This window comes from Alosa sapidissima, chromosome 22, assembly GCF_018492685.1.
Source record: "Alosa sapidissima isolate fAloSap1 chromosome 22, fAloSap1.pri, whole genome shotgun sequence".
NCBI classification, from domain to species: domain Eukaryota; kingdom Metazoa; phylum Chordata; class Actinopteri; order Clupeiformes; family Clupeidae; genus Alosa; species Alosa sapidissima.
The window spans coordinates 8332744-8404832 of record NC_055978.1 but is presented as its reverse complement, the minus strand read 5'-3'; the positions used below and the strand labels follow the sequence as shown (position 1 = coordinate 8404832).

Here is a 72089-nt window from a genome sequence, read left to right as displayed (position 1 = left end):
ACGTCATTTTCCGCCATGATGGATTTTCCGCCATATTGGATTTTAGTGAAAGTGAAACTAATTTTTCACAGGTCACAAATTTTGTCCGATCGTCACCAAACTTGACACACATGATCGTCAGACCATGCCTCATTAATGCATTGTTTTTTGTCTTCGGAACTAAAACCGTTCGCGCGTAACATCCAATCGAAGTTTGCGGCGAAGCCGCCAAACAGGAAGTGAGCTCATATCTCAGCAACCCTTTCATCTGTCATAACCAAACTTAGTACATGGACTTATAACCCCATCAGTAGGGCACTCAACAAATCTGGTGACCTTTGACCTCTAGGGGGCGCTGTAATTAGCAAAAAGGCATTTTTGCCTGTAGCTGTTGATGTGTTTGGAATTAAAACATACTAGTGGTGTCTGGTAGTACTTTTAGATGTCCTTAGGCTGACCCAGGCCAACTTGTGATGTCAACATAATTGATTCGGCCGCCATATTGAATTTAATCAAAAACACTAAAAAGTTTTCACTGGTCACAAATTTCATCTGACTTTAACCAAAATTGGCTCAGACCATCTTCAGACCATGCCTTATCAGTGTTTAATTTTCTGGAACGATTGACAAAAGCGTTCGCCCGTAACAGCCAATCGAAATTGGTGGTGAAGCCGCCAAACAGGAAGTGATTTCATATCTCAGCAACGCTTTCATGTATCAAAACCAAATTTAGTACATGTACCTCAGACCACATCGGGAGGACGCTCAAGAAATTTGGTGACATTTGACCTCTAGGGGGCACCGTAATTAACAAAAATGCATTTTGGCCAGTAGTTGCTGATGCGCATTATTTTGCAATGGAAGTCAATGGCAGCCCATAGAACCGTCTGGTAAAAGGTTATAAAATGTTGCACACTAATTGGGGACAGTCCAATAATTCATTTCACCAAGTTTCATACCGGCACCTCAAGCGCTCTAGCGCCACCAACAGGCCAAAGTTGGACTTGTGTTCACGGACGTAACTTTTGACCTGTTGACCCGAATGGCAAAATGAGGTATCATTGGAATCCTTGGGCCAAGCCGAGTTCAACACACCCTATGACGTCAATTCTTGACCTCTATGTTTAAATCACAGCAAGTGTGATCATATCTCAGTCAATCTTTTATTTTTGATGTGAAACTGATGACAGCAAGTTCCATCTAGTTCATTCTAATGTGTGCGTGCAAGGGTGGGACGGGGTGGGATGGGCAGGGGCGGTTGCGGCGGTGGGCTGGCTGGGGAAGGGGGCGGCGACACTGGTTCAGCCCCACAAAATCAGTTATGTTTTGATGTGAAACTTGACCTTGTAACTCAGCCAATCTTGGGTTGTATGGCATGGAACTTGCTGTGACTGCTTAAGGCTATATGTCTGATGCAACAGCATTGACTTACATGGCAAATCTGGCCTGCTGAACTAACTGCTTGGCCCCCTCATTGCTGCTTGCAGCTATATTTGGGGGCCAAGCAGCGAAGCTGCGAAGGCACCCATTGTGTTTCTATTTGTTCTTATTATTATTGGGGGCCAAGCAGCGAAGCTGCGAGGCAACCTTTAGTGATTCTATGATTTCTTATTGGGGGCCAAGCAGCGAAGCTGCGAAGGCACCCATTGTGTTTCTATTGTTTCTTATTATTATTATTCCTCTGCCATTGAAGTCTATGGCAGCCCATAGAACCGTCTGGTAAAAAGTTGTGAAATTTGGCACACTGATTGGGGACAGTCTCATGATTAATTTCACCAAGTTTCATGTTGGCACCTTGACCGCTCTAGCGCCACCAACAGGCCAAAGTTGGACTTGCGTTCACGCACGTAACTTTTGACCCGTATGGCCGATTGTCAAAAATGAGGTACCGTTGGAATCCTTGGACCAAGCCGAGTTCAACGCACCCTATGACGTCATTTTCCGCCATGATGGATTTTCCGCCATTTTGGATTTCATCAAAATCACTTAAAACGTATCAGAGGTCACACATTTTGTCCGATCGACACCAAACTTCATAGATATCATCTACAGACCATGCCTCATTAATGCATTGCTTTTTGTCTTCGGAACTAAAACCGTTCGCGTGTAACAGCCAATCGAAATTTGCGGCGAAGCCGCCAAACAGGAAGTGAGCTCATATCTCAGCAACCCATTGATCTATCATAACCAAACTTAGTCCATAGACTCAGGACCCAATCAGGGGGACGCTCAAGAAATCTGGTGACCTTTGACCTCTAGGGGGCGCTGTAATTAAGAAACATGCCTTTTGGCCTGTAGCAGCAGTTGTGCTTAGAATTAAAACCCACTAGTGGTGTCTGGTAATACTGTTGGAGGTCCTTAGGCCGACCCAAGTCGACTTGTGATGTCATCGTAATTGATTCGGCCGCCATATTGGATTTAATCAAAAACACATATAAGTTTTCGCAGGTCACAAATTTCAGCGGATCCTCACCAAAATTGGCAGAGACCATCTTCAGACCATGCCTGATGATTGCATTGCTTTCTAGAACAATTGACAGAAGCTTTGGCCTGTACCAGCCAATCAAAATTTGCGGCGAAGCCGCCAAACAGGAAGTGATTTCATATCTCAGCAACGCTTTCATGTATCAAAACCAAACTTAGTACATGTACCTCAGACCACATCGGGAGGACGCTCATGAAATTTGGTGACATTTGACCTCTAGGGGGCTCCGTAATTGACAAAAATGCATTTTGGCCAGTAGTTGCTGATGTGTATCATTTTGCAAAGGAAGTCAATGGCAGCCCATAGAACCGTCTTGTAAAAAGTTATACAATTTTGCACACTAATTGGGGACAGTCCAATAATTCATTTCACCAAGTTTCATGCCGGCACCTCAAGCGCTCTAGCGCCACCAACAGGCCAAAGTTGGACTTGCGTTCATGCACGTAACTTCTGACCCGTTGATCCGATTGTCAAAAATGAGGTATCGCTGGAATCCTTGGACCAAGCCGAGTTCAATGCACCCTATGACATCAATTTCCGCCATGATGGATTTTCCGCCATATTGGATTTCATCAAAAACACTAATAAGTCTTCACAGGTCACAAATTTGGTCCAATCGACACCAAACTGCATAGATATCATCTACAGTCCATGCCCCATTAATATATTGCTTTTTGTCTTCGGAACTAAAACCGCTCGCGCGTTACAGCCAATCGAAGTTTGCGGCGATGCCGCCAAACAGGAAGTGAGCTCATATCTTAGCTACCCATTAATCTATCATAACCAATCTTAGTACATGGACTCAGGACCCAATCAGGGGGATGCTCAAGAAATCTGGTGACCTTTGACCTCTAGGGGGCGCTGTAATTGAGAAACAGGCCTTTTGGCCTGTAGCTACTGTTGTGCTTAGAATTAAAATGCACTACTGGTGTCTGATAATACTGTTGGAGGTCCTTAGGTCGACCCAAGCCAATTTGTGATATCATCGTAATTGATTCGACCGCCATATTGGATTTAATCAAAAACACGTAAAAATTTTCGCAGGTCACAAATTTCAGTGGATCCTCACCAAAATTGGCAGAGATCAACTTCAGACCATGCCTTATCAGTGCTTTGCTTTCTGGAACAATTGACAGAAGCATTCGGCTGTAACAGCCAATCAAAATTTGCGGCGAAGCCGCCAAACAGGAAGTGAGCTCATATCTCAGAAATCCTGCCATGTATCATAACCAAACTTACAACATAGATTCATGACCCCATTAGGAGGACGCTCAAAAAATTTGGTGACCTTTGACCTGTAGGGGGTGCTGCAATTAGCAATATTGCATTTTGATCTGTATTTGCTGATGTGTTTTATCGATCTTTTATTTTTGGATGTGAAACAGATGACAACATATTCCATCCAGTTCATTCTAATGCGTGCGTGGTAGGGCGGGGCGGGACGGGGTGGGACGTGCAGGGGTGATTAGGTGGGGGGGCTGGCTGGCGGAGGCGGTGGCAATACTCAGCCCTGTTTCAGCCCTACAAAATGAGTTATGTTTGATGTGACACTTGTTGAAAGTGTTGATCGCGACTGTCTGCTGAGTTCTATCTTGTCGCCGTGGCTACTCCGGCCTATTCTGCTTGGCCCCCTCATTGCTGCTTGCAGCTATATTTGGGGGCCAAGCAGCGAAGCTGCGAAGCCCCATTGTTTTTCTATGATTTCTTATTATTATTATTTAACATCTTTCTTCCGCCATGGGAGTCTATGGCAGCCCATAGAACCGTCTGGTAAAAAGTTGTGAAATTTGGCACACTGATTGGGGACAGGCCAATAATTAATTGCACCAAGTTTCATGCCGGCACCTCCAGCGCTCTAGCGCCACCAACAGGCCAAAGTTGGACGTGCGTTCACGCACGTAACTTTTGAACTGTTGATCCGATTTTGAAAAATGAGGTACCGTTGGAATCCTTGGACCAAGCCGAGTTCAACGCACCCTATGACGTCATTTTCCGCCATGATGGATTTTCCGCCATATTGGATTTTAGTGAAAGTGAAACTAATTTTTCACAGGTCACAAATTTTGTCCGATCGTCACCAAACTTGACATACATGATCTTCAGACCAAGCCTAACAAAAGTTGTGGTGTTTTGTCTTCGGAACTAAAACCGTTCGTGCGTAACAGCCAATCGAAATTTGCGGCGAAGCCGCCAAACAGGAAGTGAGCTCATATCTCAGCAACCCATTGATCTATCATAACCAACCTTAGTCCATGGCCTCAGGACCCAATCAGGGGGACGCTCAACAAATTTGGTGACCTTTGACCTCTAAGGGGCGCTGTAATTAAGAAACATGCCTTTTGGCCTGTAGCAGTAGTTGTGCTTAGAATTGAAACCCACTAGTGGTGTCTGCTACTACTGTTGAAGGTCCTTAGGCCGACCCAAGCCAACTTGTGATGTCATCGTAATTGATTTGGCCGCCATATTGAATTTAATCAAAAACACGTACAAGTTTTCGCAGGTCACAAATTTCATCTGTTCTTCACCAAAATTGGCAGAGACCATCTTCAGACCATGCCTGATGAGTGCATTGCTTTCTGGAACAACTGACAGAAGCTTTGGCCTGTACCAGCCAATCAAAATTTGCGGCGAAGCCGCCAAACAGGAAGTGATTTCATATCTCAGCAACGCTTTCATGTATCAAAACCAAACTTAGTACATGTACCTCAGACCACATCGGGAGGACGCTCAAGAAATTTGGTGACATTTGACCTCTAGGGGGCACCGTAATTGACAAAAATGCATTTTGGCCAGTAGTTGCTGATGCGCATTATTTTGCAATGGAAGTCAATGGCAGCCCATAGAACCGTCTGGTAAAAAGTTATACAATTTTGCACACTAATTGGGGACAGTCCAATAATTCATTTCACCAAGTTTCATGCCGGCACCTCAAGCGCTCTAGCGCCACCAACAGGCCAAAGTTGGACTTGTGTTCACGGACGTAACTTTTGACCTGTTGACCCGAATGGCAAAATGAGGTATCATTGGAATCCTTGGGCCAAACTTAGTACATGGTCCTCAGGACCCACCAGGAGGACGCTCAAGAAATTTGGTGACTTTTGACCTCTAGGGGGCTCTGTAATTGGCAAAAATGTATTTTGTCCTGTAGTTGCTGCATTATTCTGCAATGCAGGTCAATGCCAGCCCATAGAACCGTCTGGTTCATCCTGATGATGCACAAATAATTTGGTGACCTTTGACCTCAATGGGGGCATTGAAATCACAGCAATCAATCGATCTTTTATTTTTGATGTCAAACTGATGACAGCGAGTTCCATCCAGTTAATTCTAAAGCGTGCGTGCAAGAGTGGTGGGACGGGCTGGGGCGGTTGCGGCGGTGGGCTGGCTGGCGGAGGGGGCGGCGACACTCAGCCCTGGTTCAGCCCCACAAAATCAGTTATGTTTTGATGTGAAACTTGACCTTGTAACTCAGCCAATCTTGGGTTGTTTGACATGGAACTTGTTGTGACTGCTTAATGCTATATACCTGATGCCACGGCATTGAGTTGCATGTCAAATCTGGACTTCTGGACTGCTGAACTGCCTGCTTGGCCCCCTCATTGCTGCTTGCAGCTATATTTATTGGGGGCCAAGCAGCGAAGCTGCGAGGCAACCCATAGTGATTCTATGTTTTCTTCCCTATTATTATTATTACGCTTCCGCCATGGGAGTCTATGGCAGCCCATAGAACCGTATGGTAAAAAGTTGTGAAATTTGGCACACCGATTGGGGACAGGCCCATGATTAATTTCACCAAGTTTCATGTCGGCTCCTCGAGGGCTCTAGCGCCACCAACAGGCCAAAGTTGGACGTGCGTTCACGCACGTAACTTTTGACCTGTTTATCCGATTTTGAAAAATGAGGTACCGTTGGAATCCTTGGACCAAGCAGAGTTCAACGCACCCTATGACGTCATTTTCCGCCATGATGGATTTTCCGCCATTTTGAATTTCATCAAAATCACTTAAAACGTATCAGAGGTCACACATTTTGTCCGATCGACACCAAACTTCATAGATATCATCTACAGACCATGCCTCATTAATGCATTGCTTTTTGTCTTCGGAACTAAAACCGTTCGCGCGTAACAGCCAATCGAAATTTGCGGCGAAGCCGCCAAACAGGAAGTGAGCTCATATCTCAGCAACCCATTGATCTATCATAACCAAACTTATTCCATGGACTCAAGACCCAATCAGGGGGACGCTCAAGAAATTTGGTGACCTTTGACCTCTAGGGGGCGCTGTAATTAAGAAACATGCCTTTTGGCCTGTAGCAGCAGTTGTGCTTAGAATTAAAACCCACTAGTGGTGTCTGGTACTACTGTTGAAGGTCCTTAGGCCGACCCAAGCCAACTTGTGATGTCATCCTAATTGATTCGGCCGCCATATTGGATTAAATCAAAAACACAAAAAAGTTTTGGCAGGTCACAAATTTCATCTGTTCCTCACCAAAATTGGCAGAGACCATCTTCAGACCATGCCTGATGAGTGCATTGCTTTCTGGAACAATTGACAGAAGCTTTGGCCTGTACCAGCCAATCAAAATTTGCGGCGAAGCCGCCAAACAGGAAGTGATTTCATATCTCAGCAACGCTTTCATGTATCAAAACCAAACTTAGTACATGTACCTCAGACCACATCGGGAGGACGCTCAAGAAATTTGGTGACATTTGACCTCTAGGGGGCTCCGTAATTGACAAAAATGCATTTTGGCCAGTAGTTGCTGATGCGCATTATTTTGCAATGGAAGTCAATGGCAGCCCATAGAACCGTCTGGTAAAAAGTTATACAATTTGGCACACTAATTAGGGACAGTCCAATAATTCATTTCACCAAGTTTCATGCCGGCACCTCCAGCGCTCTAGCGCCACCAACAGGCCAAAGTTGGACGTGCGTTCACACACGTAACTTTTGACCTGTTGATCCGATTTTGAAAAATGAGGTACCGTTGGAATCCTTGGACCAAGCCGAGTTCAACGCACCCTATGACGTCATTTTCCGCCATGATGTATTTTCCGCCATTTTGGATTTCATCAAAATCACTTAAAACGTATCAGAGGTCACACATTTTGTCCGATCGACACCAAACTTCATAGATATCATCTACAGACCATGCCTCATTAATGCATTGCTTTTTGTCTTCGGAACTAAAACCGTTCGTGCGTAACAGCCAATCGAAATTTGCGGCGAAGCCGCCAAACAGGAAGTGAGCTCATATCTCAGCAACCCTGCCATGTATCATAACCAAACTTACTACATGGATTCATCACCCCAATAGGAGGACACTCAAAAACTTTGGTGATCTATGATTTGTAGGGGGTGCTGCAATTAGCAGTATTGCATTTTGATCTATAGTTGCTGATGTGTTTTATCGATCTTTTATTTTTTGATGTGAAACTGATGACAACATGTTCCATCCAGTTCATTCTAATGCGTGCGTGCAAGGGCGGGGCGGGGCGTGCCAGGACGGGGTGGGAAGGGCAGGGATGATTAGGTGGGGGGCTGGCTGGCGGAGGCAATGACAATACTCAGCCCTGTTTCAGCCCTACAAAATCAAGTATGTTTTCATATTAAACTTGTTGAAAGTGTTGATGGCGGGTATCTGCTGAATTCAATCTTGTCACCGTGGCTACTCCGGCCTATACTGCTTGGCCCCCTCATTGCTGCTTGCAGCTATATTTATTATTATTATTTAACATCTTTCCTCCGCCATGGGAGTCTATGGCAGCCCATAGAACCGTCTGGTGAAAAGTTGTGAAATTTGGCACATTGATTGGGGACAGGCCAATAATTAACTGCACCAAGTTTCATGCCGGCACCTCCAGCGCTCTAGCGCCACCAACAGGCCAAAGTTGGACGTGCGTTCACGCACGTAACTTTTGACCTGTTGATCCGATTTTGAAAAATGAGGTACCGTTGGAATCCTTGGACCAAGCCGAGTTCAACGCACTCTATGACGTCATTTTCCGCCATGATGGATTTTCCGCCATATTGGATTTTAGTGAAAGTGAAACTAATTTTTCACAGGTCACAAATTTTGTCCGATCGTCACCAAACTTGACACACATGATCTTCAGACCATGCCTCATTAATGCATTGTTTTTTGTCTTCGGAACTAAAACCGTTCGCGCGTAACAGCCAATCGAAGTTTGCGGCGAAGCCGCCAAACAGGAAGTGAGCTCATATCTCAGCAACCCTTTCATCTGTCATAACCAAACTTAGTACATGGACTTATAACCCCATCAGTAGGGCACTCAAAAAATCTGGTGACCTTTGACCTCTAGGGGGCGCTGTAATTAGCAAAAAGGCATTTTTGCCTGTAGCTGTTGATGTGTTTGGAATTAAAACATACTAGTGGTGTCTGGTAATACTTTTGGATGTTCTTAGGCTGACCCAGGCCAACTTGTGATGTCAACATAATTGTTTCAGCCGCCATATTGGATTTAATCAAAAACACTAAAACGTTTTCACTGGTCACAAATTTCATCTGATTTTCACCAAAATTGGCTCAGACCATCTTCAGACCATGCCTTATCAGTGTTTCATTTTCTACAACGATTGACAAAAGCATTCGCCCGTAACAGCCAATCGAAATTGGTGGCGAAGCCGCCAAACAGGAAATTACCTTGTAACTCAGCCAATCTTGGGTTGTTTGGCATGGAACTTGCTGTGACTGCTTATGTAACCGCATTGAGTTGCATGACAAATTTGGACTGCTGAACTCTCTGCTTGGCCCCCTCATTGCTGCTTGCAGCTATATTTATTATTATTATTATTATTATTATTATTCCGCCATTAAAGTCAATGGCAGCCCATAGAACCGTCTGATGAAAAGTTGTGAAATTTGGCACACTGATTAGGGACAGTCCCATGATTAATGTCACCAAGTTTCATGATGGCACCTCAAGCACTCTAGCGCCACCAACAGGCCAAAGTTGGACTTGCGTTCACGCACGTAACTTTTGACCCGTATGGCCGATTGTCAAAAATGAGGTATCGTTGGAATCCTTGGACCAAGCCGAGTTCAACGCAGCCTATGACGTCAATTTCCGCCATGATGGATTTTCCGCCATATTGAATTTCATCAAAAACACTAATAAGTCTTCACAGGTCACAAATTTGGTCCAATCGACACCAAACTTCACAGATATCATCTACTGTCCATGCCCCATTAATGTATTGCTTTTTGTCTAGAGAACTAAAACCGCTCGCGCGTTACAGCCAATCGAAGTTTGCGGCGAAGCCGCCAAACAGGAAGTGAGCTCATATCTCAGCAACCCATTCATCTGTCATAACCAAACTTAGTGCATGGACTCAGGACCCAATCAGGGGGACGCTCAAGAAATCTGGTGACCTTTGACCTCTAGGGGGCGCTGTAATTGAGAAACAGGCCTTCTGGCCTGTAGCTGCTGTTGTGCTTAGAATTAAAACGCACTACTGGTGTCTGTTAATACTGTTGGAGGTCCTTAGGCCGTCCCAAGCCAATTTGTGATGTCATCGTAATTGATTCGGCCGCCATATTGGATTTAATCAAAAACACGTAAAAATTTTCGCAGGTTACAAATTTCAGTGGATCCTCAACAAAATTGGCAGAGATCATCTTCAGACCATGCCTTATCAGTGCATTGCTTTCTGGAACAATTGACAGAAGCATTCGGCTGTAACAGCCAATCGAAATTTGCGGCGAAGCCGCCAAACAGGTAGTGAGCTCATATCTCAGCAACCCTTGCATGTATCAAAGCCAAACTGGGTGCATAGACTCAGGACCCAATCAGGGGGACACTCAATAAATCTGGTGACCTTTGACCTCTAGGGGGCGCTGTAATTAAGAAACATGCCTTTTGGCCTGTAGCTGCTGTTGTGTTTGGAATTACAATGCACTAGTGGTGTCTGGTAACACTGTTGGAGGTCCTTAGGCCGACCCAAGCGAACTTGTGATGTCATCGTAATTGATTCGGCCGCCATATTGGATTTAATCAAAAACACGTACAAGTTTTCACAGGTCACAAATTTCAGCGGATTCTCACCAAAATTGGCAGAGACCATCTTCAGACCATAATCTATCAATATATTGCTTTCTGGAACAATTGGCAAAAGCATTCGCTTGTAACAGTCAATCAAAATTGGTGGCGAAGCCGCCAAACAGGAAGTGAGCTCATATCTCAACAACCCTGCCATGTATCATAACCAAACTTACTATATGGATTCATGACCCCATTAGGAGGACGCTCAAAAAAATTGGTGACCTTTGACCTGTAGGAGGTGCTGCAATTAGCAATATTGCATTTTGATGTGTAGTTGCTGATGTGTTTTATCAATCTTTTATTATTTTGATGTGAAACTGATGACATCATGTTCCATCCAGTTAATTCTAATGCGTGTGTGCAAGGGCATGGCAGGATGGGGTGGGACGGGCTGGGGTGATTAGGTGGGGGGGCTGGCTGGCGGAGGCGTGGCAATACTCAGCCCTGTTTCAGCCCTGTTGATCACGGGTGTCTGCTGAGTTCTATCTTGTCGCCGTAGCTACTCCGGCCTATTCTGCTTGGCCCCCTCATTGCTGCTTGCAGCTATATTTTAACATCTTTCCTCCGCCATGGGAGTCTATGGCAGCCCATAGAACCGTCTTGTCAAAAGTTGTGAAATTTGGCACACTGATTGGTGACACTCCAATAATTTATTTCAAAAAGTTTCATGCCTCCCCGTCGAACCCTGTAGCGCCACCAACAGGCCAAAGTTGGACATGCGTTCACGCACGTAACTTTTGACCCGTTGACCCGATTGTCAAAATTGTGGTATCGTTGGAATCCTTGGACCAAGCCGAGTTCAACGCACCCTATGACGTCATTTTCCGCCATGATGGATTTTCCGCCATTTTGAATTGAAGTGAAAGTGAAACTAATTTTTCACAGGTCACAAATTTTGTCCGATCGTCACCAAACTTGACACACATGATCTTCAGACCATGCCTCATTAATGCATTGTTTTTTGTCTTCGGAACTAAAACCGTTCGCGCGTAACAGCCAATCGAAGTTTGCGGCGATGCCGCCAAACAGGAAGTGAGCTCATATCTCAGCAACCCATTCATCTGTCATAACCAAACTTAGTACATGTACTCAGGACCCAATCAGGGGGACACTCAAGAAATCTGGTGACCTTTGACCTCTAGGGGGCGCTGTAATTAAGAAACATGCCTTTTGGCCTGTAGCTGCAGTTGTGTTTAGAATTAAAATGCACTAGTGGTGTCTGTTAATACTGTTGGAGGTCCTTAGGCCGACCCAAGCCAACTTGTGATGTCATCGTAATTGATTCGGCCGCCATATTGGATTTAATCAAAAACACGTACAAGTTTTCGCAGGTCACAAATTTCATCTGTTCTTCACCAAAATTGGTAGAGACCATCTTCAGACCATGCCTTATGAGTGCATTGCTTTCTGGAACAATTGACAGAAGCATTGACCTGTACCAGCCAATCGAAATTTGCGGCGAAGCCGCCAAACAGGAAGTGATTTCATATCTCAGCAACGCTTTCATGTATCAAAACCAAATTTAGTACATGTACCTCAGACCCCATCTGGAGGACGCTCAAGAAATTTGGTGACATTTGACCTCTAGGGGGCACCGTAATTGACAAAAATGCATTTTGGCCAGTAGTTGCTGATGCGCATTATTTTGCAATGGAAGTCAATGGCAGCCCATAGAACCGTCTGGTAAAAAGTTATAAAATTTTGCACACTAATTGGGGACAGTCCAATAATTCATTTCACCAAGTTTCATGCCGGCACCTCAAGCGATCTAGCGCCACCAACAGGCCAAAGTTGGACTTGTGTTTACGGACGTAACTTTTGACCTGTTAACCCGAATGGCAAAATGAGGTATCATTGGAATCCTTGGGCCAAGCCGAGTTCAACACACCCTATGACGTCAATTGTTGACCTCTATGTTTAAATCACAGAAAGTGTGATCATATCTCAGTCAATCTTTTATTTTTGATGTGAAACTGATGACAGCGAGTTCCATCCAGTTAATTCTAATGCATGCGTGCAAGGGTGGGGTGGGGTGGGACGGGCAGGGGCGGTTGCGGCGGTGGGCTGGCTGGGGGAGGGGGCGGCGACACTCAGCCCTGGTTCAGCCACACAAAATCAGTTATGTTTTGATGTGAAACTTGACCTTGTAACTCAGCCAATCTTGGGTTGTTTGACATGGAACTTGTTGTGACTGCTTAATGCTATATGCCTGATGCCACGGCATTGAGTTGCATGGCAAATCTGGACTTCTGGACTGCTGAACTGCCTGCTTGGCCCCCTCATTGCTGCTTGCAGCTATATTTATTATTATTATTTTAACTTTGTCTCAGAGCGTTTTCCTTTTTTGAGGTGGTTAAGATGGTTGAAAAGTCTTGAAATTTGGCACACACATCAGGTGTCACGCAAAGCAGTTAGGTACTAGAGCTTGGCCCCGGGCGTGGCCCAGGGACTCGGTAGCGCCCCCTTAGGTGATTGAGGCAGTGGTTGGCACATACTGCCTCAATCACCTAAGGGGGCGCTAGACGCATCAAATTTGGTAGGTATGTGTATCTCCCCAAGATGAACAACTTTCGTATGCACAATGCATTAGCCACGCCCAACAGGAAGTGAGGTATTTGGGATTTTGTGCAGACTAAAATGTGATGAATTGTGATGCCAAAAGAGGTTCTTCCCATCGCTGAAAACGCATGAAATTTGGCACACACGTCAAGAGGTACCATGAATACACTGGGGAAAAGCCTTGGCACTGGGCTTGGCCCAGGACCTCCATAGCGCCCCCTTATGTCACTGTGACTTGTGGTTGGCATATAGTTTTAGATACACACACCAAATTTGGTGGGTGTGTGTAACTCCAAAAAACAATCAACTTTTGTATTAACATGCCATTAGCCACGCCCACAGGAAGTGAGGTAATTTAGATTTTGTGCGTTGTGGACAAGATCAATTTTAGCGTACTCCTCCTAGACGGTTGATCCGATTCATGTCAAAGTTGGTATACATGACGCCGAGATGTTCCTGATTCTAAATTGTGAAGCCTTTTTTTGATATGTTGTAATTTGACAAAATGGCGAAATTATTAATTTTACTACCGTTCCACACAAACAATAAATGTGTCATAATTCACCATGCATGGCTTGAAATGTTTTAAATTTCACAGGTCATTAAAGACCATGTTAATGATAATATTCACATGCCCATAATGCATGTTTGGCATAGCGCCACCAACTGGCAACCGAAAGAATGACAATTATCCTGATGTCACATGCTCAATTTGAACATACTCCTCCTAGACGGTTTGTCAGATTCATTTGAAATTTGGCAAACATTATGCCAAGATGTCGCTGATGTTAAATTGTGAATGGATTTTGGAATGTTGTAATATATTTGATATGATTTTAATATCTCACCACATAAACAGAAAATGTGTCATAAATCACAGTGCATTGAATGAATGGACTTCTCAGGTTAATAGATATCATGATTATGATGATATCCAGACACCCAATGGGCCTGCCTGGCATAGCGCCACCACCTGGCCAAGCAGGAAATGTGCCAGAAATGGACAATGCCTTAAGTGATTGATCTGAAAGTTTACAAACATTTTGGATATCATTATTGTGATATTCACATGTGTAATTTCACTGCCTAACATAGCGCCACCACCTGGCCAACCAAATAGTGTATCAGAAATGTTCTTTGCTTAAAATGAATGGTCTGAAATTTCTCAGGTTAATATATATTATGATTATGATGACACCCAATGGGCCTGCCTTGCATTACGCCCCCACCTGGCCAAGCGAGTAAATGTGGCAGAAAATAAAATACAAAAACAAATAGCACACGCATCAAATATGTATATTTCACAAACGCACCACGTCGGTGCTTTGTTGGGTTCCGACATGTCATGGGTTGCGGCCCGCAGGTGCTCGGGCCCGCCATTGCCGCTATATTTTGAATTGGTATTGTAACTGGCTAGTAAAATTCCAAAAAAATCTCCATATTAGCATCTGCAACATTCCAAAATATATATTTTAGATACATAGTTTACTTATTGTAGAAAGTAAATTCAAATTAATCCATCCATGACCCGGTTTAGCAGATTTAGGCTACCTTTCCTGGTGGAATCAATACATATTTCTATTGATGATCACCTTATTGTTTGGGTTTAGAGCACATTTTTTGGTCTTCATTAAGACACTAACATTTTGCACAAAATTGGACTTGATAAGGACCACACTACTCAAGAGCTCATGAGTCCCATGGTCTGTGAGTTTGCAATGTTTCCGGTGTTACATGGCAACTGGCTCCCATGTTAACTGGCTGCGTTGATGACGTTTCATGATTGATGACGAGTCTTTGACAGATGCGGCTGCTTGCAGATTTGTCACTTTCTGATATAGGCCTACTAGAGACGCACACAAATATGCATGACATGTTTAAAAGTCAAAATTGTCTGTAGTACTACATGCACTGGACCATGAGTATGCCACCCAATATGAAACCAAGTCAAGGCTAAATTCATCCAGGATAACCTAAAAAACCCAGCTTAATAGGTTTTGTGAAATACCCCTCAATTGTTAACGTGCTACAATCATAACATATCAGATGACTTCTTTTAATTGTAAAGCCTTAAGAAAATTTCCCTGTGATATGTCAGCAGGTTCGTGGTTCAACTAAGTACGTAGAAGAATGATATGCAAGCAGGTTCGATATTTTTTTGGGTGGGATATTCATGATGCAGTGCATGTAGCGTACTATAGACAATTTTTACATTTAAATATATCATGCATTTGTATTGGTTCGTCTCCATTTTCCATCAGAAAGTGACACATCTGCAAGCGGCCACATCTGTCAAAGAAACGTCATCACTCGTGAAACATCACCAACGCAATCAGTTAACCTGGGTGCCAGTTGCCGTGTAACACTCTGGAAGTTAACCTAGCTGTTTTCTCAGACTGTCTGCTCACTCAGTCGCTTGAGTTGACTTGTGGAGTTGTGGTTGCCTACGAAATTTGGCAGGTAAGATGGCTAGGACTAGCTAATGTTGCAAGTGTGACCGACTGTACCTATAGGGTACATATAAGTGCACGACTACGCCACTTGGGGCCTTTCATGCCATGATATGTTATAAACCCAAGTGTATTTGATGAGACACACAGATAAGATAAGTAAAGACAGAGACGTGATTCCAGTACAAAAATAAACAAGATTTATTAATATGGAATTCACTTAAAAGGCCATTTATGCGGTTAAGCACTAGAGCGCGGACCCACTATGGTGAACGGCAAGGGGAAGTGGTAATGGCTGCCACCAGGGATATTTACTCTTTGGGACAGTAGCAGGGCAGAGATAGCTAGTCAGCTGATGGGGAGCGGTTACCTGTCCTGGGAGAAGTGTGAGGCCGACACAACACTCGTGCTCTTGACTCTGGTGCCTATTCACACAGACACACACACACACACACACACACACAGGCACAACTACTGCAACAATGTGATCACAGCAAATGGTGATGTGCACGTTACCACTACAAAATACTGTGAGCAGTGCGCGAAGAGGAGGACTCAGATCCGGCGACCTTTTTACTGGTAGCAAACTACTGGGGCAGCCAGTACCACACATGCCGTAATGCCGTGAAGGAGAGGCAACAGGAGGCTAAAAGGTAACGGCCAAGTCAAATAATACCAAATGAAACCAACTAAACAGAAAAGAAAACAAACAAAACGGGCAAAAGCTACTTTACATTAATTTTACAGTAGGCAAAACAGCAGTGGCAACTGGTTCTGGAGACACAAAATAGTCAGAATCAGCCATCCATAAACAATACACAATCAACAAACAGTTTTCTATTGACAGTATTTACACATGCACACTAGGCATCATTCTACTTTACCTCAGTGCGGCGTGAGAACACTGCTGTACACAAGTATGTCAGATACAGGCATTTACCTCATAGGCAGAGGACATGATTAGCTCACATGTGTTACATCATACTAAAGCGGCAACAATCACATATAGGTAGTAAACAGGCATACATAAGAGCAAAGGAGTTTACAGGCAAATGTTTCCCTCCCCAAACAAGAGTTACAACTAAATTTACCTTTGTTGGCTAGGTTCCTTAGTAAACAGTGCAGGGCTTCGTTGAAACGTCCTTCACCCGAGACCTACGTTACAATGTGGCTATTAAATACATGTACAACTTCACAAACATGATAGCCTGACGTTGAACAACAATGATTAAAATAGTGTACTATTACCTTCAGTAGTAGGGCTACCCACCAACTACTCGGAAGCGTCTAGGACACCTGTTGCCCACAGTTTAACATCAGATAAACAATTAAATACAATCATATGATCGTGTAGCAGATGAGGCAATAGCACGTACCTTTCACAGACGAACACCCAGAGAACCGAGGATAGCCGAATCGGCAGAGTTTACAGAAACCAGGGATCTTAGTTGGCCTACCGGTGAGCCTGTTATTTTATAGGAAGTGGTGTTGCCGCTAAGGAAACCTAGCCACTTAGAAGCTAACTGGAAGGCGTGACAAAGGGGAAAGGAGCTACGGTAACAGCAGGAGGACAATCTTAATACAGCAGTGGCTCTGCCGGTTACACAAGAGGTTTGTGTGTGGCGTTGTTTATAATTTTAGATTGAATTGTAGTAGGACTCAACTGATCCGAGTTAATGACTAGAGACTGGGGGGGGGGGGGCTCCTTACCTGTTATGTGGGATTTCTGGGCGTGGTGACTTCCACACAGTCTGTTTATTTGTGGTTATATAGTGGTACATAGTGACAGCCTCATATCATTCTCTGGTTCCAGCCTTGCCCTGTACTTGTTCTTTAGATACGCCAGTGTGGAAAAACCACTCTCACAAAGTTGTTGGAAAGGGTAAAAGACACCTCATTGCTTTGAGGGGTTGTGTATCATACATATGCCTCCTGACAGAGTCTCTTCTACAGTAGTTAAGCTTGACCCTGATGCTGCATCATCACTGAATGGGAACAGGATCCATTTGCCACTCATCAGAATTATTGAAGTACTTTCGGAATTGAAGCACTTCCTCAAATGCTCACACACAATGTCTTTAATGTCAGTGCTGTCAGAATATTCCTCAACTAAAGGGAACATAGCCAAGTTACCACTCTCCACTCTCCATCTTGACATTTTTTTTTAGAGCGGCAGGACGTTTGAATCTCTCCCTTGCATAAGTTGCATTGAAGTGTTCAACTTGTTAAGCTCTACAAAAACATCGGTGAGATACGCCAGCTTAGTTAACCAGTGGCTGTCGTTGAACATGTAAGCCAGTTCAGTGCACTCCTTCTTGCACAAGAAAGTATAGATAGTATCACGTAGTTTGAACACACGGGCGAGCACCGCACCGCGAGTCAGCCATCTCACCTCTGAATGGTAAAAGAGAGAGGTGTGTTCACTTCCTAAGCCTTGGATGCAAACAGGCGTGTATTTAATGCTTTTCGTTTTATCAGGTTTACAGTTTTAACAACAGCATCAAACACCTCGCTGAACTCAACACGGAGCTCTTTGGCGGTCAGAGCTTCTCTATGAATCATGCAGTGTGTCCAAATTATCCCTTGTGTTTTCTTTACGTGCCCAATCAATCCAGTCTGGCTGCCACTCACTGCTCTGGCACCATCGCTACATAGCGCCACACACTTCTGCCAGGAAATATTGTGTTCTTTGAAAAAGTCCTCAAGGGCTGAAAAGATCTCGGCACCTGTAGTTCGCCCTGGCAGTGGTTTGCAAAAGAGAAATTCCTCGCACATTGCACTATTATCCTCGTATCACAAATGCCAAAAGTTGCGCGTCATTTGTTTTATCTGTCGTCTCGTCTAATTGAATGGAAAATCCTTGAACTGATCTAAGTTTCTCTATCTGCTCTTTCACATCATTTGACATTTCCTCAATTCGACGTCCGACTGTGCTATCTGACAAAGGAATAGTTTTTCATTTATTAGCACTTTCTTCGTTAATCATGGCTTTATGTCTATAGCTGCTGGCAAAATCAGCTGCTCGGCAATTGTATGTGGCTTTTTGCATTGAGCAACTCTGAGAGCCACCAGATATGAGGCTTTCAGTGAATTTTCACTGACTTTTGCACTCTTTCTCATGAGCGTCTGCTGTCCTTTGAAATCACGCAGCATCTGTTGCATATAGGCCTACTCAATAGGCTTGGCCTTCAAGAAGCTGTGTCTCCGAGAAGGTTTCGGTTTCACATTTGAAAGCACCGTTGAACATACGAAACACAGTGGTACCTCCTCTCCTGTTTTGTCTGTTGTTACTGTAAATCCATATTTGACATAATCGTCACTGTATTTTATTTTTCGTTTCCCAGTTTCCTCCGAAGTTGTAGCTGTCTCTGAAGAGCATGTAGCAGAAGCCTGTCCATCTGTCCTGACTGTCACTTTCCTTACTAAAAAGCGATCCATGCTGGTGCTGACTAGCAAACTTCAGCCTTAGTTAGAAAGATTAGCTAACCGCTATACTCCACTCCAAATTTAAATTCACCAAAGAAACCTGAATAATGTATTTCCTTAACTCCGAGATGCTGGTCTATTTCGCGCGCAAGATGAATGTGTATGTATATGTATATGACGTTGGGGACGCAAAACACAATGTTAGTAAAGCATAGGATAGAGGTGCAAAGCTAGCCTACCTGTGTCAGTTTGAATCTCAACTTCTCTATATTATTTTAGATATTCTCATTAAATTCAGTATTCACACCAATGCGCAAATATTCTAGAAATGTTTGGAAAAATAAATTATGGAAAAAAGTGATTTTATTAGTGATATAGACCTCTCCAGAATAAGTCCCGCCTCCTAACTTCTGTATCCATCCAACTTCCTGGCGTCGATAGAGTGTGCCTCCATGGGACCTATCTTTCAAAAATTTTTAAACGCCAGTCTATGGCGAAAAAGAAATTATTTTCTGGTCCCGGTTGACTTGTGCCTTGAATTACCCATATGATGTTTGTCAATTTTAAAGACAAATTTTCATGTAAAGACATTTGCAGTTTGTTTTTCGTAACTATTGAATTACAACATTGTGAAAGATCGTAATTCCAACGACTACAAACCCATCAGTCGCGCTAGTGACGTTAGCTCATTCACAGCCACACTAGATTGTACAAGCATACCAGCAACAGGTCTTAATTGGGCTTTCCTTGCCAATGAACATACCATGAGTCAGAGGATTAAACACATCAGGTAAGTTGTATTCGTCCATAGACTGTACATTAGATACTGTTAAGTGATATTGCAGGCAGCAAGATGCAACCGTTAACTAGCATATAACAGCTAATCTTATTGTTAATTACGTTGGTGACGTACATCGTTCAAGACGAGAGATGTAGTCCACTGAGCGGATTCGCACAAAACCAACATAACTTTTGAAGTCTATCGAACAACAGTACTTTCTTGACGTGAAAAATTATCTTTTAAATTCACACACATCATATGTGAAATTCGTGGCACAATTCAAACTGGACCAAAAAATAATTGTTATCTCTCCATTAACTCCCGTTCATATTTTTTTGAAAGATAGGTCCCTTGTAGCGGTAAAACGGAAGTCACTGGGACACTCTATTGTCTATGGGAAATAACATGGCGTTTTGAAAGATCGTACCTGTCAAACTCTGTAGGTGGCAAAGTAGAAAAAGCTGCTGGGCAGATTGGCCTACACACTTCTGCCATCTAATTTCCACTGGATTTTTTGATTTTCGGTTCCGTTTAAGTAGTATAGTCTATAGTCTGGAATAGTCTGGAAACTAGATGGCAGAAGTGTGTAAGATACGGCTACATCGGTACGTGAAGCCCCGTATCGGGAAAAAACTGAAATGAAGCGGTCGTTATATCGATTTACTTGTTAGGAATCGGTGCACAACCTGTTCCAAGCACCACGTTCACCCCACTTCTGGTTTTAAAACTATACGTGGCACGGAATTGTGGGTAATGCAGTTCGTTTTTGGTTACATTCATTGCCCAAAGTTGTCAAATGACCTCATTACCCATACATCTATTGCAACTTAAGCATGTGACAACTTGCACTCGGTCGGCTTTTGTTTTTCGAAATCCAGCGCGAAATTAAGAATTTACAGCATTCCTAAACAGCAACGATAGTCTGTAGAGTAGCCTTACCTTTGATGAAGGTTATTTTGTTATTGATTTATTTTGTTATTGAAGGTTATTGATTTCCTTAATGTTAAATAATAATTTGGCCCTTGCTGCTAAAACGATGCATAAATTATTAGCCAATGATTGTGTTCATATTCACTCAGACTTGTGGCATTTTATAGCCTAGAAATCTAGACGCACCCTAGCGGCGGCAAATTCATTTGCTCAGCCTGTATACATTTCAATGATATAGGATGGCCCGCCAGGCTAGGCATTTTAGGTTTCTGCATTAGGTCTACTGTTGGAACAAAATAAGCCCTGAGACTTAATTGATTTGTAGGCCTATTTTATTCTTGTAGAGTAGGCTAGGCCTATATGAGAAAAGGCCAAGAGTGTCTTAAGCACAGTTTTATTTTATTTCGGTATGGTCTTACCTCAACAAGGCTACAGCTCCATGAAAACAATCAGATATAAAATCTGTAAAGTCTATAAAAATGTATTTTTATGTTGTATTTGGCTGCTGTGTTTGACTGAAATGTAGACTTTTTTTTTTTTTCAATACAGTATATGAAACAAACCTCAGTTTAGATAATCATATTCACACATTTTGTTGCCTAATTGACAACCATGATAATTGATAATATAAAATGAATGTGCACCTTGAGCAAATTATAAAAAATCTTTCAGAATGCTTTCCATTCTTGAACTGCATCGAATTGCATCGAATCGCATCGCATCGAATCGTACTGAATCGTTTTTTTTATAAACATGTATCTTTTCTTGTATCGAATCGTGCCCATGTATCTAGATGCGAATCGTATCGTCTTTTACATGAGATTCACACCCCTACTACATAGCCTTTCTGAAAGTCAAGATGGGTCCTTCAATGACTTTCTTTCAAGGACGTTATGTCATCGAATTTCGCCAAGCACTGTTCCAATGTGGCAGAGAGGGTTAAAGCGGAGCAATCGAAACGCAAAGCATCACGGGACTGAGAAGTTTTGAAACTTATTTACAGCTTCAGGCATGGACTGAGAAGCCTCTGGCTGCAGCCTGCGGGACGGGGCGGGGACATCCACATCCACATCCATGTGCTACGTCACATTTGTTCTGCGCATGTGCGGAACTTCTCATTAGACATTCGCTGGTAGCGCCGGTAGCGCTTGTAGTAAATTACTTTTAGCAGTAGTTTGCAGAGGTGTCAAGTAACGAAGTACAAATCCTTCGTTACATTACTTAAGTAGAAATTTTGGGTATCTATACTTTACTGGAGTAATTATTTTTGAGCCGACTTTTTACTTCTCTACATTTTCAAGCAAGTATTTGTACTTTCTACTCCTTCATTTTAAAAATAGCCTCCTCGTCACTCCTAATTCATTTCGGCTTGTTTTCATTCCGACTCATTGTTGAATCCAGATAGAGAGAATTTGATTGTGGTTGGACGAGAAGTATAAACATATCCCATTCTGACACTATTGGTTTGTACGCGATCCGTCACACCACCTGAACGTGACACAAATCATTACTCTCCAACAAGGACATAGCAAACGTAGCAAAGTAGCCTACAAAGATGTCCATGGCAGAGAAGAGAACCTGAGCGAAATGTCCCAACCAAGCACTAGCGAAGAGGTTGGTAGTCAGGAAGACCTAGGCAATCCTTGTAGGCTACATCCCTGGAAGAACTTTTCGAAAATGGTTGGATGGAAAAACAACTCCAGTCCTTTCGGATACACTGCTGCAAGCTCTGCGCACCCAAGTACCACGAGCTAAGGCTTTCAAAAACTCGCCGTGAAAAACCATATTGAGGTAAGCCGAGAGTTTCTTATTATCAGTCGATTACTGACAAAATATTGTAATAACCTAACGTACTAATGGTAAATTTGCAATGTATGCTATGGCTAGGTACATGCCAAGACATGCCATGGTTGCTTGCTAGTTATCTGAGCTTATGTTATAGCTATATGCAATATTTGTAAGTTAATTGTGCAAGCTATTCTACAGCTAGTTGATAAAGCATACTAAGGGCAGGCATGATCCTGTCTGTGTATGAGAGTGCGTGCGCCTGAATGGGGCCCAACTACCAACTATCAGCCAAATGCTGTTTAAAATTAATATAGTTGGTGTTGGACTATATCATCAATAATGTTACTTTTCAGTCATGCCAGCAGCTGCTTGTGGTCTTAAAACAGCTTTAAGTGGCAATATTCTGGTCTGCTCAACATAATAGACCACCAGTGAAGCTCCCTAACTTGTAGTTTGACCTTAATTCATAACCTTCAAGTATGCTATTTAACACATCGAAAGTCCTAGATAGTCTGAGCTTCTAGTTTGAGAGAAATATTAATCTCAATCTCTGCCTGTGCATTCATTTTCTCCACAGAAGAAACACCCAACCCGTCTATAGAGGTACACACAACTTACTTCAGCAGCCCTTAAAAGGAAGTCATCCTCTGAAGGTTCTTTGGCCCCTCCCTCCAAACAAACCAATCATTTTTTAATCACCTGGATTAATAATTCATTTTGACAGCACTAATGTATACTTGTATAGACAACCATATAGGGTTATTGTCACTAAGCCTGCCCTCTCTCATGAAATATGTGCTCATTTGCTTACAAACAAAATCAGATTGTGTGATAAAACCAGGCTCAAAATGATTTTTATATTTTTATATTATTTATATACTGGGGGGTCTGAGTTGGTGAAAACCTTTAAGGGGCTCTATTTTGACGGTGTAAAATGCATGGTACATTGGCGAATAGCTTAGGGGTTTGTCCAGTCCACATTGGGAGTGGTTTTGTTATCAAACATCGGGCGCCTGACACAAAAAGGTGGTTCTTACGTTTCTTAATCAGTCATGGGTGTGTTTTGGGCGTAACATTCTTTAAACCAATGAGAGTGACATCTGTTATTCCCTTTAACAGCAAGCAGCGCGACTTCAAACAGCGCATCGGTATTGTGATGGTCACTGGTGCATTTGAAGGAATCTGTTTGTATGCGAGACCGTATGGAACACGTATTCCACTAGCCTACACACATCTGCACTCGTCTATTATTTGAACTCATTGGCAAAGTGAAACTAACTAACGAGATACCAACAAAAACTAACTAATGAAACTAACTAATGAGATACCAACAAAAAGCAACACTTACCCCAATAATGTTCGAATGTCTGAATAAAAAACCTAAGAACATTTATCCTGCAGAGGAGTTGCTGCCTATATCTTGTAACAGTGTCTTCAGCTGTGTTCCATATGTGCCCCTCGCTATAGACCAGGTTTTTCTTGGTTAGTGGTGTAATGCTTTTTAGATAGTATACGATAACGATTTTTAGATCATGCACTGGACCACACCTTAGGTCGTTAATTGCCACACCCCTGGGCACATTGCTCAATAAAAGAGAAGGGCATGGCGAAAAACTTGAGTGTACAAAAGGAATACGCTTTGCGTCGTGATGAGAATACACTATGCGCCGCGCTTTTGACCGTCATAATAGAGCCCAATGTGTTGAACCGGTTCTCTGTCAGTGAAAAAGACCTATCAGTGTCATCACTATAGGTATTGTTGGTGCCCCTGCTCCAGCTGTTTGCAGCATATAGCTAATGTTTAAAGTACATGATCTGATTTTGTTTGTAAAATATATGCAAATGAGTGCATATTTAATGAGATGGGGGGGCCCTATCATGACATTCTAAAGTGCATCGTCACTCGTCAAAAGTCTATTCAAATTTAGTAGGATGTCCAGTTCACATTGGGAGGGGTTTCGTTATCAAACGTGGAGCGCATGGCGCAACAAGGTGTTCCTAGGTTTTTTAATCAGTCATATGGGTGTGTTTGGGGCGTAACATCATTTTAAACCAATGAGAATGACATCTGTCATTCCCTTTAACGGCGCAACGCGCGATATGTCAAATAAATGCATCGGTATTTTGGCATTCAAAGGCGCATTTGAAGGAGGCTGCTCTCGAGACCGTATAGAATAGTCATTCTTAAACCATGCTTTACTAAAACCTACAGTAGCATAGCCTTCACGCATTTGCACTCGTCTATTTGAACTCATTGGCAAAGTGAAACTAACTTCACCAAGGAGTCAGTCAACGACAAGACAGTTATATGCAGTTACTTTTACTATTGACTGACAATGGGTTACCACCGAAAACATAGGCTGGAAAAAGCAACACTTACCCTATTGCTCAAATGACCGAATAAAACAACATTTATCCTGCAGAGGAGTTGCTTATATCTCGTGACGGTGCGTCTTCAGCTGTGCTCCATACGTGTCTCTCGCCTCTCCCCTAATCAGTTTTAACAGTCATTACCAATTTGCAAATGATGGTCAATAACTACTCATCATGAGATGTACAGTATTTCGTAATATCTTTATTCTAATTATGTTTCCCATTGTAATCGTGCAATTTGTAATGCTTTGCATGGACGTGCGCTGGTGTGCGTTCATGAATGATAAAGGATGGTGCGTGCACCTGCCAATATGACTGTTGACATGCGCTCTTAAAATAGCATATGAACAACTCGCCATTGACTTCTGACCAGGTTTAGGTGGTGTACGATAGTGATTTTTAGACAACGCGCCAGGCCCCTCCCTAGGTTGTTAATTGGCACACCCCTGGGCGCAATGTTTAAAAAATAAACGTGCAAAATACCGAATTAAACTTTGCGTGGGTGAAAAATGAGTTTTACGCCATGCGCTGGTGTCCAAAATACAGCCCGGGGTCTAATTTGAACTCATTGTTGTGTTCCTCAAACTATTCCGTAAACTTTATTTGCCTGGTGGTAGGGTGCATTATCCTGTTGAAAAAGGCCAATGCCATCAGAGAAAACCATTTCCATGCAAGGGTGTACACGGTCTGTAACAATGCTTTAGCAGGTAGTGCATCCTGGTGCCTTAAGCTCCCCCAGGTAAACGCACACACTTCCAGCCATCTACATGATGTAAAAGAAAACGTGCATCAGACCTAGGCCACCTTCCTCCATTGCTTAGTGGAGTTCTATCAGTGGTTATAATGTTATTGTTGATTGGTATACATGTAGAAAGTGAAGAGGAGTAAGGTGTCTGGAAATTATTGCAATAATATTTGTCATGTTTGTGTGACTTCTTTGCCAGATGAATATGCTTGCAGTGATGGGTGGGAAAACACCCAAAGACACCATCAAGCGTATAATGGGGAGGCTATTGAGCAAATCCTTGGCTTTGCAATTGAATTGGACAGGTCAAGGGGGAAAGGTGTCTTTCAAGACACTACAAATGAAAACGGTGTTGCACAGTAAGTTGATTTAAAACAGAAAATAATGTTTGAAAATAGTAACGATTCATCCCATTGAATATCTTCCCTTTTATTGATTTGATAAATTAAATCAAGGTCAATATAATTTACCTTTACAAGCCTTTATATTCCTTACTGATGGATTGAGTTGCTTTTCTTTTGTCTTCATGGTGGGATTGTAGCCTTGAATACTGATTAACTAGTGACTGGACCTTCCAGACTCGGGTGTCTTTGTACTACTACTGAACAAGGCAATCTTCATTTCACTAATTACTGTATGAGACAAATGGGCAGGACTATTAAGTTAGGTCAGTCACTTTAAGGGGGTGAATATGCAACCACTTATTCTACAGGATACATTTTTATTAGTTAACATTACTTTCTAGAAATCTGCCCATGTCTATCTACCTATCCAAGCCAAGGGCATGAATGTTTTTATAGGCACTGTGTGTTGTAAAAGTTAGTAATGACATGGTCAAAATTTGGATGTAACTGTTTAAGATGAGCTTGTTGTAAGAGCCATTATATTGACATTGCAAACACTCAAAATTCTGGTAAGGAAACAAATATTAACACTGTTCATATTCTGTTATTAGGTGTACACCAAATGGTGGTATGACTTTGACCTTCCTTTGAGATAATAGAGGCGCATATTGAATAAAGAAAATGGTGTTGAGTAGCAGGCACAGGGTGGTTTCACATAATGGCCTGGTTATCCACAAAATCCTACTAATTCTAATCAGTGTTTTGAACATGTGAAACAATACGACATGGCTACTATAACATGATAAAGTAAACTATGAGAGACGTTTTGTAAAATGACAATCTTACAACTTTGTAACATCTAAATGTTCAGCAATAAAGCTTTATTTATTCTGTTGACACTCCCATCCCCCATAACCCCCTGTTCAGGAGCTGGACGCAAGAATCCACCAACCCCGGGATGTCAGAGAAGACATCATTCAGAAGGAGTTGTCCGTGTTTTTTAAAGGGGCAGCCGACCTAGAGGGGGGGGGTGACAGGAAAGGCAGAGAAGGAAGGAGAGTTTGGCCAATAAAGAGCAGTAATATATGAATGTTATATGTTGTTGTTGTAGGCTTATGCATTTTATATATATTGTGCTATAAAGCTGTGCTATAATATATATGTATATTATTAATGTTATCTGTTGTGTTTAAATTAGCATATTGTATTTATATTATCAATGCTGTTTAAATATTTCATGTAATGGCTGGTCTAGCCATAACATACGTAATATTATTAACATTGTTGGTCTTATTGTTATTTAATATATTTATATTACCAATGTTATTTATATATTGCTGTTTAAATGTTATTTATACTGCTAAAATATTAAAATCATTATTCTATTTAACGGTGTCATGTATTTAATAGGCTACACGGAGTATAGGCTACCAAGACTAATTGTTGATATTGTTCAAGTTGTGTAGGCTATGTCACTTTGTAACTAAGCCGTCAATTTCTTAGACTGTCCTAGCCTACTTTAATGCAGTAGGTCTAAAGTTGTTAGTGTTTAGTGTATGAGGTTAGAGAGAAAGAGATATGCTACAAGCAGAAGGTGCAAACAGCGGTTTCGTTTTACTGCAAGCATTAATGCTGGCATTAGCGAAGCGAATGTTTACTCTGGAACCTCCGGAAAACACTGACGCTCAATGTCGATACGTAATGAAGTAGCATGTGACGTCGCACTTGGATGTGGATGTGGATGTCTCCGCCCCGTCCCGTCCCGCAGGCTGCATCCAGTCATTATTGCATGGACTACGGGGGATTGCTGCACCTCAGGAAGGGAAATCGCTGAAGTGGTTAGTAGAACATAAACCATGTTTTCATATGTGAAAATAAAGGAGCGGTTTGTAGGATTGTTAGCGAACGTTCTGTAGGCCAAAATCAAAACACTAGTGAACGTTCTCAAGACTACCTAGACGGGAACGTCTGGGTTGCCAGATGTAATGAAGACTTAGCTAAAGTTAGTTGACCTGCAGCTGCTTTAACGTTTCTCCAGCCATGACCCAGCTACACATTACGGAAACTGTGAAAACAAAAAAATACCTCTCTAACCAACCGTAACAAATAGCTGAAGTTGATGCAGATGCAGTTTAGCGGAATGCCCCCTATTACCACCCGTGTTTCCGTCCTCTTGCGTGTATGTGTCACTTAATATTTGTTTCTATACAAACCAAGACGGCGGATTCCTAAAGTAACACAAGCACCCACACCATTGGTGCATCTAAATTAGCCATATACCAAAAATGACAATTTACCGTGACTCGAAGAGCTGTAAACAGTGTTGTAAGGCAAATCCGCTTAGAGCTCTCGATGAGAAATATGCAGCTTTGCGTCAGACTTGATATTCTTCGTTTGATGAAGATGCCGCCATCTCAGGAAGGCTCCTCTGATGTCCATATAACTGGTTTGTTGTTTTATCAAACAATATTTTGAACATTTGCCTACCTCTCGTAGGCTACTCGTTCATGACTACAACTGACACCGCTGTCTCGCTATCCGGAGAAATAATCTTTGGTCACCGCTATTTACCGATTTCCGGCTCCCATTGACTTCCATTCAACACATGTAAACAAAACGTCAATCGTGTTAAACTAACGCCGCTGACATATGCCAGCAACCATTTCACTTTGATAATACTACAATTTGGTACAACATATATAGAACTGGAATAACAGAACTTGGCTTAAGCAGTGAGGTGAAATTTGATGCAAAGTGTCAGCCCCTAAGAATGCCCATTGCCTAATTTGTGGTCGTTTAATGTCAGTGAGTAATGACATTCCAAAACGTACCTTATTGATACTCCACAATTTATGAAGTAACGAAGTTTAAAAAGAAAAAAATATATATATCAGATTGGATTACACGAATAATTGACAAGGAAGTACAAGATTATTCAACGGTCGCTGCTTTTTTAATAAATATAATGAATGTAAAAGCAAGCAGTGAAATTGCGTCATCTGGTGGCCGTGCAGCGCACTAGCGCCATGAAATATTTAATTTAACACATTACGGTAAACATTTTGTTTTTTCATACTAATTATTCGCGTACTCCCTTTGATGTTATGTGTTTTCTTTTTAAACTTAGTTCCTTTATAAATTGTGATGTAATATGAAGGTATGTTTTTGAATGTAATTACTCTGACAAGTAAGGGATAACGTGCGCCAAGGTAACCTGTGACCAGAGAGGGTTCAAGCGGAGCGAGAGGCGCAAACGTTCGACAATTTCCGCGTTCGATTATTGCAAGGGGGAGGGGGGGAAATCCCCCTTTATGCAGACCAGAGTAAGCCCTTGCTGCACTAATGTCAATGGAGACTTGTGGAATTTTACCAATAAATTGGTCATTTTGTCTTTCTGGATTTGTTGAGGGTTTTTTGGAAAATTGTGTCATAATCTGTAAGTGTTTGGGATCATTTCAAGCCTAATAGTGTAATTTTTTAGTGTTCGGATTTGTAATAAAATAACTTAATATTAGACCATGCTGCTGCCAGTTACTGTCCGGTTGTTAGCATGCTAGCTAGCCTCTTAGCTAAGGTAACATTTTAAACGGAGAAGTGTAATTTCTTTGAAATGACAACTAGCTGAATAACACTACTGACATTAGTTAAAGTGGATAGTCTATACTCAAGCGAATTTGCAACAGTATATTAAGTTTAAGCGAAGTCCTTCAACTACTAGTCACTTGTTAGCGCATAGCTGTATTGCCATAGCTACTACCATCCACTTGTATAGCATTTTAAGCTAGCGTTAGCTAGCTAGCTAGCTCGGTTCACATGACTAATTAAATTATTCATATAATTTCCTTAAGAATGATTCATTGGTATCATACATGATTATGGACAATAATACTGTGAACACAATTATGTTTATCTGTTGTTATTGCTTATTAAGAGAGAAAGTTTATTTAGTGACGTAGGGTGACACTCCCACTTATGCAGACCGGAACTGTCCCGTTTTGCTCCCATAGTAACGAATTACGTTGCTCTATCTTGCTAGTAATCAAGGATCTTTGCTGTGACTCATGGACAAGGGGAAATGCAATGCATTGCGTCCAGATTGCGTCACGCAGTGTCAATTTTCTTCCTGTCGAGATTTCTCCACGTTGTTAATTTTGCTGTATAAATGTTGTACGAAAATGTAGTTGGTTATCAAAGTGAAATGGTGGCTGGCATAAGTCAGCGACGTTAGTTTGAGCACATAATTTACGTTTTGTTTCCATGTGTTCAATGGGAGCCGCAAATCGGTCAATGGCGGCGTCCAAAGAATATTTCTCCGGATGACGTGACAGCGGTCAAATGACAGCTGTTGACAGTTGGCCTTTGCTAATGCCTCCTAATTGTGGCAGGTCTCTCGGCACACTGCCTGATCTTTTCCTCCAGAATCCTAATGTAGCCTCTTGTTTTAGTGTTACCGTTTACTCTGACAAAGTCACCAGAGGGGTATTTCACAAAACCTAGATAAGGGGTTATCCTGGATGAATTTAGCCTTGACTTGGTTTCACAAATAAGAGATGGCACCCGACCAGGCTAACAGCCAAGCTAAGTTAATTCTAATGGTAATTATGTCGTCTTATTGGTTCAGCTAGCTGTCATTCAAATCAGACCTCTGTCCTAATTTTTAAGGAGCTTTATTACATTTATATACTATTTGCTAAACGTATTTGCTCGCAAAACAAAACAGATTGTCTGCCTACTACCATATGATTATTATTTTAATTGTGATAGCCTTATAATTATTAACATAAGCCTAGATACTCATTGTTTGCTTATTTTATTGATAGACGTTTGATGAATAGCCTACTGTAGTTGATTGGAAGTGGAGGGGCAAGTGTTCGAAGGTATTTTCAACTATAATATTAAGGTATATCATACTATGTGCATCTTTGCAGTTGCAAGCGCTTTCTTAACGACGTTGCGTGCCGAGACAAGGAAGCACTCACACGTGGGTGCTTACGTAAATTTGCATTCGGTTGGTCTACCACACCTACTCCTGCTGTTTTACAGAAATAGCCATGATTCCCCATTACAAAAAGGACAACTTTACTTCATTGTTAGTCTATGTCAAAAGCGGTTGTTCACTTTGTGTGAATGATATTATTTTCCGCATCTTTTTTATTCCAACCGTGGGCACTTTGGAGCAGAAACGAGAACGCGCACACATCCTGAATTACTTACACCTGGCTTGACATAGTCGCTCCTACTCATCCTGGATTGGCATTAGTGAAACGAGTTGAGCTAGGATGACCGGACAATGCTATGTCAAACCTTGCTTTATCGCTTATCCTGGATGTCTTAATTCTGCCTTTGTGAAATACCCCTCAGGTCCCCCTGGTTGAAAAACATCCCAAAAGAATAAATTTTCTCACCCCCACAATTGAAATAGACATGGCATCATTTGGGTTTCATGCTTCCTTTTTTATGCCAATCTCAGGCCATGTCCCTGGGTCAAAAAAAAAAAAAAAAAATCCTGCGAAATCTAAATTCTTTGTCCAGGTGTGCCCATATAAAGGTTAAGCTGAGTTGTGTATGTTTGGATAGATAGATAGATACTTTATTGATCCCCAGGGGAAATTCAGGAGAAGAGTTATCCATGATCAGCATCCATGATGACCAAGTGATCCATTTTGGGGTGGGGTGAAAATTTTAACCACCAAAACACCATAGAATAGCTATAAAAATGTATTAGTTTTGGGTGTTTTTCAGACAATGGGACCTGGTGAACTTATCAAAGTAAACGGTAACACTAAAACAAGGGGCTACATTAAGATTTTTGGAGGAAAAGATCAGACAGGCTGCCGAGAGACCTGCCCTAATAGGCGGCATTTGACCATTAAACCACAAAATGATCCAAAACATACAGCCAAACAAGGCAAAAAATGGTTAACAGAGAACAATATCAACATTTTAGAGCCAGAGTCCATACCTCAGTCCGTCAAAAAAGTGAGCACAAGGCCAGATTGATGGCAAATAATCGTTCCTCACTCAAAACCGGGATTGCTCTTAAAAAGGTACAGTCATTGTGGAGCCATGAATAGGCTTGGTAGGTATTTTATGAACCATTTTGAGAGCTGTGAATATTCATGGAAATGTTAAAGAGGGAAATGCTTTTTTTGATTCCATGTTTCTCACTCATTGTCTTGCAACCTTTTGGCATGTGACAGTGTCATTTTCAGTCAGAACAAACATATTGATGAAGAGAAAAGCAACATTAAATCAATATTTGCCAGCGGTATGAATAACTGTAGGTCTTACCAGTATGTAATAAATATATACAATTTTTTTATTTTTTTTTAAAGAAGGCAAAATAGGGCCTGACATTTTCAGTTAGAAGATTATTACTATACACACTGAAAAATATTTTTGGTGGATAACTTCGCTGATTTGGCTTCATAATATTTTTTTTAAGAATAGACCTATGGGACTTAAAGGGGTGTGGTTCAGGATTTTGGACATAGGACCTCATTTCCAAGTTAGCAAGTGTGATATTTATCAGTGGAGACCGTTTTCAACACATTTCCTCCAGTTCTTCTAATTGCAGAGTTTGCAGGTGCTAAGCTAGCGCAAGTCATCAATATGTGTTAGCCTGCCACTAAAAACAGTCTTACCAACTCCACAGTACACCCGAGGCAATGTATTGCTGATTCAATACCATGACCAAAATATTTAGGTCTTGGAGAAGACACTTTGCTTGTTGCATCCATATGGGCCATATGTGCCCAGATACACAACAGATGTAGCATTTATTGTATCTTTTCTACCTTTTCTCTTTTCAGATCCATGGTCAACTGTGTTATCAGGCAGACCCACCTCATGGTGGTGGTTCTTGGACTTCATATTTTGTTTGGTTCTCCTGCTGGTAGGCCTAAACTTTACATGCATCTAGAAATATCTAATTTTGCCAATCTCTTATTAGAGTTGTTATATATGGTCTTGTCTCACTAAGATGTCATTCAGTGATAGATTGGACGTAGTCAATAACTAGACTTTGTGTGCAGAGAATATTTCAGCAGTCCTGCCTGTTGAATGTTAATGTTAATGGCCTGCTCATTTGTGCATACCATGTAGTTCATACATAACTTGGTGTGATGGAAAAGATCAGAATGTAGTTTTGTTTAGAAATTATTAAAATGCCACACTATATGTGTATTAACACAGATATCAGGGCTTAGATTTATTTAACTTTGTGCCAGAATTCAGGCATTTGAGATTTGGAAATTGATTATTTTATTGTATATAAAGGCATCACAAATTCAGACAACTTTAGGCACCAGGATGTTCCATGTGTTAAGTTCTGTATGTCATTCCTACAGGTTGCTGTCCAGTGACCAGCTTGTCCAGACCAGAGGAAACATCTGTAACCCTAAACACAGGATACAAGTCTACAGCTGCCACAGACATTCATTTGGTGGAGTGGTACTATAATGAGAGGGAATTAATTATGAGATATTATCCGGGATCAAAGTCAGTGATCCAGCCAGCTTACAAGGGTAGGGTGAAGTTTGATGACAACGCCTTCTCTCTGGAGTTGATGAACGTGAAGAGGAACGACAGTGGTTTATACCACTGCGAGATCACAGAGGAGAAACCCTTCTGTGCTGGATACAGCCTTTCTGTCTTTGGTAAATCAATATAAAATTACATTCATTTAGAAGAGTGGAAAAAAGCACATGCAGTTTGCCTCAAAGTTATTATTTTAAATGGTGGGTGAAAAAGACTGGTGTTCAGTTAGGTTATGAGACGTTTAACTGAGGTCCTGACTCGCACAAAAGAGTAGGGGTCCCCCTACATAGCCATACTCAAATTTCTATTCAGAATTTGAGTCTGGAACCGAAGCATTGGGACGTGATTATTGGGCGTCTTTCAACCAATACAGGGCGCGCATTACGAGGCGTGAAGCTGCGTGAAGCTTTAGTACCACTTTCAGCCACTGCGCGTCGCTCTGCCACTGTACATCGCTCTGCCTGCCGCCCCTTCTGAAAAAGCAGGAGGCTACCATTAAACATAATTGTTGCCGAGAGGAATCCCAGCCTACGAATTCAATAACAAAATAAATCATGCATAATTAAACATTACCTCGATTTAGGCTACTTGGGTATGGCTTAAGGCTTGACTACACGGTGGTAACGAAAATCGAAATTTGCTGTCTACATTATTGTCAGTGTTGGGGGTAACGCAACTACGCAAATCAAAACAGTGGTGTGATAATTGAGCCAGTAGAGAAATAACTGTTCAGAATTAATCTGTAGCCTTGGGTAAGCTTCTGCAGAAAACAATGTTGTTGCCGATTTAATACTATCTACGCTACGCAATACAGGCTTCGACAACTATGACCCACGTTTTGGTTTCGTAAATTAATTTGCCCTACTTCTTGATAATAATAAGGTGCACACTTTTTGACGAGTCAGTTGAGAATAGCCTTTGATTTTCATGGAGGGGGGGATTCCTTGTTAGTTTACGCAAACCAGGCCAAGAAGGCTGATTCTGATTTTGATAATTTGTGCAGATCATAAGATAAACTTAGGTAAACAACGATTAGCAATCTGTTTATTTTATTTTATGAATCCTATACAGTAGATCACTTGCCACATTCTCACTTTCATTAGACAGATGCAATAGCCATTGGTCAAGTATTGAGTATAAAGCAATTAAGATAGTATGAAGTACTTTTTGTATAGGCTACTATCATAAAAAATCGTTAAAACAAATAGCATTTTGCAACTTGACAAAACACTGGATTAAATATCGTAGGCACAGGAGGAAACTTGTACATCCATTGGCCTGTGGGGAGATCACATGCCAGTTGCCTCTCCCCTCAGTGCTATGACTCTGTTGATGACTTTGTCCAGATGGTCTATGTATTTATTGCAACGTTCGGCTGTGAGTTTGTTTCGGCAAAAAGAACTCTATTGCAGATATCAATGCGTCTTTGTTCATGGGTTTGGCCTCACAGCAGAGGCTTAGACAACTATGACCCACGTTTTGGTTTCGTATATTAATTTGCCCAACTTATTGACTGCAATGTAGTCAATTGACTGCTTGACAGGTTATTTTTATTTTTCTGTACAATAAACAAATACATCTGCTTTATGCTGCAGAATTACGCACTTGGCCAGCCTATAGAACGGGCACATATTGGAGAGAATAGAGAATGTACGCACGCAAGAAGCTGTAGGCTATTTGTGGCGGGTTACCAGCAAACAATGTTTAATACATTAACTCAAGACGTCAAACGTTTTCTAAACAATACAGACAGAAAGGATGCAACAGGTAGCAAATGTAGAAGAGTAATTTCCAGTGGAAGAACAAAATTCTGAATGAAGCCCAAAGATATGAAGGCATATCTGGCAAGTTGTTATCTTTTGAAGACATAAATAGTTGGGCAATAGTTGGGCCTAGTTTGCAAGAAGGAGACATGACGCGTGAGCATGCCACACTATCCACAGCTGTGGTAGCGGGGGGTAGGAGGATTACTGTTAGCGCAGGATTTATATAAAAATTATTTAACAGAAGGCCTGCCTGGAATGCAGGCTTGCCCAAAAAAAATACCTGTGGTTTGCGCAGCCTACAGTAAGTAGGTCTTAGTGAGTTAGGAGTCCTCTCGACTTCTTTTAAGCTGTCTCAGAGGTGGAAAGTTGCGTTCGTTGTGGGCAGGGCCGGATTAACAATTCATAGACCCTTGGGAACAAATGTCTGATGGCCCCCCCTGCCCCCCAGCCAACGTGAATCGGGCGGTCAGTTAATAGGCCTATATTGTGAAGATTTTTCTTGCCATTTAAGGCACGAGCGCATCTGTGAGGCCAAGCCTCACCAAGTAGCCCGTTTGTTTACAACTAACATTACATTTAATTAAACTGCTTATAGGCTGTGCCGAAATAGTTTCAACATTTTTAATATCAGTGTCGGGTGAATTAGGAAATGTTCTCAAAGTAGCCTTATGGCTGAAAGCTGCTTGGGATCCCCCCTGTCAAGCAATATAACCATACAAACGCGATGCCTGCTCACTCATTGTTTCAAAAAGAGTATTTTCGGCTTTGTCGGAACTGGCCATTGTAGGCTACTAAAAATAACTTCCAAAACTAACGAAAAATATTTATCTCCTTTCAGTTAATTCAAAAGTTTCCAAAAAGTTGAAAAACCGATGACATGATGCGCGTCACTGACATAATGCACAAATAATATAGCCTAGATATTCCAATATATTCGAATACATGTGCTTAGAGGGGATATTCGAACGTCATTTTTGAGCCATTTTGACAGCCCTAGTCCACTGTAGGCTACGTGAATCGTTCATTAACACCTTTCACCTAACCCCAGTGAGTGCGGGTCGCTATAATGCGTGTGAAATAGCACCGAGTAGCCTATGCGAAAAAGCCTTAAAATCGTTCTGGCACCACTCTCTTGACAGGCTATGGACAACAGGCTGGTTGAAACAATAGCAAAGTATGCATATGTTGTATACTTTTTGTGCACTGTCAGTCACCTACACTAGGCCCTACACTGACTCCTGAACAGTTTATGTAACTCAGAAGGTTAATTGCGATAACCCAAACTAAAAGGAAAAACACTTTCCTTTGTTTTTATAAACAGAAATTATATTATCCATCCAGAAGCGCGCATTAGCCGACAGTAAGTGGAGGCAGTGGTTCTCAAACTTTGCCATATCCTACACTGGTGTAAAAGGCGTGTATGGTATCATATTTTTTGTAAAGGTCTGCCAGGGATATTCTTAGGCCTATGAATGGTGTGCCTTCTCACAAAAGCAGTCACTGGGCTCCGCTAGATCAGCTCAGCTTTCTCCTTCACCAACCTGTGAGCCTATGAGGCAGTCACGTCGTCAGTGGCACTCTCAGGTCCTTCTCATCTGCTGATACAGCAACATGAGTATTCCACTATAGCATTGCTCGGGTTGGGCACCGAAACACTGTTATAATATGGCACCGGTGCCAACGCAAACGGTAGTAACTGCATCGAATAAGAACGTGGATTTCGGTGCTTAAATTGCGTTTTATTTTTTATACGAGGCATCACTGCATTTTATACACCATCTCTAACGTCTTGCTCTGATAGCAACACATACAGATACAGTTAGCTAACATAAACACTGGATGTATAAACCAGAGGGGTGCACCCCATAGGCGAGTGGACAGTGTTTGACAGCTTGCGTGAGCCCAAGTAGCTTACTTTAAAGCGATATCGCGAGCTCCTGTCAATATCTAGCAGTGGGCCTAACTACAAGCAAAAGGCTATGAAACATCAACAGTAGCCTATACACATTATCCTTGCTAATGCGCTAACTGGCATTTATTTGAAATGTTATCAGCAAAGTTGTAAGGTGAAAACTTTATTTCACGGTGTGTTCTAAACAACATTATAGCGTATTAATCTTTCATGTGCATGAGGCCCATATAGCATCACAATGAATATAAAGATCATGTTAAAAGTTAGCTGGCAAAAACATAAAGGTTACATACCTGATGTCACTGAGCTGTCTAAGACAGGGATCCCCAACCTTTTATGTAGCCTACCATGGACCGGTTTGATTCCTATTTTTTTTCCACGGACCGGCGGGGGGGTCCATGTTCCATATGTGTTGTGCATGCATTACTTGAAAAGAACTAGCTCCAGTTATGTATGAACAGTGAAGGTAACGATCTCTTAAACATGTGAAAAACGTGAACTTGAAGAAGTGAAAATTGAACAATATGAACTATGAATATTGAACAACTTGAAGCTACATCTATAGCCTACGTGTGAACATGCTTAACAAAATATGGGAACAAAACATGGGAACTAAACGTGCATTACGAATATAATCAGTGGGAGCCCTGCTTATGGAATGATGGAAGACAGTGACACCCTCAGTGTGTTTGAAATGTCCAGTCGATTGCACAATTTGGTCTTAGTTACCAGTGGTGGACATTACTTGAGTACATTTACTCAATTACTGTACTTAAGTTGCTTTTTCATGTATCTGTACTCTACTTGAGTATTTCAATTTTGTTAAACTTTTTACTTTTACTCCAGTACATTTCGAGGCCAAATATCTTACTTTTTACTCCACTACATTTTGTGACAGCTGAAGTACAGCTGAAGTTCCTTTTGGAAAAAAGACTGTACAAAAACATGTGTAAATGTATATTTTCTATTAAGCGAGCTAGGCGTCAAATAATGGTGTTGCCTAACCTATGTTATTGTCATATGCACTATTTACTGTACCTTGTTGACCCCTTTTCACAATATTGATGTTACCATAACTAGCCTCTTGACGCCATCAAGCAAATGATAGACAATCTGACACTATCAAACACAAAAGGGAACATCTTGATTTGGTCCGAAAGTGTAAAGCATTTAACAAAGAAAAATGTGGTTACTTTGAAGTATCTAAGATAAGATATCACATTAGTTTGTTTTTAGTTATTTCTACATACAACAAGTATTAACTGATTTTGTCCTTGAATGGAGGAGAAAGGCTCAATGAATGCCTATGTCTGTGCCGAATCATTTCAACAATGCAACTGTATTAGGCATAATACATTTCAGGACTTTTACTTTTGATACTTAAGTACATTTGAAGGCAAGTACTTTTGTACTTCCACTCAAGTAGAAATGTAAAAGGAGGACTTCTACTTTTACTGGAGTAACATTTGACCATGTGTATCTCTACTTTCACTCAAGTACAGGATTTGTGTACTTCGTCCACCACTGTTAGTTACAGTCATTGCCATAAACCCGGCCTCGTGGTGGGAAATGGTAGCAACGTCTTCAGCGCTTTTACGGCTATCTCGGGATATTCTGCTTTGTTATTGATCCAAAAACCCGCCAGAGAGGTTTCCTTATAGACACTCTTAAGATCACCGTCATTTGCAATTTCGATCAACTGCTCTTCCTCCTGCGCTGACAAGTTAGGACTATTTGGGATATTGACAAATGGGTTGCGGACCCACTCATTGGTTTGCCGTGGATCTTTGGAGGATGGGAAGTAACGCTCAAACTCATTTGAAAGCGCAACAAGGTGATCGCGCACCAGCTGCGAGAGAAAGGGCCCTGCCTCAGTCTCTCCCAAAACCCCCACTACTGTTTGGAACATATCATACACCCCGGTCCACTCGTCGTCCCCACAAATCAAGCTTGGCTTTAAATGCAGCGACTTTATCTGCCAGTTTAAAGACAGTCGTCATTCTCCCCTGGAGTGACCGGTTGAGGTCATTAAGCAATCCGAATATGTCACACAGGTAAGCGAGTTTTGACACCCAGTCCTCATCACTAAAATGTGCAGCTTTTTTTCTGTAAGAAATCTCTGCGGCGGCTCTCTCAACTCAAACACTCTGGCCAGTGACCTGCTAAAGATGCTTGTTTTTTGTTGCTCATTCTAGCAGTTTAGCTAACTTCGTGTGACATACATGTACCGTTCGCCAAGAACTGATCAAGTGAAGACAGACAGACGTAAGAAAATAGACCTTGCAAAATGCAAACATGCGTGCAATCAAACAACTGCATATAGGCCTATGCCATGTAAAAACGTGACATTATTGCGAATTAAATTTAGTTTAGTTTGCATGCATTTTTTTTAAAACTCATGTCGTGACATGACATTTCTTGAAGCATTTGGGAACACACTGAATTAACTGGAAAGTAGAGTCCCTGTTAGATTAGCTTGCTTGCAAATGACGTGGCAGTTTTATGGCAAGCGGCTTTAACATACCTATGGCAAACCGCCTACACTGGGTAAACTTGAAAGCAGAGCTTAGCCTACCATTCTGTGTGCATGCATGGCAAGCTGTTTTAACATTTAAATGTATTATTCGTAGGAGCAATGAGATATTGATAGTAAATTGAATATAACAGATCAATTTCATGTTCAAATGTGTCTTATCAATAAAAAAAAAACTCAATTCATGCTTTAGACCATTTTAATGTAAAACATTTTAAAAACAAAGTACCGGTTCAAGCACCGTTTCGGCACCGGCACCGTTTTAAAGGTATCGATTTAGCACCGGTATCGGATAAAACCCAAACGATACCCAACCCCATTGCTCCTCATTGCCTTTCTCCTTTCCTTTTCAGAATGTTCTTTCTATCCATAATCATAAGTCTTTCTTCAGTGAATTAGCAAGATACCATCAGAAGCCAACAATCATAAAACACCTGTGCGCTCGCTCTCCCTGCGCATGAAGCTGCCTGCGTGTTGTAGGCTAGATTTGCGTGAGTTCTTTCTGCTTTACTTTTGTGAGTTGCGACCACCTAGGCTATGTTATAGACGTTCTATGAGGTACCAGTGCTTAGCTGTGTCACAAAACAATAAGCTTTGTCAGACTACTTTTAAAATGATATTCAGGGCTATATACATTTTAAACGGGGCTGAGAACCCGACAAAGCCTTGCGTTAATCCGGTGGGAAGTGTCAGGAATTTTCATACGAGAGACGCTCTCATTGGTGGTTAGTATATGGAGTAGGGGATTAACAGCAACATAGCCAATCACATTATGAGAGATGCTGAATTTTACATCAACTGCGATGTTTGATTTTAAATTAATGTAAATTTAGCCGGGACTGTAAGCTGGCACACGTGGGTGCTTGATGTTTTCCGTGGGTGCTCCGTCGCTCGAGCACCCACGGTATCGGCACCTATGACAAGCGCGTATCTCGCGGTTGCATCCATTACAAACAAACATGCAATGTGAACGTCTGGGATTGGGGAGAGCACTAAATGCTCTACGGAATAAGCACGAAGTCAAACCTTTCAATGAAAAACACTCTTTAATAATCAAAGAAATAAACGCTATGAAGTACAGTAAACTTGTGACCATCAAAAATTGTTTATCGCCTGTAACTCCGTGATAACAGGACGTAACAGGAAGGCATTTGGCTGCGCAACGGAGGTTAATATGCTCATATTTTGTCCAAATGATGTCTCTCTATCATCGTTGCACTCGGAGAAAACCAGAATGTTTAATTTATCCTGCGGTTCTTCTACGGCTGCAAACGGGATTCACTCGCAGTTAACCAAATATTTTTTTTTTTTTATTAGGGCAGGGCAGGCTTATTTCTGGCTATTAAATTATTTCTAAACCAGTCTGCTAAAGTCTGTAGGGTTTTCCAGGCTCCATTTCTTTTTACGAGACACCCTGCTCACTTGAGACATCCGCCGGTTGTTTGGGTTGTTGCAGCGTCGTTGCAGCGTCACTGGAAAAATACAAATTAAAGTCACGTGATCCCGCACGCGGACCGCGAGGGAAGCTGCCTAAGTCGAAGCACTGCCCACTGTATGCCAGGGTTGGGTAGTAACGGATTACATGTAATCTGGATTACGTAATCAGATTACAAAAATCATTAACTATAATCAGCCCAGATTACAATAAAAAAAATTGTGTAATCAGATTACAGTTACATTGTTGGGGATTACCTGATTACATTTTATCATGCAAACAATGCTACTTATTTATGATAGCCTAGCTATCTTTTAGTTTGACAAGCTTCGGGATTGCCGGTTCGATCCCCGACCAGTAGAAAAAATGTGGGTGGGGGAAGTGGTTGAGCACTGCTCTCCCATGCCCACATCCACGGCTGAAGTGCCCTTGAGTAAGGCACCTAACCCCTCACTGATCCCCGAGCGCCGCTGTAGCAGATAGCTCACTGCTCTGGGTTGGTGTGTGCTTCATCTCACTGTGTGTTCACTGTGTGCTCTGTGTGCTTCACTAATTCATGGATTGGGAGACCAAATTTCCCTCACGGGATCAAAAGAGCATCTATACTTACTTACTAACTTATTTACTATTGGGGCAGGTCTCTCGGCACACTGCCTGATCTTTTCCTCCTAATCTTAATGTAGCCTCTTGTTTTAGTGTTACCGTTTACTTTGAGAAAGTCACGAGGTCCCCCTGGTTGAAAAACATCCCAAAGGAATAATTTTCTCACCCCCACAATTGAAATGGAAATGGTGTCATTCAATCTCAGGCCATGTCCCTGGGTCAAAAAAAGCTAAATTCATTGTCCAGGTGTGCCCTTATAAAGGTTAAGCTGAGTTGTGCATGTTTGGAGAATAGTGATCCATGATCACATCCATGATGACTAAGTGATCCATTTTGGGATGGGGTAAAAATTTCAACCGCCAAAACACCACCCCAAAGTGGAGAATGGCTATAAAAATGTATTAGTTTTGAGTGTTTTTCAGACAATGGGACCTGGTGACCTCAAAGTAAATGGTAATACTAAAAACAAGGGGCTACATTAAGATTTTGGGGGGAAAAGATCAGTTAATTCACACAGAAATGCTTTACTCAGAGCAAAGAGATTTCTTAGATGTAATGAAATAATGGAGAGAAAAATAGAATGAGAATTTGTTTATCAATTCAGTGGTGGTGTCTTTTACTTAAGGGACATATTTATTGAAGTAATCGTAAAGTAATCAGATTATGTTACATGTTTTTGGTAATCCAACTGATTACGTTACTGATTACAAAAATTGCCATGTAATTTGTAGTCAGTAATGGATTACATTTCAAAGTAATCTGACCCAACCCTGCTGTATGCACACTGTTAGGTCTTTTTAATAAACTGTCTGTACACTTACAAAGTTCTCAATGCTTCGTTTTACATATATGCTACCATGGAAGTGTGGTGCTATTTTGAGCCTTGTTAGTAGTATAGAAATAGCGATTTCTTTTTACTTTGTGTGTGTCCCGAAGACTAGCGTTAAAACGCTAATTAGCGGTTTGTGGTCAAACTTGTCACGTTCGATTAGCATGAAAACACATCCCAGAGAACGGACGAACTCGGTACATATGTGTTATTAACCCCTAGGTTCATTTTGCGCCGGAATTGTCTTTTGTGATATTTCTGTATCTTCTCTTTTTCTGTTTTCAGAACCCATTTCTGAAAAGAGAGTGACCTCTACTGCCCAAATCACAAGTCCTGCATCTATCTTGATACTTACTGCTGTTGTTTTAGGGTGTTTTCCTATAAAGAAATAAACAGAATGATATTTACTTGATGGTCATATTGCTGAATGCTTCTAATTTATTGCATTTTATATTTGTATGTATGTATGTGAATACTATTGTTTAAGTGAATAGCAGGGCTTCCACAGGTTGAGGAATTTTTGGAATATCATGACAATTTAATAGTCTTTTCCAGACATGGAAAGTCAGGGAATTTTATTATTTTTGGAGCAAAGTCATGGAATATCAGGGAATTTTGTTGTACTAGTTTAAAATGTAGGGTAAGCGTAGCCATGAGCCCTTTCACACGGCCAAAATCCCCGCAATTTTATGTAGGCCTGTCCCTTTCACATAGACCGAGGCGGGACGACGTCTCACCAAATTTACTACCGAGCACCCTAGACATTTTTCTGAGAATTTGTTCCGGCACCAGTATGAATGCGTTAAGGAATCAGCCTTGTGACTGAAGGGTGGTGAGTCAGGTTTAAGAATTCTTTAATTTTTGATAGATAGATAGCCTTTATTGTCATTGTACAGTTGCTAGTGCAATGAAATTGGTGTTGCTATGTTTTTACATTTAGGGTAAAAAAACAATACAATAAAACAGCAGTATGGCATTTGGAAAGGAGAGACAGTCTATTGCACATGAGAGGATATTGCACATGGTTATAGACGTTAAAAAGTATTGCACATACTGTCAGAGGTTCACTGGTTCATGTGTGTGTTAAAGGAGAATTCCGGTGTGATATTGACCTAAAGTGTGTTGAAACATGATACCGAGGGTGAACGTATGTCTCATAGCCCATCTCGGCTTGTCACCTGCACTCCAAAATCTGGCGCTAGTTAGCCGATGCTACCAACAGCTTTTTCAATGGTGGTGCTTCGGCATCGGGCTAGCCATGCAAATAAATCACTGTTTTACACCATTTACGAGGCTCAATGTATCTCCACACTTCATTGGTAGACTTCCGAGGGCCCTGACATTTAAAACGAGACATTGAGAACTTTGAAAAAGCACTGGTAGTTTACTTACAAGACGATTTATACAGACAGTATCTTCACGAAGTTTAGCGTTTGCAGCCATCTTGAATTTAGTCACGATAAGTCGAGCGATGAGTAAGAATGAACAGGTATGATAAGGGATCAGATTCCAAAAATAATTCCGTGGAAATGCATGGATTCCAGTTGCTGCCACTGGAAGAAAATCAAATCCATGCATTTCCACTGAATTATTTTTAGAATCTGATCCCGATGCCGAAGCACCACCATTGAAAAAGTTGGTAGCATCGGCTAACTAGCGCCAGATTTTGGACTGCAGGGGACAAGCCGAGATGGGCTATGAGACATACATTCACACTCGGTATCATATTTCAACAAACTTTAGGTCAATATCACACCGGAATTCTCCTTTAAGTGTTTTAATGGCCCATAGATAGAAGCTGTTTTTAAGGAAGTTCTCAGGAAGTGCATACGCTGCTGGGCCTTCCTTACTAGTCTGGTGGGGTTTCCTGCCCAGGAAAGGTCCTCAGGAACTTAAAGGGACACCAGGCTAGCCTGATGCCTTTTCTCTACGAGGCTCCCCCTAGCGTCTGTACGTGTCGATACGTGTGCGAGCCCTCGCTCGTCTGAATTTCTTTTCCTTTTCAAGCGGGATATTCTTCTTACAGACAGTAGGGGCGGGCTGTAATGAGTCATTTAACCATATACCGACTTACGAAGATGATTAACACGAAAATGTTGCCTGGAAGTATTTATTTTGAATTTTGGTTTTCTGCACCCTTGTGTGTTTTTTTATCTTCAAATGAAATAATTCCTTCTATAACTAACCATTCGGTGAGTTGCACAGTTTTAGTTCAGGGTTGTTTTAAGGACATGTTTGTGCATGTAGCCAGCTGAAGCAGTCAAAGGCGATTCTAAATGCGTCAAGTTTTCGTGCCGTTGCATAGAAATCCATGATTTACTACTTCTGACAGCAACCGTTAGCCTGGCGGGCCATCCTATATCATTGAAATGTATAGTCTGGCATCGAACCATTCACCTCGCTTAATCCAAGGGGCGGGCAGAGAATTGTCTTTCAAACTGCCTAGGCATGCAATAGGCCAGCGCTACGACCATATCCGTATCCGGTCGGCAAAACGGCAAATACATCCTTCTTCGAAAGGAATGACTTAAGTGCATTGTGTTGCTCAACTTTCAAAGAAAAGCACAAGTCCAACTTCTCCAAAGTTGACGCCAATGCCAATTCAAACAACCGCTCTTCGTTCGCCATAGCCACCTTCCTTGTTGTTCACCGTCGCAGGACTGTCGTTATCCTGTTAAGCCCGCCTTAAGACTCTAACAAAATAGAGCGCTGTGATTGAATAACATCCACGGTGTTAGCCAATAGAAATCCCTATGGTTTGATACTAGACGTACAGGCTGAGCAAATTAATTTGCCGCCGCTAGGGTGCGTCTAGATTTCTAGGCTAAGCGACCGTCGTGTGTTAATGCCCACCAACGTTTACGGGAAACGCCCTTTGCTTGAAGAAGCATCACTTCATGTTTCGATTTGCAGGCCACACGAGCCAAAAAAGGGTGCTTGTGGGTGCTAAATAGAACAGGGGTTCTTTGATAAGGAAACCTTTGAAAAGGGTGCTATACATGCAAGGATTATTAGGCCTACGACCTGTTATGGAATCCTTTCCTGGAGACACTCACTCTGCACTACTATATGTTTATTGCTCTTAAGATTCCAAAATAAAAGACTATACAAGTGCAAAGTAATGCATTCTTGGCAGAGGTAGCATTCAATAAAGTTCAGTAGTGTATGTCTAATTGAGTGCCTGTCATTTTAAGACGTTTGTGTGGGAATCCTTGCACATGCAGAGAAGGAGCAGCGCGGGCGGGGCGAGGAAAGGCTGTGTGAGTAGAAAGTGCAGCTCAATGAAATCATCTTATCTTTAATTTAAATAGTAGGCCTACAAACATAGAACATCAATGTGTGGTGGCCGGTTTTGATTTTGTAGTGCCCAGCCACAGATTAGTCAACGCTCATATTTTGCGTCGACGTATTGGGAACCAATCATGTAGGGGAGACCGGGTATGGTTGTAACATGGGGGGAGTTGTAACATCACAAATTGACCTTTCGCCTCAGAACGCGTACTGTCCAATCCTACGTTAGCAACGGTCGCCATCCAAGGAAGGTCTGTCAAGCTTTTTTCGGTCATGCCTAAACGCTGCGCATACGGTACCTGCCACTCGGATACGAGATATCCAGAAAGATTGGAGGGTGGTGTCTGTTTTTTCCCCAAACCCAAACCCAAAACCCAACATGAGAGATGCCTTCAGTGGATTAAACTATGTGGGAGACCGCATAGTCAGCTCAACCCAACGAAAATAAATAAAAATACCTATGTCTGCTCCAAGGTAAGTTGTTGATAGTACGAGCTAACTTGTCATCTCACTGTTTAGTTCATATAGTTAGACTAGATTTTATTATACATCGTTAAAAAGGTAATGTAGTTAGTATGTAATAACATTATAGGCTAGCGTATGAAACCAGTGTTGTGCAAAGTCCTCCAAGCAGCAAAAGCTAGATCTTTCTGCCTCACAACAAAAACCTATGACACAGGCTGAAGTCAACTAGGTCTGTCAATGTGCAATATCTTGAATTTACCCTTGGGGATCAATAAAGTATCTATCTATGTATCTAATAAATATTGCTACAAACACCTGTTCTACTCATTTCAACTGGCTGCTCAAAACTGCTCAACAAATCCAAAATCTTTGACATATCAACTTTTTTTTTTTGTAACAGTAACGCAGTTAAATAGTTACTTTCCCTGGTAACAAGTTACTCTGATCATAGAGTAATTCAGTTACTAACTCACTCACTACTTGTTCCAAAAAGTAACTAACTATAACTAATTACTTTTTTAAAGTAACGTTCCCAACACTGGCTTTGGTGCATAATGGATGAAAGCAGCTTCTCCAATTTGCTTGTGGAGCACTTTTGTTACAATTAAAAGATTAACATTGGAAGATCTAAGTTTCCTTTGTGGTTGATACGATATTAAAAGCCCAGAGATATATGAAGGTGCTATGCCATTCAGAGCTTTGTAAGTAATTACCGATAACATAACCTTAAAATCAATTCTATAGGAAACAGGGAGCCAGTGCAGTTCAGCTAACACAGGGGTGATGTGTAGAATCTTTTTGTTAAAAGTCTAGCAGCAGAGTTCTGTATGAGTTCCAATTTAAGTTTGTCTCCCTTTAAAGGAAAATTCTGGCCATTTTTCACATAGATCTGTTTCTTGGGGTCACTGAGTACTGTCAGTAAGGGCGAGGGGTGCCACTTAGCTGGAGTTGCTGGGGCCAACAGCTGGAGTAGCCAGGCAGCTACAGTGCTACACTCTGGGGGATAATCATAATCAAGCAAACTCTGGCTATGTGATATTACACATGCAGTCCTCTCAAGGGTCAACAGTTTTTTCTGGTTAATGTTATTATCGAAATTCAGCAGAATTCAGTCGAAAATCAGAAACAGCATGTTCACGTGCTGCACGCGGCAGCAGCGCTAAGCTGTATAAGATAGAGTCCCATGTCTCAGGTGAGACAGGAATTCTGTAAAAGTGTTATGTTATGGGTAGTGTGATCATATGGGCAGTGTGAATCAACTCATCAAAATAAACCTTCTAGAGCAGGGTTGTCAAACTCAAATTCACAGGGGGCCAAAATTAAGAACTGGGAGTATGTCGCGGGCCAAGCCAAGCTCAACATTTATTGAATAACCAATGTTTTTATTGAATTAAAACTGTATACACACAAGAAAAAATAGAATGCAGGCATTTCTGAATATAGCCTAATAGAAAAAATATATTGAATATCTGAATAGAAAAAATATATTGGCCTATTTTTTTGCAGGTGAACTATAAAAATTGTAAATAACATTTAACAATTATCAAAATTGTAATTGTAACTATTAACAGTTAACAAACTCTCCCTCTGAGAATGGCCGTGCTGTTTGCGCGATATCCTGTGCAACAGTAAAACTCGCTTTTACAGCAGCATCACTTTGTGACTTGGCTTGTCTGTCTTGAAAGCAGCACTTTCTGTAGCTTAAGCTTCGCATCCAGATCTTTGTATTTGTCTTCATGTTTAGTTTCGTAGTGCTAACTCCAATTATCAATCTTTCGCTTCGCCATTTTCGTTGATAGTTTGTCTGGTTGCATGGATACGTGTTTTGTTTATGAACAGAAAAGGCGGCATTAATAATGCAACGCATTTTGGGATTTGAAGTGTTATCGGTGTATGATACACTATATGTACAGTATGTAGCAACTTGATGGGCTGCGTTGCCCTGGGCTGCGCTCATGCGCTGAATAGAATAGCGTGCTAGGCCAGTTCTAACGCGGATGCGCTGAAGAGAATACTGTCGGGCCAGCTCAGATATGGATGCGCTGTATAAACTACGCGGCGGGCCACTTCTAATACAGATTGAATAATGACCTCGCGGGCCACAAATAAGCAGCTCGCGGGCCTGAGTTTGACATCCCTGTTCTAGAGGCTTCCCAGAACTGCTCAAGATTCCAGTCGGTTTTCCCTGAATGGGTTGCCACTGCCATTTCCAATCATTTCCCAGCTATCTTAGCTGTTATGAGAGAGGTGCATTATGGGAAGGGGACAGGAGGTTGGTCTAGGGGTAGCAGACAGGGGTTGTGCTGGGAAATGACGCCCGTCAAAGAATTAGAGGCAACTGGGACCTTGTAAAGATGTGTATGCGCGTGTGTGTGTGTAGGTGGGGAGTGGGGGTTAACTACGTGACATGAGGCTTTGGAAACTGTGTCGCACACATAGACTGACGTATTTCTTCCACAGAGGGTTCCATGTGAGTTGGCCCCTGTCCAGAACAGTGTAGGGGGATGAGGATGGTTTGTACTGCCCCTGGATATCTGTCACTGACACACACGCACACACACACATACATATATATATATATATATTATTTGTAACATGCTATTGTTTTTAAAGCCAAATCGCTATAATTTAAAGACAGGTTGTAATAGCTAAGTGGGAATTTATGAAAGCATAGGGAGGGAAAGTAATCTCATCGCCATCTAGTGGTTGCGTTCCTAGAGTTTAGCGGAGTGGATGGGATTTTTTTTTTAGAAAAAATATATCTCGGTGCACATTGGGATCTTAATTTAATGCCTTCCATATGTTAGGTACTGGGGTCACCTCTATTGCTTCAAGTGGTCATACCTTATTTTTAGGATCAGTTGAATTGTTTTGAGTTTTTGTCGTAACACGGTGATAAGGAACTACAGCTGCATGTGACGTCACATGTTTGGGCGCTTAATCTCTAACTGATCAATACGCAATTTGCTTAACTGGCTTAACATATTTTTGTAATAACGGAATGTGATGTAAACCGCGTGGTGATAACCTTTATGTCAGGATAACTGGTGTTGTGTTGAAGACGTCATTAAAGGAATGCATCATGGTCTGAAACATTCATTAACAATGTTACCATCCAAAGATACATTTAGAACGGTGAAAACAAGAACATAACAACAAGAACCTTATGGCATAACTTGGATGATTACAACAACGCATAACTATCCAAAAATGTTTCATCACTAAGTGAACTGTCCACGTATGTGACAGGCCAGCTGCAGGCTATGGCTGATTGTTTTCTGTGCTAACGTTACCAGTTACCAGTTAGCCACTATGTAGGCTAGCATTCAGTAGCCTACACTAGCCTTACCATCTTGTTTTGGAATATGAATTTTTGGAGCTGGTCTTCCTGCTTTGATAAACATTATCAGTGTATTCACAGTGTATTTGAATGTATAAAAGATTTGAGATTGTCCTCTGATTCCATTGTAGGCCTACTGTTTATTTCACGAGCAAAAAACAAGCTTTCCGTTCAACATAAGATTCGTAGTTTGACTGCAGATAACGTTCTTGAACCGTTGCCGCTAAAAACAGCACCCCCTATCGCAATTGACCTGTCGCTAAGCGCCACCCTTAGAACACTGATGAGCCAATGACAGTCCAGCCTCAACGGGACTCGGACATCAGCTCGGACAACTCCATAGGAAACAACAGGGGGCAGGCATAAAATGACAAATTAATGGTTATTTATGGAGTTTATTAACTCAAAAAACCCCGACGGATAACCATGGTCAAACGTTTTGCATTGGGGACGTGTAATACTGATAGCCGGTACCCCGAGAGGCTAGAAAACGGGGTATATTTTCATCAAAAGTAGCCTACAGGACGTCTCTCACGTTTGCAACAGCTCGACGTAATGTAGGCAACTAAGCCAACAACGTGGGCACAGGTTCCCTGTTAAATCCCAAGATGAAAATGCTCATTAACCAACTACTAAATTCTTACTACATCAAATATTAACGTAACCTAACATATCTTAGTATCAATCTTCCACTAGCTAGCTAGCTAGCTAGCATTAACGTCAGTGGGATTTGCACGGCTACTCGCCACAACTGCTTGTCACCTTGTATGTATTCAAAAGTTTTGAATACACCCCTCCATAGCATAATTAAGTCCCTTTTGATAGCTTCTGGAGGAAAGTAAATCCTTTTATCAACCAAAACGTCCTCAAAGCCTGCTTTCATATACTGTCAGCTGCCATTGTCCACAATGTATTTCTAATCAAGTCTGGTTTATTTGTTCGAGTTTTCACATGGTAACAATGGGGGGCGGGGCTTAGCGTCAGGTCAATTCCACCAATCAGGGATACGATATGAGCCATGTGACCGTTTCTGACTCCTCAGACTTCCTTAACGATCACACATGGACATTTTCAAGTTGTTAGTGCCATTTATCCCGGAGTAAGAAGAAAAATTCAACATCTGAGGTAAGAAAGTAACTTTTTTTTTTTAGATTTAGTGCTTTTACCATTGTAGATACAGTTGTATGAGTTACATCAGGTCAAACTATAGTTTCTCTAGTAAAGAATGGTGTAGCTCTCTCTTGCTAATGTCAAAGCACCATGCTAATACAGCTAGCTAAACAATGGATGACAGTGGTGGGGTAGGTTGTAACACAGTTTTTGAATATGTTACAACCTGTGGAATGGGGCTAGTAGACCCATTTAATGTCTGTTTAATTTCATCTTTGTGTGTGTGACTGTTCAGCCCTCTCTCTCTTTCCATGAGAGACACAAATACATACACACACAAAAGTATAAACGTTGTGGTTTTTATATTTAGTTTAAAACGTTAATATGATCTCCATTCTCTATGTGAAGAACGGATTGTATGGTATACAATATGTTGGTGAATCTATTTTCACACCCTGTGTACCCTGTTTATGCAATAAATCAGTATATCAAATGGAATTCCATTGTTTTTTTTGCATTTTTTTTTACCTGTTACAATCTACCCCAATAGGTGTTACAATCTACCCCAGTAGTGGGGTAGGTTGTAACAAAGGTACACACTGTATTTGTCATAATCTCACAAATTCTGTAATATAGTTAAAGAGATTTAAATGGTTGCCACTTGTAGTAGACAAATGTGGATACTTTGCCAAAAAGTTCCAGAACTGTAGCTTTAAAAGAAATAGTAGTTTTAGGTGCTGAAGAAAAATGTGTTACAACCCTGTGTCTTCCCCACGTCACTAGGCCTACAGTTTCAACTTCGGATCTACACATTAATTCACACCAATACGAAAATAGAAAAACTTTGACAAGCATCCCAAGTAGGCTATATACCACACACAGCCATATATAATTATATTTTTTTAAGATTAGATTGTTGCACCGTTTATGTTTGTGTCACTTAAGAAGACGGTTGAAGATAAAGAGGTCGAGTAAGAAAGTGAGAAAATGTGTAGGCTTAAATAATGTTTCTCTACTTTTAAGGAACTTGGTTCTACCACTACTACTTAATGTTTCTCTACTTTTAAGGAACTTGGAACTTGGTTTTCACACAGACATGGTTAGGGTTATGGATTTGGGAGACGCCTTTGTCCAAAGCGACACACAAATACAAAACAACATAATATTTAAAATTAAACAGGGACAGATTAGAATGTTGGTCAAATATAATAAGGAGAATAGTAATAATAAACAATATCAATTCAGTCAATAGCCAAATAAAATAAGCAATGAAAATAAGGGGAAAACCAATAATAAAACAATAAAGTCCATTCAATCAATAATATAAAAACAATGACATGGTAAGACTACATTAAGGATAATATCAATAATAAACAATAATATCAAATTAATCAACAGCCTAATGAAAATAAAACAATATTATACAAACCATAACACAAATAAGTACATGTTGAACAGGAATGTCTTTAGACCCCTTTTAAACGACCCAAAACTACCACATGAACGGAGCACACTGGGCAACTCATTCCACCAACATGGAACCACTGAGGAATAGAGTCTTGAATTAGACCTAGTTTTTATGACTGGTCGACATAACATACGCTCATCAGAAGAGCGCAGTGGGCGGTTGGGGATGTAAGGCTTGATTATTGAATTAAAATAACTAGGAGCAGATCCAGTCAGTGTCCTATAGGCCAAAGTGAGAGATTTAAATTTAATTCTGGCTACTATAGGGAGCCAATGGTGAGTAACTAGGAGAGGAGTATGTGTCCTCTTTGGCTGATTGAAGACCAGGCGTGCTCCAGCATTCTGAATCAGCTGTAATGATCTTATTACACAAGCCAGCTAATAGTGAATTACAATAGTTCAATTTAGAGATGACCATGGTCTGAACAAGATGTTGTGTGGAATCTTGTGTCAGATAAGGTCTGATCTTCCTAATGTTGTAAAGCATAAACCGACATGATTTTGCAATAGAAGCTACATGCTCAGAGAAGTTAAGTCGGTCATCAATTACAACGCCCAAGTTACGTGCCAATCTAGTTGGGGTCAGTGAAGTTGAGTCAAGCTGGATGTTAATCTGTGCAGAAATCCAGTGGGAAACGCTAGAGAGAAACGCTATACATACACCATCAACTGTGAGACCTTATATAAAGAGATGTCTGCCTGTCCTAATAAGTCACCACATAACAAAAATATAACATGTAACACATATATCCCAGCCAGTTATGCCGTAGGCAGTGAGATTATTAGGCATTGCATCCTGTCACTCTGTTTGGAACATCGCAGTTCGGGTTGATAAGATTCAGTTAATGCGAGTATGGGTCGTCTCAAAGTTTGGGACAACCAAACAGCAGAGTAGGCAAAGCAAATCATAATTGTTAGGTTACCAATAGCTGTCTTTTTTCTATGGGAAATCGTGACATAAGCTCATTGGTTTCTTTTTTCTTTTCTTTCTTGTTCGTGTGTTGGGTAGTGAAGCGATAATGCATTTAAATCAATGTAGGCTACATCAGAGCCGATATGGCCAGATCTGCTGCTGTGTAAAGGTATTTCTGTCCTACCCAAATTTGCTGAACTACTTGCGAAGTAGCCTATTCATCACAGACATCACATGTATCACACGAAAGAGCTTTTTCTCAGCTTTTAAACATTGTTGGTGGTTAGTTGTTGTGGTAAACGGTTCGCGAGAAAAGTAACTTTAATCATATTTTCTGCGCCCATCTCCCTACCCATTCATCTTGGTGGAATACTTTGCGAACTTTGCCTCAACACATGACAAACAAACCATATATCAGAATAAACAGCAGACCTTACCGAACACAAAGGTGTAAAGCACTCCCCTGTACAGTTAGCCATTCCAGAGTAATCCTGTTTTAAATTTGCAGCAATGTCTATATGCATGTCTCCAACTTTGGGGTATAGCCTATTATGGCAGCCGATTGCATTCCGAGCTACAGTCAACTCTTGCAGGCATTAAATGAGGGTCGGGTAGGTGCGGATCGACTCTCCTGACGGGTCGGGTGGGTGCGGATGTTAAAAAACCTTAACCGCGCAACACTACTTCACACATATCCAGGCAGGTGTGCATGCTGTGAGGATGTCATTGTGCGCGCCTATCGCATGGTTTAGACTCGATGATTTCGGTATGTGGGGATTTTTTCGGTCGCCATTGGTTTGCACATTTTTAGAAGTGGTGGGGACAAAATTCAAATGATAAATAGTGGTGGGGACATGTCCCCCCCGTCCCTCCCGTAATCTACGCGTATGTCCTTATGCACTATGCACAACTTTTATTTACTAGCGACTAGCCTAAAACCGTCAGGCTGAAGGGAGGCTAATTACTCTCACGTATTTTCTTAAAGTGACAGGCACTCAATTACACCTACTCATCACCAATGTGCACTCAATTAGACCTACACACCACATTAAAGATATGCCTAAGTGTTATAGTTTAAACGTCAATATGAAGCATTCAAATTACTAAATATGTTTAGCTACTAGTAATTACTAGTAAAATGCTATACATTAAAAAATACATTATTAACTAAATACACTCTATATGAATTTAAAAATATATGAAATAGAAACATATCACATAAGCCATCATTTTCAGTGTGTGTTTGTCTGTGTGTGGAGAGAGTCAAGCAGAATCTAGGATTTTAAAAAAGTATTGAAGAAGTATCGAAATTGCAACCCCCCCCCTCCCCTAAATTGTGTAAATCCCCCCTACATGAATAACCTAAGGGGGGAATTCCCCCCCATTTTGAAAAATGAATTTTAAGCCCTGCAGCTGGAGGACCCTGGAAACATACAATGCTTGACCTGGGGAACACGGGACCCCTGTCCCTGATCCCATTACATATAAACCTGAGGAGCATAGGAGCCTGCTCTGACCTCAGTTATTGGCCTAATCTAGTGTCAAAGGGGTGTGATATCCACTATATTGCTCAATTTTATTCATTTTACCACTGGATTAAGTATAGTTTCTAAATGCATAAAAGGACACAGTCTGTAATTTGGACATACAATAGTGTCAGGGCAGGGCTTTATTTTTGATCACATGAGCTTTGCTTCTGGTTCGTCTGACTGGCCCCTGTGGCAGAGGCCCTTACTGTACATAAGTGGGTGCTGGTGGGGGTGCTGTTGGGTAACATACTTTTCAAAGCTTCAGTTTGGGAGCTTTTGGGTGGAAATGTTCTGGTGGTGGTGCAACCAAAACATAAGCAACTCTCGCCATGTGACAAATTACACTACACATTTGGCACTGCACATATTTAACTGAGACCCTTTCAGGTTTCTATTTTTGGGAGAAATGTATTGACAATTCATCCAGTAGCATTTTTAAAGGTACAGGAGCAAGATTTTTTTGTACGGTCACAATTGTGACTGCTGGTATTAAACGTGTTAAGGGTTCTACACATTGGAAGCGGCATGCACTTGCCTCTAGGTCACGCTTGGTTGAGCTAATGGCCCAAAAACTTCTGCTGTGCTTGCTGCCGGGTTCAGTGCAAAATATCTGTGATTTACAACATGGCGCAGTCAAAGTTAAACATGGTTCAACAGACCAGTTCTTGCACACGCAAGCCATTGAAAATAAAGGGTTTCAGAGTGTGTGGTGCTGTTTGTGCATGCTAAAAGCCCCTTCAATTTAGGATTTGTTGCTTTTCCATAGTAGGCTAAAATCGGTATCAACAACTGCTCTTTCTGCAATACGAGCACTTTTATATATAATGTGTGTGTGTGTGTACACTGTGCTTTTATAGATCATGTCTTAAAATATTATGTAAAAATGTTATTTAATAAGATTTTTAAAGCATTTTAGGGCTCCAAATATCACTTTTGTACTTGTCCCTTACCTGAAGCCAGTGTAAGTTTGATCTTATAAGTTTAGGTGTAAGGTGTGACTTAAACCTTACATTGAAACTGACTAGTTTCAAACTAGTGCTGCAATAATAAACTGAACTAAATTCCATATTAAATTAATTTTACAAAGCAAAACAAATCGTTTCTAAGGCAACAAAAATTGGCAAGTGAGCACCAGGTGGGGCAGCCGTGGCCTACTGGTAAGCGCTTCGGACTTGTAACCAAAGATTGTAGAGCGTAGCGCTCTAGAATCTTTGCTTGTAACTGGAGGTTTGCCGGTTCGAACCAAAGATTCTAGAATCTTTGGTTCGAACCCCAACCAGTAGGAAGCGGCTGAAGTTCATATTACTGTTGTGGTGATACTGAAAGCTAATATAACAAACCTTGTTAGCTGCCTTTTATCTACAGTATTAACAAAAATGCAATTCCCACAACACGTCTTTACCGCAGCAGCCTTAGGTAAAATTCGCACTATGTACAAATTACTGCTAATTACTGCGGTAAGGACATGTTGTGGTAATGACACTTGGTAGAAACTAATGATGAAACCCACTGAAAATTAAAATTGAAAATAAACATGCTCCGCATGAAAATCTTATCTATATGCAATTTTGTGTACATGTATGACAGATTGTGATTATTAAAATGACATTTTATAGGGGTTCATTTTGTCATACAGGGGCATCAAAAGTGACCATAGTTGCAGAAACAGGAGAAAGCTTTTAATTTGAAACTTTTAGATCCCTCATTCAATGACGGACAAAGTCTAAATTCAAACTAAAACAACATTAACATATTTATATATTGTTATAAACATATATACATATTAATAACATAGTTATATATCTTATTACCATATATATCTTTTTAACCTTTCTCTTTTCAGATGTACAATTGTGTTATGCAGACCCACTTCATGGTTCTTGGACTTTCTCTTTTGTTCGGTTTTCCTGCTGGTAGGCTCAACTTATTACATACACTATCTCTTTATACCTCATTTTGTCTCTTATAGTTAGTTTAACATGGTTTCATCTCATTAAGATGTCATACAGTGATAGGTCAGATGTAGAAGTCAATAACTAGACTTTGTGTTTAGAGTATTTCAGCAGTCCTGTCCATTTAGTGTCAATGTTAATGGCCTGCTCATTTGTGCATACCATGCACTGCAAAAAATAAAATCTAACCAAGTGTTATTAATCTTATATTAAGATCAAAAGATCTTTTTGGTATTGTTTTTAGTATGAAGAGACTTACCTAGCGCTCCATCAAAAGATAATTTTGACTTAATTTAAGAACACTTATTTCAAGGAGTCTTAAGACAAATTTACTCAACGCACTGGCAGAAACATTTGCTTATTTTTAGGATAAATTTACTTAACGCACTAGCAGACAAATTTGCTTGTTTTCAGGATGAGACGTCTTAAAAGAAATCAAACTCAGGGCCTAAATTTCACTCCGCGATTGCGGGTATTGCACATAATTTGTTCAAGTCCCGCAACTCTAGCCATCATAATGCAAGAAATTTCCGCATACACGTTTACAGCCTGTCTGATGACGTTAATCTAATCATGAAGTGGCGTGAATGCGGTGCTATTGACCGGGCGGATCAATTACCGACTTGAATTTAATATAGCCTCATGCAGACGCAGACACACACACACACACAGAGAGAGAGAACCACTTTGCGCTTACGCAAATAGGCTACGCAACCATGGCAAACTTTTACATCTGGAAAGAGCTCCTTGGTAACTATCCTGCTAGCTCAGGTCACGTCAACACTTGAACACTTGAACACTTGAAAGATTGTCTTCGACTTGTTAGTTTTTTGAACATTTATTTTGTCTAATGATTACTCTCACGTATTTCTTAAAGTGACAGGCACTCAATTACACCTACTCATCACCAATGTACACTCAATTAGACCTACACACCACATTAAAGATATGCCTAAATGTAATAGTTTAAACATCAATATGAAGCATTCAAATGATATGTTTAGCTACTAGTAATTACTAGTAAAATACTATACATTATCAACTAAATACACTCTATATGAATTTGAAAATATATGAAATAAACATATCACATAAGCCATCATTTTCAGTGTGTGTTTGTGTGGAGAGAGTCAAGCAGAATCTAGGATGGCCACTGTTGTAAATGATCCCACTACAGTATATTCAATATTACTGATGACGTCAAGGTCGAAATCGTAATTTCTTGACTTGTTATTAGAATCAACCCCCCCACACCCCCAATTGTGTAAATCCCCCCTACATGAATAACCTAAGGGGGGAATCCCCCCCCTTCAATTTTTAAGCCCTGAAACTCTTTTGAAATTAAGCCCTGAAACTCTTTTGAAATTAAATTAAGTGAAATGATTTTCCGAGAACGCGCTAGGTAATGATGGTCATTTTGATACCATAGATTTAATAGAGACCCAGTCAGACCAATAGTATGAAAAATCAGGAACAGAGTTTATTTACAATGATGCGCATCAAGGGAGAGACAGCATGACTTCACCTAAAGATCCATCAGCTGCTCTAACTAGACAAGGAAATAGTTAGAGTTTAAGTATGTCCAGGCTGACGGGAGATGGCGTTGGTCATCCCATCTCACGTGGACTACACTGAATCAGACCCTGATTAGTAGTCCAGTCATTTTAGGAGAAAGGGTTCAACAAATTGCAACACAAGCAAACTTAACTGATTTTGTATCCTCAATATGTCCTGAGTAAGGGAAAAAAAGCCCTGAAGAATCCCAATAGGGGAAAGTTTAGAAAAAGACCTAAATATACCATATTCATGCGCCTATACAGTATTTTTCTCACGCAAATAGGGGAAAAAAATTAACCTTCACATATCACCATGAAAATTACTGAGTTGATTACTTACATCAAGACAAACAAAAAATGTATTATAAGTTTTTTGAAATTGTTTGTTAACATGGGCAAATAGGGCATAATGTAATTATGTATAGCTAATGTATAGTGACCCAAAACTAATTGCAACATTTGACAAACAAATTGTCCAAGGCATGGAGGAAGATAATACATGTCTTAACTGGTATTATATATCATCTAGAGGGTATATGCTTATAGACAATATATGGTTTATGGTGTTTAATTTGTTTTCCCTGGACAGTATAGGCCAAAATGTATCCACTTTACACTAGATTCGGCTTTACAGAATAGAGGGCAATGTATTGTGCATGGCATAGAGGAAGATGGGAAATGTCTTAAATGGTGTTATATCTCCTCTAGAGGGTATATGCTTATAGAAAATATATGGTTTATGGTGTTTAATTTGTTTTCCTTGGACAGTATAGGCCAAAATGTATCCACTTTACACTAGATTCGCCTTTACAGAATAGAGGGCAATGTATTGTCCATGGCATAGAGGAAGATGGGAAATTCACAATTTTCCCGCATTCACTAACATAAACATACTGTGCTGTCCGATTATTGTTTTAGACAAAAATTGTGCAAAGTAAAGGGGCATCATACAGGCCCCTCTGATTGGACAGACAGTATATCAGTCAACCCCTGGGCAAGTCTGAAACCAGTCTGAAATAAGCCAAAGGAATTCACTCTTTGAAAATAAAAGAATGTTCCTCAACAATGCAAGATTCTAAAATTCCATGTTAAGTTAGATGGGGTCAGATATTGATATTATGGGGTCACCAATTGAAATATAAAAATGTGAAAATAAATTCTGTTGCAATTAGTTTTGGGTCAGACCTTTGCCTGGACTATTAGCTCCGTTGTGGTATTTATACAAATTAACTATACGTAATTACATTATGCCCTGTTTGCCCATGTTAACAAACAATTTCAAAAAAACTTATAATACATTTTTTGTTTGTCTTGATGTAAGTAATCAACTCAGTAATTTTCATGGTGATATGTGAAGGGTAATTTTTTCCCCCTATTCACGTGAGAAAAATACTGTATAGGCGCATGAATAGGGTATATTTGGGTCTTTTTCGAAACTTTCCCCTATCGGGATTCTTCGGGGCTTTTTTCCCTTACTCAGGACATATTGAGGATTCAAAATCAGTTAAGTTTGCTTGTGTTGCAATTTGTTCAACCTTGACCCCTATTTTGGCTTAAAATGACTGGACTATAGTGGCAACCTGGCAATCCGGAGCAGATAGCTACTGACGCAGCCATGCAGAACAGTGAAACACTGCAAAGTCATAATATTCCTAATATCCACATAAGGTGGCACAATAAGACAAGTCTATTTTGATCACTGACCGTGTCTGACATGGGGCAAGCAATTCCAGAGTACAATACATGACAAACTTGAAACAGTCTCATAACAATACATCCAGTTTAACCACTGATTTAGTCTTTAATATTGAACATTTGGAGATAAATGAAGAGATACAGCTCTGAACAGATACAGCTCTGGAAAAAACAAAGCGACCACTGACATTAACAGTCATATTCAAATTGTCCGTCAACTCATTCAAATGTCACTCAGCAACCATAGGATGACATCAGAAAAATGTGCAGTGGTCTCTTAATTTTTTCCAGAGCTGTATATTAATTTTCCTTCTTAGAAATCCACCATGTCTCAGTTGAAAGCTTCAGTTAAACAGCTGTTGGCTTAAATCACATTACACATACACAGTCAATCTGTGACAATCAAATGGATAAATCCATGTAAAGAAAGGCCATGTACTGTATGTGGGTCACTCTTCCTCTTGACCAGTGAAGATGACCAGTTTAGCTCTGTTCTGTCAACAGGCTCATCTTCTCTTTACTTTTCATAGTGCAATACATTTCCGTGGATCATTGATTCAAAAACATAAAAAGCATTAAAAAAAAAACAAAATCCTCAAAATGCTGGGCAAATGTGTGGCAAACATGTAGTGGCACATTCTAACCACAGGAGGTCAGTACAACCCCATAGAATAGAGATAAAATACACATTTCTGTTGAACAGTGAATCACACTTTACAGTTAAGAGGGGAGTCCAGTAGGCAGTCCTTGATTTCACCTGTAGAGTTTGCACTGGATGACTTCACAGTGGCCATTGTGTTACTCTATCTTGATGCATCTGTTAATGTCGGGAAAAAGATAAAACCACACTCTGACACACACACAATCACCATCCCAACACTGACACAAATAAACACACACACACACAATCACTAGCATCAGTCCATCTTCATCATTGGCGTCCATTCATCCGGTCTCCTCCTCCCCCTTAGCTCCACTGCTCCAGCACAGGTAAGAACGGCAGGTCAGTGCTGCCCAGGTAGTACCGCCCTCCGTGCTGGAACACGTCGCTGATGGCCCAGGTGAGGGTTCCGTTCGGGTCATGCAGACTGTCCAGAACCTCCGCGTTTGGACCCAGCTCCAGAACCAGGCCGTATTTGGGCAGCAGCATGTTATACAAGCTCAGAGGAACCAGCTGGGGGATCAAAGAGAATGGAGAGAGTCAGCACTGAGAGCCAATTACAGGCTTGCATCATCCAAACAGGGAGAGACGGCCATGCCTTGTAGTGCTACAGGCCGTACATTTCATCATTTACCTGCTCAGTCAAGTGTCACCATCTTCAAAAGGGAGGCCCGTAATAGTGTGTTGTTGATGGTTATTAGTTACCATGACTGACTACATTCTTCCAAAAGTGCAACATTATTATAGTGGATGGAATCCACTATCTTGAAATCTCCTGGCTGCTTCTTATTATAACCTTTTCTTTTTATCTTTTCAAGAATGAATGCGACTCTAACCGCTTAACTTACAGACATGTTGAAATAACCGTTGTGTAGGTCTGGAGTCTGGAGAATCCCAAATATACAAACACACAATATACTCCTTTGCACTGTAGCTTGACTGTTATTCCTCATTTCCTCATCTCAAGTCGCTTCAGATAAACGCATCTGCTAAATGAATACATGTGAATTTACATGGACTGGAGGGGAGAAAGTTGCATCCTACCTTAGTCATGAAGCGCTTGACCGCGGGGTAGGGTCCGATGAGGTCCAGGAAAGGGGGCATGACTCGCCCACGGAAACGGATGGTGGTGATGCCCACCAGAAACGTGCCCCGGTCGCTAAGGCGGATGTTGTCAGGGTAACCGGGCATGTTGCTCATGAGGATGTCCTTGGTGCCGGCCTGAGGTCCCTTTAGCCAGTACCTGAGGAAGGGTACGTTTGCATCCTACGATCATCACTAGAGCCTTTAAAGCAGGGGTTTTCAACCACTTGTGGTCCGTGAGGACATTGCTGGTGGTCCCTGACCATGGATTCAGTAATGTAGCTGCAATGTGGGAATCAGTATTTTTATTCAGTGGTGGTCCTGGGGTTACGTAATTAGTCAGAATGGTGGTCCCTGGTCAACAATTAGTTGAAAACCCCTGCTTTAAGGCAACACGATGTAGTATAATTATTTTACCTCAAAATAATGAGGTCCGTCACCCTGAGTGACCCTCACCTGAGGATGCGCCCGATGCTGGTCTCGGCCATCATGATGAAATCCTCATCGGGGGAGAGGGCGATGCCGTTGGGCATGTAGAGAGAGTCCAGCAGGGTCTGGACCCGACCCGTCTCAGGCTCGTACGACAGGAGGCGGCCCAGGTGGTTCGTCTCAATCACCTGTGGGTTAGAATCACCACCATCATCATCCTCATCTGGTCCAGACGTGGACATCAACTGACTGAAATCACATTCAGTTCTGCATGTGTTATATGTGTTTCCGAGATGCTGTTTACTATACTACAAAAGCAATATCTTTCTATCTGGTATGAACGATTACACATTTTTGTTACTGCATGCAAAGTCAAAGTTACTGATATCAGATGCAAGTCACTTCTGAGATGGTGTTCTTTGCTGTACTACAAGTGCAATATTATTCTACATGGCATAAACGATAGGAATTTTTTTTTACAGCACATCACCAACTAAACTGCCAAAAGACTCAGTTAGCTGTTGTGTGTTTTTCAAAGACTTTTGCCATTAACTAACTATTTGTACACCAAAACTCATTACTGGTATTTCTCATTAAAGGCTCTCTCGTTCTGCTAATGTGTTAAATAAAAAAACAACGTGGGCATTCAGAAATGTAGCTGAAAAATAAATGACATTATTGAGAAATGAAGAGCATTCTCTGGAGGCTTGTGAAAAGCTAGAGTGTTCCCAAGTGTTCTGGAACTGATTTGGGAACAGTGTATCCAGGCAACAACACAGGTCCTATTATCCATGTGAAAATACCTCTTTTACCTCGCTTCCCTCCTCTCTCTTTTCAGATGACCCTCTTCTATCACTGTACTCCTCAAACTGTCCACACACACTCACCCCCCCCCTCTCTTTCTCTTTCTCTCTCTCTCTCTCACACGCACACACACAAACGAATGGCAAGCAAATGTATTCAAATAAAAGCTGAAGGCTAAAAATTTCAACCACTTACAAAGAGCATGTATCCAAATGAAACTACTTCTGCACTTTTGGTAATGTCCATGGACCCTACCACCAGATCTATCAGCAGTGATGTCCTCTTGCTACACTCCCACCAGTGAAACAGTAGTTGCAAAAGCAAATAAAAGCACAAACTAACAACTTCACACTGTGTTGCTTCAGTGATATTACCTATGATACAATCACTGTGTGATTGTTTTGAAAACATTTGGGCCCAGTCGGTAAAAGCAGTGTAGGCCATATGTTAGACATCACTTGTGTTCAGCTAAATTTATAGCTAAAGTTATTGCTTGTAGTCTACTATCTTCTGCTGTGAGCAGATGGATAGCTAATATTATTGTTGAAAATCTCCTGTATTTTGGCATGTGATCTGAGGAAATCTCTCTTATTTACAAAGCTAAATGTTCACAGTTTGTCCATTTGTTTGTTTGTCTTTACTCACCTCCAACTTGACATGCCTTCTTCCCCACCGACTGCTGGAGTCTGTGAAGAAAATGGTTCCATTCCGAGAGAGTTCCAGACCGTTCAGGAACGCGAATGGGATTCCGTCACAGCCTATGTTCAACACAATGCAAAACAAGAAAAGGACAACATGAGAAAAGAACCAATTCCTATTACTGTAAAGCACGTCACAATATATCATTCACAAAATTAGAATACAGTAGATCTTGGCTATAGCCTAGAAATCTAGACGCACCCTATCGGCAGCAAATTACATTTGCTTCCAGGGCTAGTCTAGTAACTCTCCGTTGGCTTGTGAGCTCGAAAAATTAAACTTCTATCAGGCCAATCAAATCGTGTATAGAGTCGTTAGGCGGGCTTAACATAATGATCGATGGCACTGGCAGAGTTGCAACGGTTTGGCTTGAATTCCCTGCTACTTGAAAACAAATAAGATGGATGTTGCTGTTGGCCAACAGTGTGACACGAGTTAAGCTTGTTTTAAGCTGGCAAAAGTTTGAACTAGCCAACTAGCTCCGCTGGTGGGAAAACGCTGTCCTATTGCGTGCTGAGGGAATTTGAAAGACAACCGAATATCCCGCCCCTCGGACTGAGCACTGCGAACGGTGAGTGCCCAGACCCTACATTTTAATGTGGGTCTGGCTGGTCAGGCTATCTTGGCTATGCAGCAATAACAAAATATTAGTGCATTCCTGGATCTACATCATGCTTCCTGCCAGGACTTTTGCCATGGTGCAAAGGACCCTAGGGTGAAATTACTCCGAACCATCGCTTTAAATGAGGTGTGTGTGGAGGGTCACTAACATGTGGTATAAATTTTATTCCACAATTACTCTCTCTCTTAAAGGTGCTGTAAGTGATGTTGGGTAACTTCACTTCTGTTGACGTTCAAACAAAACAGAGAGCTAGCTTGCTACTCCCTCCCCCTCCCACCCGTGCAATTGAAACTCTCCTAAACATGCATCTCGTTGGTGATTGGCTGGTACAGTTTGTTATGTTTTTATGGTCCAGACTGGACCACATTGTTTTTGTTGCCATTTTTGGAGCCTGGGCTGCCTACAGAGACCACATTTGTACAAGTTTTTACAGCGTATGCTGATGGTAAGGTGTTGTTTGCTGTATGTGACAAAAAATGTTTCATCTTAGAAACCATGTGACATCGCTTAGAGCACCTTTAAGAGGTGTGTGTGTGTGTGTGTGTGTGTCTGGTGCACGACCACTAGGGTCCCTCACCTTGTTTGTTGGACAGTAGCAGCGCTTTCTCTCCGTTCCTGGGGTCCACCCTGAACAAGCCAAGGTAGGAGTCAGCCACGATCAGCTGACCGCTGCCATCCAGTCGCACACCGTGGGGTCGACCACACACTGGCTCATAGTCCATACTGCTGCCTGTACACAGAACCGCATGCGACCAGTTTTAATATAAAGCAACTCTACATTATAAACAAACAAACAAACAAATGAATAAAAAAGTAAATGAATAAAAATACTTCACTTTTTTGTGCGTTTTACAAAAATAAATCAATGAAGAGCATAGGAATAATTCAGAATACTTCAAAAAGTTAAATTTCCTTTTTTTTCTCAACATTTTTGTCATCATCTGAGTTTCATATCAACAACTTTGGGTACCAGAGATTGCCTATTACTATTTACAGTCTGCTCTGCTTACTGCCTATATTAGCCATCTGCTCTGTTCCTCTGTTCCGTGTGTGTGTCTCCGTCCGTGTCCTCCTAATCCACCTGCTCTGCTCCAGTTGTGTGTGTGTCCATGTAGATGTCCTAATCCACCTGCTGTGCTCCAGGTGTGTGTGTGTGTGTCCGTGTGTCTGTGTGTCCATGTGTGTGTGTGTCCATGTAGATGTCCTAATCCACCTGCTGTGCTCCAGGTGTGTGTCTGTGTGTGTGAGTGTGCTCTAGGTAAACCAATGCAAATCGCCAGGAAACACTTGTCATGTCTGCACCAGATGGCCTGACTCTGCTAAACGATACGTAGGCAAATCCTGCCATTTTAACTGACATTTAAGACACCATCTCGATCTCTATCTAACCGAATGTACTGTTCCTTTTCCTGCTCCTGTCGGGTTACACGTCTGTGAGTGACACTCAGAAATACTACGCAATTAATCAAATCATCATGACTTCCAACAATTATGAAAACATCATAATCAAAATATAATGATTATTTTGCAACAATTCTCTGGTTTTGTTGGGTAATAAATCCAGTGAACCCTGTTGCTTGAAAACAAAAATGGATGATGTGCCCAAAATCAATGAGTAAATGTTTTGAATAATTGTGATTTCTATATTGGCCAAAATAATCATGGTTTAACTGGTCATTGAATTTTTGTCTATGATGACCTGCCAATATTGATAATTTGAGATCTGCAATAGTCCTTGCAGACACCATAAACATCCAATCCTATATTTACAGTATTTAATGTGCTGAGGATCATGCCATAGTTGATCATGACAACTTACTATGTTATATATGTTTACTTTTACTGTTACATATAAAATCTTTGAATTTGTCTTTTAGTAAATGTCCAGTTTGTAATTGCAACTACAAGTTCTTCAAATCACATTTCTGGCAAAATGCTATTCATCTAACTGAAATACTATTGCTCATCACTTGATAATTTCTTTGCTCCCATTACAACCCAGTGGGATGGAACAACTTCTTAAAACCATATTTATAGAAAGAAGCCTAATTTCACAGCTTTTTTTCCAACGGGCTAGCAGCGACCAGTATGGATTAGGCGGTGATAAAGACATCGACAGACAACCTCTTGGAGGTGTCAGGGTCTCAGCCACAGAGCCGCATGATGCTTTGTGAATCACCTGACTGTGTCTAATACAGCCTGGCGGCAGCACAAAGGGACTCGCTCTGGCCAAGATACAAGCTTCAAGCCCCAAACCTTCATCAAAAAAGAAAGAGCGAGGGAGAGAGAGAAGAGAGAGAGATGAAAAAGAGAGGGAGACAGATAGAGAGAGATGGAGAGGAGAGAGAGGGAGAGACAAACAGACAGAGAAAGAAAGAAAGAAAGAGATAGAGAGTAAGATGGAGAAAGAGAGAGAGAGAGAGAGAGTAAAGGTGAATCTTCTGAAAGGTAAATCTTCCCCACAACAGAGTTATCGCTCAGAATCTACTAATTAGAACTAATCTGTGCCTCAACTGAGTACTAAATTACCCATCCTCCACACTGACAAATATGCTTTAGGGAAGTGTGTGTATGTGTGTGCGTGTGTGTGTCAGTGTGAGGTGTTTTTTTTTATTTTGACCATGTGTGTGCATTCTGTGTACAGAAATATGTTTCTATATGTGTGCACTTCTCCATATGACACAATAGAGTTATGTCTGTCTGTGACTGAGGATGAGTAGTTAAAGTATATTATATGAGGTGTGCAAGATGATATAAAGTGTGTGTGTGTGTGTGTGTGTGTGTGTGTGTAAAAGTTTGCAGAGGTGTTTTTGTTTGTAATGCTGACCGCATTCAGGGATGTTTTGTCCCATCTGCGTGATGAATGTCAGAGTGTCCTGATGAATCCTCCACAGTTTCCCATCCACTGTCCCGGTATAAAGATTCCCTACGAGGAAAACATAGAGCGGGCACTCATTACACAACAGGCAGCAAGCAGGCAGGAATAAAAAATAACTGCATTCATGGTGGTACCAAAGATCCTTTAGAACGCTTTCTCAACTGTCTCCGGTGGTCCGTCGTCACTGTATATATATATCTATGGTTGTCACCGGTGTGACGTATGTTGGAAATTGAACGTTCTGAGGCAGGGATCACATTGGCCAGAGGCAAGCGTAACGCAACGCTCAGACCATAATAAGTTATATCTCGTTCCTATGGTAACACAAATGGTTTGCCTTAACTGACAATTGAATACGCTCGTGTTGCGCTTTGAAAGTTGAACTAAGTTCAACGCTCAGCTTGTTCAATGCGTTACGCCAGCGCTGCCACCGTTCCGCTGCCGAACCATAGAGAACAATAGGAAACCTGCCACTTGCCGCTGGTCAATGTTATTCCCGCCTAAATAATATCTGGGTTCATTGAATTGCTTATAGATATCTCTAGGACTCTGAATTGGATATGGAATTTTAGAATCTTACATTGTTGCGGAACAGAATCTTCAGTTAGAATGTTCAAAACTCCCCTGCTGAGAGGTTCATAGACAGTCTATGGGGAGGTTAAGTCAAAGATCCTTGATTAATAGCTCCGCTTTAACCCTCTCTGGTTAAGTTGTTCTGTCATCACACAGATGCATTGTAACTCTGCAGCTCTGAGAATACTTAGGAATATCCTTTAGCATTTTTAATGGATATTCAAACATTTAAGGGTCGTTAAAACCAGGAACAATAACTATAAAAACTGTAACTATAACTGAGCATCCAGACTGACCAATGATAAGTCTTTCCTCATGTTGATGAATGTGATGCTTAAAATTCAATTCAATAAATATAATAAATAATGTGAATGTGATAGAGAATGAGAGAGAAAAACACAGACAGACCACCTAACCAATACAGAGAGGGAAGAACAGCGACGCACTTGCCCACACATGCAAACAGAAACACACACACACATACACACCATCTTGGTCAGCAGTAAAGGACTCAGGCCCCCTCAGTTGTCCAGCGAAGAGCTGGCGTCCCCTCTGGAGTCGAGTGTTGACAGCCAGGGGCCCCTCCAACGAGGGTGGGGGCCCCTCAAATCTGAACCAAAACAAAGCGATCAGATAATCCAATCAACAACCGTTGTAAACATTGCCTCATCAGAGATAAATGTTTAATCACTGACTCACTCATTCTCCATTTGATCATTAGCAATACTAGTGCCAAAAGAGAAGATGAGCAGACCGCTGGGTTAGGGATAAAGTCTATCTCTAGGCTACACGCCTTACAGAAGATGGAGTAGATGGTGGTATGAAGATAGAATGTAGGCTTCCAATCCCCAAGAAAATCATAACCTGAGTCTGAGATCTGAGTCTGTATACTTACAGTTTGGAAGATGTTATTTCATTGTACAGGCTATAGATAGGCTTGCAACACATTCTCTTTGTTATTGAATTGTCTATTGAGCTGCCTCACCAAATGGTTAAAATAGGAAAATAAAAAAACTTAGCCTTTGCCTTTCCAAGTAACTGACTAAACTGATATGTTAAATAAATCCATATTACAGTAACATGCTAAAATGTTTGAAATATAACACAATAAAAAAAGGGCAAAAGAGAGGAAGTCCTGTGTTCCTATAGTAGGGCTATATATGACCTTTGAACCCAGCCTATGGCTGACCTCCCTGAACTCAACATTTAACAAGTAGCCTAGGTTACCTCTGCATTATAGTATATATAAGTATATTTTGATCCTGTGAGGGAAATTTGGTCTCTGCATTTAACCCAATCCGTGAATTAGTGAAACATAGCACACAGTGAGGTGAAGCACACACTAATCCCGGCGCAGTGAGCTGCCTGCAACCACAGCCGCGCTCGGGGAGCAGTGAGGGGTTAGGAGCCTTGCTCAAGGGCACTTCAGCCGTGGCCCACTGGTCGGGGCTCGAACCGGCAACCCTCCGGTTACAAGTCCAGAGTGCTAACCAGTGGGCCACGGCTGCCCCAAAATGGGATTAGATATTAATCCATGTAACCAAACCTTAATTATAAAAGATGTGTCCAAACTCGTCCAAAGGTTTGTCAGAGTACTGGTGAATAAAATGTAAGTTATTCTTGTTCTTATTTGCCACCAATCTTTTTTCCCTGTGGACTTACATGTATGGTTCCGGATCAATAGGAGAGGGTATGAGAAAGAGTCCAACCGCGACGGCCAGAAATGCCACCGCCACTGCTACAGCCCAGCGTCCAGCCCTGTTCACACACACACATATTATGCTCGCTCATAATCGGGTTCCAGCATTATATTAAGTAGATCTGTGCAAGACTTTCTCTCAAACTGAATTCGTATCTAGCATGAACTTAATAGTTCCGATAGCGTGTAGGCCTATACACCGAATCTATGAGTGGAAAAATGACAGGGGATTGAAGAGGACGCAATTAGGTAATCCATATTTCCTAGCAGTGTAATACATTCTGGGGATTTCTGCCCCTGGGGAATTGCTCTTCTTCCAATACAGGCGCCTTACTTAAAGGATGATCCCCCTCTCCAGATGCAGGATCATGTGTAGGCCGTACAGGCACGCTCTGAATAACAATTACTAATATTAGTTTTTAGGATAACATTAATAAACATGTGCAATGTGAATTTGCCAAGCACGCATCATGTCAAAAATCGACAAGCATATGCATGATCCGGTTTATGTTCAAGAACTGGAAAGCAAAAGGCTGGGCAGATTTAATAATATTTCCCATTTCAGACAAAGACAATAATTCATTTTCATAACGTGGGTACCCAACACAGTTGTCCTCTTACGCAAGCACGCTCAATGCAGATCATACAGTACAACCAGAGAATGTCTAATAATCCGTAGACGGGCTCTCGTAAACTTCCCGCCGCGTCTCGACCCCGCTTATTTAACTAGTCAACAACGCCGTCAAACTTACATAATTTCTTCTCTAAAACCTGGTCGTCCTCACTCCTGTTCGGCAGGTTCGTCTGGCGTCTGACAGTCTACACCGGCGGTGGTCTGGTGGCCATGCAAAAGTTGAACTCTGTTCTAGCCAGTGGTTCACTGGTTCTAGCTAACTTGCCGTCTTTCGCACCGGGGGTGGGGGTGAGAAGATCTAGTCGTGGGAGGGGCCGAGTCATTTCACTGTTTGAAGACATTAAGAAAGAGAGTTCACCTAGAGGACAAGAAAATGAACTAAAACAGATTGCCGTGGAAACGACTGGCGTCGCCAATACGGACATTATCTTCAATTTATGGTGCGCTTGCAGAAAGCAGGGGCAATGTTTAAAGATAAAAAATATTTCTGGATCAATGGCGTCCAATTCAGGGATAGATAGATTAACACATTTATGTCATTTCTTAAATATATGAGTAGCCTATCTTCTTCTATGCAATGAGGGCAAACCCGAATAACTCGTCTTTCCTTTTGGGTAAATTAGTCATGTTTTATGTTGGCCTACACTTTGACATTTTTAGTGCACAAAATGCCTATGGACATCATAGTGCAATTCTGTGAGAAATTAACACGACCTGAGAATAAAGAATAATAGAATCGTTGAAACAGCGGAATTTATTATTATGCCTAAACCAAAAAATAATGGACAGAAAATTCTATTTTTTTTTTTTAAATCTGAAGTCTCAATTAGGCCCTTTAACAAAATATAAAAAAAATAAATAACAAAAATAATTTGCAAGTGTGTTTTTTTGTTTATATATTTGATACTTTGGGCATTACACACAATTTTTGTTTGTATCATATTTGATACTTTGGGCATTACACACAATTTGGGCAATAACAAGAACTTTGCCATCTCTAAGATCTTTGGATATCCATAACATTCAAATCTTTCTTTCTTTAAACAGCTGGCTTTTTCATCCTTTTCTTTCATTTTGAACTTCAAAAACTCTTTCTTTGTATAACATCTGCATCTTTGAACGTTGAAACAACAGTCTTTTCTTTCCTTTACTTTGCCAAATGGTAAGCAAGGAAACAGTTCCTGTATTTGTTTAGGCAGAGGTGGACATTGCATTTTACACCGAACACATAGGAGAAGTGAGGAGTTTCTTTGCAGTGCTTGCACCTTTGTCGTGCCCAGGATGGGAAGTGGTCAACCCCATCTCTCCCAGCATCTGGAGGAACACTGCATAGTGGCCTCTTCCATGGTGGGAACACATTTTGTGATGGTGAGGAGTGTGGCGAAGGGGAATGTGATGGAGAGGAGTGTGGCGAAGGGGAATTTGATGGAGAGGAGTGTGGCGAAGAGGAATGTGATGGAGAGGACAGTGGCCTACCAAGTACCATCTCCTGATTTTCAAACTGTATTTGTACAGGGCAGAGAGCATATCCAAAACCTCAACACCACCCATAAATTTGTTGTAGGTCTCCACAAGGGCTGTTCTGGGAACCATAACGTATACGTCTTCTGATCCCAGTGTTTCACCTGACCTTGGGGAGTGATGTCCAAAAGTCCAATTTATATCTTCCACTTCATCATCTGTCTCTACAAGGCCCTGTATGTCACAAATTGCCATCAAGGAAATTCAGGACATATTCAGTAGAGAACTTCCATTTAGCCTTTTCCCTTTTAGCCATCTATAAATTAGCCATAGATATTTATGAATTATGAATAAGAGTTATTTGTTGTGAATATCACATTTCAATCTGTAAATTGTGTAATTGATTCATTAAAACACTGTATTATGGACTATGGAAGACATAATATATAACATCCAGAAAAAAATAACTATGCCCATTGAAAGATTTACCACTAAATACCTGCTGTATCAATTGTGATACAAACATTTTCTGCTCGATTTTACACCAAACTACATTTTACAATTTTTGGAAATTTTAAGTTTTTTGAACAAAGTCATTTTTAATCTTAAAATATTGATAAATATGTAAAGGTAAATCTCACCATAAAATTATCAAATTACCAATATCCTTGACCTTTACATAATCG

At 41.2% G+C, this 72089-nt stretch overlaps 2 protein-coding genes and 1 long non-coding RNA gene across 3 annotated transcripts; 2 read left to right on the top strand and 1 right to left on the bottom strand.

Moving 5' to 3' along the window:
* Positions 1–22390: 22390 nt before the first annotated feature.
* On the top strand, positions 22391–26912 carry LOC121697738. The gene is made up of 4 exons (XR_006026540.1): positions 22391–22466; positions 23041–23066; positions 25781–25940; positions 26853–26912. It is a non-coding gene; the product is annotated as an uncharacterized LOC121697738 (long non-coding RNA).
* A 713-nt stretch (positions 26913–27625) lies between these two features.
* Positions 27626–42949, top strand: LOC121697737 (SLAM family member 9-like). The gene is made up of 4 exons (XM_042079386.1): positions 27626–27763; positions 32738–32820; positions 33275–33583; positions 42828–42949. The coding sequence occupies exons 2-4, from the start codon at positions 32742–32744 to the stop codon at positions 42932–42934; spliced, it is 495 nt and encodes a 164-aa protein (XP_041935320.1). The 5' UTR covers positions 27626–27763; positions 32738–32741; the 3' UTR covers positions 42935–42949.
* A 17052-nt stretch (positions 42950–60001) lies between these two features.
* Positions 60002–70231, bottom strand: zgc:194209 (uncharacterized protein LOC570908 homolog). The gene is made up of 9 exons (XM_042079501.1): positions 70061–70231; positions 69272–69367; positions 68098–68219; positions 66986–67084; positions 64736–64888; positions 63483–63595; positions 62061–62221; positions 61566–61764; positions 60002–61034 (listed from the first exon to the last, which is right to left on the bottom strand). Coding segments are annotated over exons 1-9 (1152 nt in total). The 5' UTR covers positions 70063–70231; the 3' UTR covers positions 60002–60827.
* Between the last annotated feature and the right edge of the window lie 1858 nt (positions 70232–72089).

Bases quoted from the DNA above. Each gene is read 5' to 3' on its own strand.
- zgc:194209 (XM_042079501.1), bottom strand. The intron at 64,889-66,985 runs GTCAGCATTACA...TTCTGTGTACAG, and splicing joins ACAAAACATCCCTGAATGCG to GCAGCAGTATGGACTATGAG. The intron at 61,765-62,060 runs GTGAGGGTCACT...ACCCTTCCTCAG, and splicing joins AGCATCGGGCGCATCCTCAG to GTACTGGCTAAAGGGACCTC.
- LOC121697737 (XM_042079386.1), top strand. From the start codon at position 32,742: ATGGTCAACTGTGTTATCAGGCAGACCCACCTCATGGTGGTGGTTCTT. The intron at 32,821-33,274 runs GTAGGCCTAAAC...TCATTCCTACAG, and splicing joins TTTGTTTGGTTCTCCTGCTG to GTTGCTGTCCAGTGACCAGC. The intron at 33,584-42,827 runs GTAAATCAATAT...TTCTGTTTTCAG, and splicing joins ATACAGCCTTTCTGTCTTTG to AACCCATTTCTGAAAAGAGA.